Raw genomic sequence first — 72,089 nt, forward strand, 5'->3', positions numbered from 1 at the left:
AGTAATTTTTTAAAACTAAAAATGAAATACCATGCAAAAAAAATATATTTAACATGTTTAAAAAACTACTTTTATAAAAGTCTAATAGAAATATTTAGTTTAATGTCCAGCTAAGGTTTTAAACTGCAACACTTTTGAGGTTATCTATGAAAATTCCCATTAGAGTCAAAACAGAAGTAATGTTTCCTATACCACTCTTTCACAGGCCCCAGTAGATACTTTATATACTATTATTAAACTGCAGACAATTGTCTTCAAAAGGGTCAGTAAACACTAACCAATCGGGGCTTTAGTCTGCAAACAACAAAGCTAGCCATTGTCAAAATGTTAACATTGTTTTGCAGCTGAAATAATTTAAAGGGACAGTCTAGGCCAAAATAAACTTTCATGATTCAGATAGAGCATGTAATTTTAAACAATTTTCCAATTTACTTTTATCACCAATTTTGCTTTGTTCTCTTGGTATTCGTAGTTGAAAGCTTAACCTAGGAGGTTCATATGCTTATTTCTTAGACCTTGAAGCCCACCTCTTTCAGATTGCATTTTAACAGTTTTTCACCACTAGAGGGTGTCAACGTATTTCATATAGATAACACTGTGCTCGTGCACGAGAAGTTATCTGGGAGCAGGTACTGATTGGCTAGACTGCAAGTCTGTCGAAAGAACTGAAAAAAGGGGCAGTTTGCAGAGGCTTAGAGACAAGATAATCACAGAGGTTAAAAGTATATTATTATAACTGTGTTGGTTATGCAAAACTGGGAAATGGGTAATAAAGGGATTATCTATCTTTTAAAACAATAAACATTCTGGTGTAGACTGTCCCTTTAAAGCAAATCAGGGAGAGATGTGTTTCCAATGATAGTTATACCAGCTGCAGAGTATAAAATGTATGAGAAATTGCATTTTCAGGTTTGTGTATAGGAAGTAGCTGGTTTTGTGATTTTAAACCACAGCCTATTACAATGGGTTGAGCTTCAGGTAATATATCTCATTATGTTATCACTTTATGTACACACACTTGCTTATTTATCTTATATTTGTCTGGAAAACCAAAGTTCAATACTTAAAGTAATACAATTATAATTTTCCATTGTTCTCTCTATTATCATGCCCCCCCCCCCCGAGAGTGTAATCTCTTCTGCTGACTGTGTTTACTTAGGCTATTCAATAGCTGAGACTCCAGTATCAAAACTTTCAGTATAGCTTGGGAAACCACAAGCTGAATCAGCTATTTCAAAGACCAAAATAGGGGTAAAGGAGCTACTTGTAAACAATTTAATACACTCCATCAGGTAAAATGAATAATTGGGAACAATTTAAATGGGAGAACATTTTTGGGTAAACTGTCCCTTTAAATTATGAGAATAGGGGGGCGGAGCCTTGAGAGGCACAAGAATGGTCGCATAAGTGCCGAGCTCCGGGCAGACAATATGGATTAAAGGCGATTGTGGCTTAATAATAGCTGGTATTAAGGACCGAAAGTATTATGAGACTGACCGGACCATCAGTGAGCCTTTCGGAGTAACACAACTTGACAGCTCGGTCGACAAAGAGGTCAGACTTGCAGAACGCTACAGAACCGCAGGCCGGCGGCCATATTTCGAAAAAAATACCTCGTGGCAAGTCTGAAAGGTCTCCTCTCCTGGGAGATGGGCATCGGTACGGGTGTACACTTAATCAGCACCGCAGACGACACCGGAGTATACAAGTGAGGAATAAGTGACATCTCAAGGATGACTGCATAAGGCTAGAAGGAGACTGGCGGCGGAGCACGAGACACCCGGAGCCACTCACATAAAGACTGGGGAGAAAGAAGCAGGTATGCGGTGCGGCTAAAAGACAGATATGCAACATATTTAATACTCACAGATGTTCCCTAAACCTGCTTGAAAGGTGTGGATGTGCCATAATGGATAAGCGTAGAAACAGTGATTGTTAGCACTTACAGAGTTAAATATAAAGTCTGCAGAAGACATATTAATAATCGGAACTGGCAGTCACGCAAGTTGAGAAAAGTCAGACCACACAGCAGAACAGTTTATAATGATGGATACCCAGAATTTTGAGTAATCAGTGGGAGACAGATTGCAAGCAAGGCAGAAAACAATTAAGTGTCACCATATAGCAGTTATAACGGCTGAGACTGGGAAGAGGCCTAAACAAATAGATGAAAGATTACATCATGGCAGCCAGACGGAACATAAAGGCTACACCTGTGAGCAAACAAACATCAGCCTCAATGTTCTTTAAATCCTCAAGGGGTGAAAAATCCCCAGAACAGCAATCTCCACAGTCAGATGAGGAGAGAGACCCAGTTACCAGACAACAAACTGAGGCAGATAGTCAAGCACCAATAACAAGAGCTGATCTTGAACATTTAATGTCAAAGCAAGACATTTCCACTAATTTTGAGAAATTACTAGATAAAATGGAAACCCTGCAGAATACTGTAACTAGCAGCCTTACGGAGCTAAAGCAGGAAATAGGAGATTTAGGCTCCAGAGTAGATTCACTTGAAGAAAGTGGTGACGCATTGTCAGAGGGCCTGAATGATGTTACATCTCAAGTGTCTTTGCAGCAGCAGGAAATTGAAAGTATTCACGATAAGCTAGAAGACCTTGAGAACCGCAGTCGGCGTTGTAACATACGCCTGAAGGGCGTCCCTGAAACTGTGGGCCCTAAAGACCTCAACACATATCTAATCAACTTATTTCAGGGTATCACTGGTGCTGGAGGAGAGGAAAAATTTCAGATGGAGAGAGCTCATAGGGCTCTTAGGCCAAAGCCTAAAGGAGAAGAACCGCCAAGGGACATTATTGTTCGGATGCTCAGATATCAAGAGAAAGAAGAAATCTTGGCTGCAGCCCGCAGACACCCCACATATAAGCACCAGGGAAACATCATACAATTTTTTCAGGACTTATGTCTGAGGACACTACAGAGGAGGGGGGCCCTCAGGCCACTCACATCTATGTTGAGAAAGAACCAAATCCCGTACAGATGGGGTTTCCCATTTGCCCTCCATATCTCATGGGAAAATAAAATATTCTCCATCAAGGATCCGGAGGAGATATTGGAGACATGCCAAAGATTGAAGCTAGATCCCCCGACCCTTCAACCACAGAGGTCTGCTACAGGAAGCGATTTCCAGAATAAACAACCGTTTCAGAGGAAATGGACTAAAGTCCCGGAAAAGAAAAGAAAAACGTGAAGACATGAGAGCGACAGTACATTGGTAATGTTGTGGCGAGTTTTGAAGAGCTCGTAGTTAGGACTATGGATCAATGGTTTCTTTTTTCTGTGGACACTGACTATGCACAACCACTGATTCGACGGACAGATGAGTATAATATTTAGACATATGTATGTTTTTTTTCCCTTTTTTTTTATGTTGTTGCAAAATATGGCGTGATAAGGCCTTGGGACCTTCTATTACAGTAGGTGGCCAAAACAAGTGGCGAAAGACCTAATCCACCGAGAGACTTATCTATTTGTATACCAAAGTGGGTAATCACCCGGAACTATCTAACAAAACTTAGAAGAGCTTATCTCTTCCCCGGTTGTAGGGCCCGTTCCAGGACCAAAATCCAAGGACACTTTACAAGATCAGAAACAGCTATTAGATGTATAGTTTTAATGATTAAAAAGCCAATGTCATAGTTTAAGACAGAAGAGGAAGTTTTGTAACTGCCCTTTTAGTTAAGATGCTTAGTTGGTCAGTTAAGACTGAAAATGTTATTGTTCATATTCAAGGTTTATGTTTGTTATTGTTATTTTTATTCACTCATTTTTTTACTCAGGTGGTGCCGTTCAATGGTAAGGTCCGGGTTCATAAGACTCAGAAAAAGGTGTGGTGGCTAGAGGGGATATGGGGCTCCAAGTTAAAAAGGTACGCTCACATGACAGGCCGACTTTTCAGACATAGAGAGATTAGGGAACTGGAGGAAAGGAGGGGTAACGCGTTTAGATGACAAATAGCTTGACCTTAATTTCACACAATGCAAGGGGTCTTAATACAGATATAAAGCGTAGAACTGCTATGTCACAATATCTGAAACTGCAGGCTAAAATAATTTTCTTACAGGAGACACATTTCACAGAGTCGACAATCCCAAGATACTGGTCAAATCATTTTCCACACCACTTTCATTCCACAGCTGATTCTAAAAAAAGAGGGGTATCTATACTGATACATAGATCTTTAGACTTTATAGCGGATAAAGTACGCAAGGACAAGGAGGGTAGATATGTGATAGTTCAGGGTACGATGCAAAATACTAAAATAACGCTTTGTAATATATATGCTCCAAACGAAACTCAAAACGCTTTCTTTTCTCAACTATCACAAAGACTCACACAATGGTCACAAGATAGAATAATTCTGGCGGGCGACTTTAATATTAATATAGCTCCTTTAGGGAGATCAGACAGCGGGAAATTGACAAGCAAACAACACAGAACTAACAGCATAATAAAATCCATTAAAACCTCACTGTCAGAACATAATTTGGTGGATTCGTGGGAAGCAGTGGGCAACTCAGAACATGATTATACTTACTACTCTCCAGCGCATAAATCTTATACCACTCTAGACTATATTTACGTGAGTCAGATACTTACTCCTAACTTAGTTTACTCAGGAACCCAGACATGTGTCTGGTCAGACCACTCACTAGTCTACTTAGAACTCTCAGGGCTCTTAGACTTCACCAGACAAAGATCTTGGACATACAACCCAACATTATTAAGGGACCCCGGGGTTCACGGGAGAATACAAAAAGCACTGAGGGAGTACTGGGAAATAAATGAAAAATCAGTTAAAAACCCGTTAGTAAGCTGGGCTGCTCATAAACCTTACTTGAGAGGGCTTCTTATTAAGGAAAAGTCGATCAAAAACAAACAATCAGTTAAATTAATAAACACACTACAGGGGGAGGTGGAACAACTGGAAAAGGAACACCAACGAACTACATCTGACAGGACATATAGAACACTGACCGCTAAACGGAGGGAATTGGCCAAAATACAAAACGACACATCTATAAGAGCGGCCTTAAGGCTGAAAGCCCAGTACTTTGTGTTTGCCAACAAACCGGATAGATACCTGGCACATAAATTGAGAGAACGGAACAAATTCTTCTCTATACCTAAATTGTTCCGGGATACCGGGGAACTGACCTCGAATCCGCAGGAAATCACGGATAGCTTTGCACGGTATTACGAGAACCTCTATGACGGGAAGAAAGTGGCCCCAGGGAATATAACACAACAGACAACTAGATTCTTAGACAAGGCAGGACTGAAAGTGATAGAAGACAGTGACCTTAAGAGTCTCAATGCGAAAATCACGAATGCAGAAGTCTTAGGGGTGATTAGAGATCTAAAAGTGGGGAAGGCGGCAGGCCCAGACGGACTGACTGGAGAATACTATAAACTCTTTAAAAATGAACTACTACCCCATTTAGTCAGCTTTTGTAATGGGATTATGGAAGGGTGGATGTTGCCTCAAGAGTTACTGCAAGCAAAGATTATAGTGATACCAAAAAACGGGAAAAATGTAAAATACTGTCATAACTACAGACCGATATCATTGATAAATCATGATATCAAAATATTCGCAAAAATTATGGCAAATAGACTAAAGGTGATCTTACCCTCGCTGATCCATCAAGATCAGGTGGGGTTCATTATGGGGAGGGAGGCCCCGGATAATGTAAGGAGAGTGGTGACCCTAACAGACTATTTGATGGCATCTGAGAAACCAGCTCTACTACTGTCGCTAGACGCAGAAAAAGCGTTCGACAGGGTAGACTGGGATTATATGTTTCAAGTGTTGAATACCATGGGATTTAAAGGAGAGTTTATACAGGCACTTAGAGGCATTTACTCGAAACCGACGGCGTTGGTGGGGGCGGCGGGATACCTGTCGAGACCAATAGATATTTTGAATGGAACCCGTCAGGGGTGCCCATTGTCGCCATTATTGTTCGCAATATGTATAGAACCACTGGCGGCATACATTAGGAACGAGGAAAATATCTCAGGGGTGCATTTAGCCTCCTCTGAATATAAACTGATGTTGTTTGCGGACGACGTTCTGCTGACACTCACTAAGCCACTGCATTCCCTACCTTATCTGTACAAAGTATTGGAGGAGTTCTCAAATATTTCAGGGTATAAGATAAATCGAGACAAATGCGAAGCTTTGCCGATTTGTCTACCCCCCACACTAAGAAAGTTGTGGAACTGAACTTTGCTATTACCTGGGCAAAAACTAACATAACATACTTAGGGGTTAAGATGAACGGAAAGATTGAGGATTTATATAGGTTAAATTATATACCTACCTTTAAAGCTATTAAAAGAGACTTAGGAAGGTGGAAGAGAGGCTACTTTTCGTGGTACGGGAGGCTCATGTCCATCAAGATGAATGTCCTGCCCAGGCTAATGTACCTTTTTAGAGCCCTACCTATTAAAATCCCAATACCGGAACTAAGAGGCTTACAGGAAGAGTTGTTGAGATTTTTGAGAGGAGATGGGAAGGCAAGAATAGCCTCTCAATTGCTGAAACAACACAGACAGGTAGGGGGAGTAGGAGCTCCTAACTTAGTAGAATATTACCAGGCCTCCAGATTAGCACAGACGGTGGTAATGAGCCAAGCTAATAATGACTTAATTTGGCCAAAGATCGAGGCGGAACTGGTAGGGTGTAATAGTTCAGCAGATATATTGTGGGACCCGGAGCTACATAAAAGGTCGAGGGGGTACAAATCCTCAGTCACTTCGGACTCAGTCAAATTATGGAATAAGATTACGAAGGAATTAAAATTATGTAGGACAGAATCTCTGACTATGCCACTTAAATTCTTATTGCCCTCAGAATTGAGAAAAGTAGTAAACAAGTGGGAAAATAAGGGACTGTATAGGGTGGCAGACTTTCTAAATAGCTCAGGTAAACTCACGTTTGTCCAGGTCAGAGAGAAAATAGAACCAGAACAGTTAAAGTGGTACATGTACTTGCAGATTTCCTCTGCGATATCAAAATTCATGACACACAAACAGATACATCCGACAACGGGACTCGAGAGACTGATTAGAGCCCCTAACAGGGGTAAGCGACTGATATCCCAGATCTACCTGTTAATTCAGGAGGCCAAGTATAACACCAAATCACCCTTATTAGAGAGATGGGAAAGAGACACACTGGAAACTTGGGAAAAGAGCGAGTGGGACGAATTGATGCTAAATGCAAGCAAGGGACTGATAAGTGCGGACATGAGGGAAAACTGCATTAAGGTTTCTTTTAGATGGTACCTGACACCTGTAAGGACAGCACACTATACCTCATTACAACAAGGCAACTGCTACAGAGGATGCCAGGATAGGGGGACTTATAAACATATGTGGTGGGATTGCCCAGGGGTCCAATCACTGTGGAGGAGACTCTCAGACTTGATAGGGTCTATGTTAGACGAAAATATCAATTTGACGATGCCACAAGCACTTCTGCACGACAGGGTGAGACCATTCAATGCGTCTATTAATAAGTTTATTAAAATTCTTTGTACTTGCTTGAGAATATGTGTGGCTAGGCATTGGAAGGTGGGGACACCCTCATGGCAAGAGGTAGAGGATAAAATTTCGGACACATTTAATATGTCAGAATTAGCGGCCTGGACACAGGGCCATCCCGAACAGTTCCAGAAGATATGGTACTATTGGATATTGAGGAAGAGGTAGACGGAATAGGCAGTGGAAGCTAGAAATGAGGTAGCCACCCATTGGAACACGTGATAAAGGAACCTGATGTATTGACATTCAAATTTAGTGACTTTAATGAGTATTTTATATAACATGTACACGAAATGTCATTCACTTCAAACCTAGAAGAATTGGCACCACTTGAGGGGGAGGTTGGTAGGGAGGGGAGGAGGGGTTAAAGGTTGGGTTTAAGTAAGGTTTATGGTACAAGTATGGGGCTCATTCTACAAGACCGTTGATAATTAAAGTAAGATGTATTAAAGCAATAATGGTTTGACAAGGTCTGTAAGGTATTTTTGGCAGACTACCTCATGTGTACCAGGTATTGTATTGTTTGACTAAGTTCTATGTTTATAAATTGAAAACCAATAAAAACTATTTCAACTAAATTATGAGAATAGAAACGCACAAATTCCCAGAGCCAAATTACATGAAAAGGAGGCAAAATAAATAATGAAAGTATATTTCAAAGTTGTTTCATTACGCATAACAAGACATAAAAATCTCAAGGTGTTTAATGTCCCTTTGTTTTGTTTGCTACAAGCACACTAACTTTAATAAAACCTATGGTCTTATTTAGCCTTTCTATAAATGTAACCCTGATCTCTCCTACTTCGAAAATTCCAGCTGAAGAACTGAAGTGATGGTTAACTGTCAGCTGGCTTCCTGTGACCCTCAGAGGACATCCTTGTCGTTTCCTTTCTTTCTTTTGGAGCATCAAAAATGTCACAGCTTTAACCATCGAAAAAATATAACCTCACTTTTACCACACAAAATACCTGCACTTCTGATCCTTTTGTTCTCCCTTAAATAGTTTTTTCCTTAAAGAGACAGTCAAGTAAAAAAAAAAAAAAAAAACTTTCATGATTTAAATAGGACATGTAATTTCAAACAACTTTCCAATTTACTTTTATCACCAATTTTGCTTAGTTCTCTTGGTATTCTTAGTTGAAAGCTAAACCTAGGAGGTTCATATGCTAATTTCTTAGACCTTGAAGGCCACCTCTCATCCAGGGATAGGCAAGGTGTCCGTGACTGGCCCTTGCAGTGTCCGCCACCTGTTTTGCGGAAGGGAGGAGTAGGACAGATGAATGCTGGTCCTCACTCCTCCTTGACCCATGCGTTGCCACGCTTAGTAGCGGGAAAGTGAGGGAAGAAGCAAGCTGCCTGCAGTCAACTAACCGTGAGTCGTGACCCATCCCAATTCCTTGATCTGTGTGGCAGCGTGATGCTGGTGTCTGTGTGTAGAAGATCAATGCCTACTCTGACAAACCTTACGTAACCAAGTAAGTAATCAACCATTATGATCATGCAATTAACATCAAGGTGGGTGAGTTTGGTCAGGAGTTGCAGACTCTCAATATAACCAAAAAAAAAAAGTTAATTCCACAAGCAGTCTTTATATAAATGTTATTTTAAACTTCTTTGATTAGATGATTAATTTGTACTTATGGAACTAGACCAGGGACGTCCAAAGTGCAGCCCATTTGACAGCAAAGTGTCGCTCTCCTGACTTATAGAAACATAGAATATGTTGGCAGATAGGAACCATTCGTCCTATCTAGTAGTCTGCCCAATTTTCTGAATACTTTCATTAGTTCCTGGCCTTATCTTATATCTATAGAAGAAACAAGCAAACCCAGCACTCGTCAACCAGATCAAAGGTGCACGCTAGAGGGGTCCATGCACTCACCCCAAAAGGTATAGTGAAAAGATAGAAGCAGCACCGACTTGAAGTATTTCTTATATATTTATTGCATCAGAGACAAAAAAACAACAACGACGTTTCGGTCAGTACCTGACCTTAATCATGTTATACAAACAAATGACAAAACCACTCCTTATGTAGCCATAGTAGGCGGGGTTACTACCTGTACAGGTGTTAGACTAATAATTAACCCTCTGTGTCTATACATCAGGGAGACTTTCCTTCATGCTCCCTCTAGTGGTTTAGTCAATTTCCTCTTATCAACTTATAGTAATCTGGAAGATACAATGTAGCATACATATACATCAGTCTAGTATTCACCTTTAGTTAGTATATACATATAATTATATACAAAATTTACATAGTCTGTAAAAGACATACAATATGTAGTTCAGAAAAATTATACAAAAACATTCATAAAAGAAAATGAGAAACAAACAAAACTCTATACAGTTCCTCTCTAATCGATAGGGGCAATAACATTTATGGATGGTTCCGTATACAGATGGTCTGTGGATACCCCCCATGATGATAGAAGGAGACAGGGTTCTTCCAATTGGAGACGGCAACGTCGCACACGCGACACAGGCGTAAGCTCTACGTCAACGTCATCAGCACACGACTCGTCGTCGGGGGACTCCGAAGGTACCGCAGAGGTGGTAGGAAACACCACCGGAAAAACAAACGTAGGTGCAACGAATACGGGTCCCAAGGAGAAAAAAGCGCAGAGGAAGACACGTTTTCAAGGCAGGCGGAACTGACGGTAAACATCTCTAACTATTCCTTAACAGATATAGAGAAAAATGTGATTAACAAGGGACTGTCTTTTTGTCCGGTATCAAAGTGTGATTTCTTTACACTACAAAAGGATCTTCATTACTTTTTTCGTAACATTAAACTAAAGACTTTCTTTGGACAGACACAGCCATCCCTTGGTAATAATCAAAATGTAGATGTTGCAGCGTTACATGATGCTAATGTGTTATCACTTAAAAATCTAAATTTGAGAGTAAAAAGTAATTTTAATCCACCAGCATGTAACAATAGTGTTGAAACTTTTATGCAGCTTGTCCTGAGAGATATTGAGCAATTACAGAAAAAGAACAAAGCCCCAACTATGGGGAATAAATACTTACAAGGTAATTTTACAAAGGTAGAGAACAATGCTCTGACTAATCTTAAGAATAATGTCGATACAATTTGTAAGCCTGCGGATAAGGGCGGGGCCACCGTTATCTTAGACAGGGCATATTATATTCAGGAGATTGAGGGACAACTAGGTAATAAAGAAATTTACAAACCACTGAATAGAGACCCAAGTCTAGAGGTTAAACGTGAATTGATTAAATGTATCAACAAGGCAATGGTAAATGGTTTAATAACAGAAAAGGAACATAGATTTTTTGTACCAGAAAAATATGTAACACCTGTTTTCTATACGTTGCCTAAGATACACAAAAATAGGGAGACACCTCCAGGCCGCCCCATTGTGGCAAGTACAAACTCATTATTGACAAATGTTTCTATTTATTTAGATAAAGTCCTTAGACCACTGGCCATGCAGACAATGTCCTACCTTAAAGATACAGGAGACTTCCTTAATAAGCTCGGGGAATTGGGGATGGAGAGTGATAAATTTATCTTGTATACCCTTGATGTAAACAGCTTATATACGTCAATCACTCATGTGAGTGGCCTTGGAGCCATTAAACAGGCTGTTTGCACGAATGGTATACTATCTACTATTCAATGTGAATTTATATTAGAATGGCTCCAATTGGTACTGTATTGTAACTATTTTCTTTTCAAGGACCAATACTATTTACAGTGTCAGGGTACTGCTATGGGGTCGAATGTCGCCCCCACATATGCCAACATTTTCATGAGTATATATGAGGAGAAGTTCGTGTACAAGAATAAGCTGTTTTTACAGTATGGATTATGTTGGTTCCGGTACATAGATGATGTGTTTGGCATATGGGGGGGCGACATCGACTCCCTACAGGAATTTGTAGCAGAACTTAATGTATCCACTAGACACATTAAATTTAAACTCACATTTAGTGAAGAGTCAATAGCCTTTCTTGACACTACTGTAATAAAAAATGGGAGACTTCTTGAGGTGGATATTTATAGAAAAGAAAGTGATAGAAATAGCCTCTTAAGATTTGAGAGTGCTCATCCACCATCACTCATAAGAAGTCTACCTAAGAGTCAATTACTGAGAGTGAGGAAGATAGTTTCAAATGAGGATAAGGTACAGACCAGACTAATGGAAATGGGAAATATGTTTATTGAAAGGGGCTTCCCTAAATCCCTAATACAGGAACAGACTGAAGAGGTTAACAAGATTCCCAGACATTCTATCCTTAGGGGTATTAAGGTAAAAGACAAACAGGATGATAAACGTATGGTATTTGTTTCTCAATATAACACACTAAGTACAGAGATTAATAAAGTGATCAAAAGACATTGGCCTATTATTAAGAACCTCAATCCAAATATAAAGGAATTTGAGGTGCCCCCTATGCCTGCCTACAGGAGATGTAGGAACCTAAAGGATGCCCTAGTAAGAGCAGACTTGGGTACTGGCAAGAAACAAACACAGACGTATATCTCTACCCCCAAACTAGGTTGTTTTCCATGCCTGGGCTGCTGCAATTGTAGCAATATAATTAAAGGGGATTCCTTTTCACACCCACTGACTGGCAGAAAATTTAAAATTCCAGGTTTCTTTACATGTAATACGGACTATGTAATATATTTAATTAAATGTCCGTGTTCAAAGATTTATATAGGTGAATCCACCAGAAGGGTAAGGGACCGGATTGTAGAACATAAGTCCAATATACGTTGTAAAAATAGGGATGCTCCTGTGTCTAACCACTTTCTACAGGCTGGACATACTATTTCTCAATTGAGATATCAAATTATAGAACAGATAAGAACACCAAGGAGAGGGGGAGATAGCAGATTTTAAAATCTAGAGAAACTTACTGGATATACACCTTACAATCACTTATACCCCAGGGAATGAATAAGGAAATTGATTGGCAAATTACCTTAAAGTAATCATTAGAATAACTGTATTGATAATCCATAAATGTTATTGCCCCTATCGATTAGAGAGGAACTGTATAGAGTTTTGTTTAAGTTTCTTATTTTCTTTTATGAATGTTTTTGTATCATTTTTCTGAACTACATATTGTATGTCTTTTACAGACTATGTAAATTTTGTATATAATTATATGTATATACTAACTAAAGGTGAATACTAGACTGATGTATATGTATGCTACATTGTATCTTCCAGATTACTATAAGTTGATAAGAGGAAATTGACTAAACCACTAGAGGGAGCATGAAGGAACGTCTCCCTGATGTATAGACACAGAGGGTTAATTATTAGTCTAACACCTGTACAGGTAGTAACCCCGCCTACTATGGCTACATAAGGAGTGGTTTTGTCATTTGTTTGTATAACATGATTAAGGTCAGGTACTGACCGAAACGTCATTGTTGTTTTTTTGTCTCTGATGCAATAAATATATAAGAAATACTTCAAGTCGGTGCTGCTTCTATCTTTTCACTTATCTTATATCTAGCATAGCCTTATGCTTATCCCATGCATGTTTAAACTACTTCACTGTCTCTACCACTTCTGATGGATGGCTATTCCACCATGTATCCACTACCCTCTCTGTAAAGAGTGTTTGATGTTTTTAATTTGAAATGTACCTTGGTGTCCTTCACTAACATCTGTACTTTGGAAAATGTCCGCCACAGCCTTGGTCCATGCCTATCCCTGCTCTAATCTGAAAGCGTTTTGACAGTTTTTCACCACTAGAGGGCGTTAGTTCATGTGTTTCATATAGATAACATTGAGCTCACGCATGTGAAGCTCATAGGAGAAATTATTGGCTAAAATGCAAGTCTGTCAAAAGAACTGAAATAAGGGGGCAGTTTGCAGAGGCAGAGATACAATGTAATTACAGAGGTAAAATGTGTATTATTATAACTGTTGGTAACGCAAAACTATGGAATGAGTAATAAAAGAGATTATCTATCTTTTTAAACAACAAAAATTCTGGTGTGCATCCAATAACTTGTTATGCCAGTTGCAGAATTTAAAATAAATGAGAAATTGCTGATTTAGGTTTATTTTATGTATAGAAAATAGCTGTTTTTGCTAATTAAAACCAAAACCTGATCAAATGAGTTGAGCTTGCAGGGTTGAACAGACCTAATATATATAAGTCCCAAATATCTCTATCTATATACACAAAGATTGATACTTAGAGAGAACAACTGGAAATTAACATTTTTACTCTATTGAGTGTGATTTCTTCTTGTTTACATAGCTTTTATATAACCAATACTGCTGTACAGATATTTACAGTATAGGTGGTGGTTTCAAAAGCAGCTATTTCAAATGACAAAATAAAAAAGGTAAAGGAGGGGGCAGAATCTACTTCTGAAGTGGCAGGACGCATCTCTGTGAAACTTCAGATTTGTTTTTTTGGATAATCTATATAAATACCTATTGATAACTTCTTCAAACCTACTAGCTTGTAAATAGTCATAAGCTACATGCTAACAGTGGAGTTGCGGAGCTGATATTGGACTGCAAGCCTAGCGTAAGCTCTTCAGAAAAGCCACGTGGTTCTACACAATACAGTAGACTGTCAGCAAGAAGCTGACTTAACATTACAATCATACACTGGCTTTATACACCCAACCTACCATGAAGCGTCTTAATAAGAACAGAGATCTTGGTTAGATAAATAGAGTGCTAATCACTGTCTTTATATGACCTATGTATATGCACTTGTGCACCTCTCATCAGATATAAAATGGAGGATATATTCTATGGCCTCCCAGAGAGAAACCTCTTTCTTGCACTATATCTTGGTTCCAGGTTTTACAGTAGCTATCAAAATAAGATACTTGGTAGGGTCCAAGAGTGACCTTTTCTGTTCCTTCCCCAAAACCTCCCCACTATTGTTTTATATACCTAGTGGTCCAAGGGAGGCCAATGTTTATATTAAGGGGAGTTTATATTCTATACTATACTTCATTATTACCTATGAAGGGGGATACTTACTTTCACATATAAAGAAAAACTGAGGATTGTGTCCTATTTTGCCATATATATAACATCACAGTATGACAATATTATATCACTGATATATCTAAATGCCAATTTGTATTATAATATATTTATTTTAACCATGTATCTTACAACGTTGTGTATAATATAATATAAAGTTGTTTAACTTTGGCTTTAAATAAGGCAATCCTGTACTGTTTTTATTTTCAACCTCAATAAAAAAAAAATAATAAAAAAAAAGGTAAAGGAACTAATTGTAAACACTTTAATATACTCCAACAGGTGGAATGGATCATTAGAAACACATTAAAAAGGGGGTAAAAAAAAATCACAGTTCATATATAAAAGTAGTCTTGTGTGTTTATGTTGTGAACCCAAGGGTTAATTATATAGCCCTCTAAGAGATACTAGCTGTCCATCACTGGCTACAGTATTGATGATGTCATCACTGGAGGCCTAGACACACGAAAGTCTATAACAAAAAAAAATCTATGGTTTAAAAAGATAGATAATGCCTTTACTACCCATTCCCTAAAGTTGCATAACCAACATTGTTTTATTAGTATACTTTTATAACCTTTAAACCACTAAATATCTGCCTGTTTCTAAGCCTTATCGAAGGCATTTTTATAGCTTTTCACAGCCAGACAGGGCTAGTTCATGTGTGCCTTATAGATAACCTGCTCTCTCCAGTGGAGTTATTCCTGAGTCAGCATGGTCTAAAATACAAGTCTGTAAATAACCCTGAGATAAGGGGGGGGGGCAGTCTGCAAAGTCTTATATTAATATCCCTTTTTACCTCTGCGATTACCTTATATCTAACAGTCTTGGTTGTACAAAATCAAGGAATATAATAAAAAATTTGGATTAGACTATCCCTTTAATGTCTATGAAGATAATAAGGACTTAACATTTTTTAACTCTAACTAGTTTGCAGTGAAAAACACAACACAGAGATTATATAAAATTAAATATAATCTAACAAAAAAAATACACAATTTATACTTACCTATACATTTTGAGTCCATAATATGTGGGACATACTTCCCGCCACCAGGTGGAGGTTAAGAACCCTCATAAGAGTTTTTAATCCCTCCCACCTACACTCCCTCTCCAGTTAAAAGGGACAGTCTAGTCCAAAATAAACTTTCATGATTCAGATACTTTTATCACCAATTTTGCTTTGTTCTCTTGGTATTCTTAGTTTAAAGTTAAACCTAGGAGGTTCATATGCTAATTTCTAAGCCCTTAAAGGCCGCCTCTTCTCTCAGGGCATTTTGACAGTTTTTCACCACTAGAAGGTGTTAGTTCATGTGTGTCATATAGATAACACTGTGCTCACGCACATGGAGTTTAGGTGAGCAGACAGCTCTGATTGGCTAAAATGGATGTCTGTCAAAAGAAATGAAATAAGGGGGCAGTTTGCAAAGGGTTAGATACAAGATAATCACATAGGTAAAAAGTGTATTTATATAACTGTGTTGGTTGTGCAAAACTAGGGAATGGGTAATAAAAGGGATTATTTATTATTATCTGGTATTTGTAGAACGCCAACATATTCCGCAGCGCTATAAACATAGGCGGTATACAAGGTAACATTTATAGGGGGTCAAATGGGTAGAAGTCCCTGCCGAGAGTTGCACTGTTGTAATCTGCTCTTATGCGTGTGATCTACAAACAGCGGGGCTCATAGGCTTACATGCTAAGGGGTTCAAGGGGATAGCAGTGGAGTTAGGAAAGGTTAGTGTAGGTTGTATGCATCCCTGAATAGTACAGTCTTTAGGGAGCGCTTGATGCTTTCAAAACTAGGGGAGAGTCTTGTGGAGCGAGACAGAGAGTTCCACAAGATGGGAGCCAGTCTGGAGAAGTCTTGTAAATGGGAATGTGAGGAGGTAACAAGCGAGGAGGAGAATAGGAGATCGTGGGCAGAGTGAAGGGGTCAGGAGTATCTGGAGACAAGGTTTGAGATATAAGGGGGAGCAGTGCAGTTGAGGGCTTTGTATGTCAGAGTAAGAATTTTGTGTTAAAGCCTGGAGGCAAGAGGAAGCCAGTGAAGGGATTGGCAGAGAGGTGCAGCAGATTAAGAGCGACGTGTAAGGAAGATGAGCCTGGCAGAGGCATTCATTATGGATTGTAAAGGAGCTAGACGGCAGCTAGGGAGACCAGAGAGGCCGAAGTTGCAGTAATCAAGGCGGGAAAGGATTAGAGAGAGAGAGAGAGTGGATTAGAATCTTATTCGTGTCTTGTGAAAGGAAATGTCTAATTTTAGGGATGTTTTAAATGTGGAAGTGACAGGCTTTAGCCAAGGACAATGTGAGGAGTCAAGTGTGACCCCAAGACATCGACCATGTGGGGTAGGGGTAATGATGGAGTTATCGACAGTTATAGAGAAGTTGGAGGTGGAGATTTTTGAAGAAGGGGGGGAAATAAGGAGCTCAGTTTTGGAGAGATTTAGCTTAAGGTAGTGAGAGGACATCCAAGCTGAGATATGAGACACTTAGTGAAACGGGTTTGTAAGAAACAAGATAGGTCTGGTGCAGAGAGATTGATTTGGGTGTCATCAGCATACAAATGGTATTCAAACCCATGGGAATTTATTAAAGGGATAGGAAAGTCAAAATTAAACTAGCATCAAAATTAAACTAGCATGATTCAGATAGAGCATGTCATTTTAAGACACTTTTAAATTAACTTCTATTTTCAAATGTGCTTCGTTCTCTTAGTATTCCTTTGTTAAAAAAGGAATATGCACATATCATACACTAGTGGGAGCTGCTGCCAATTGGTGCCTGCACACATTTGTCTCTTGTGATTGGCTAAATAGATATTTTCAGCTTCCTGTCAGTAGTGCAATGCTGTCCCTTAAACAATGGATAACAAGAGAATGAAGAAAATTTGATAATAGAATTAAATTGGAAAGTAGTTTAAAATTGTATGTTTTGTCTGAATCATAAAAGAAACTGTTGGGGTTTACTATCCCTTTAAGGAACCTAAAGATTATGTGTAGATTGAGAAGAGAAGGGGACCAAGGACAGAGCCTTGCGGTATCCCAACAGACAGTGGTAATGGGGCAGAGGATGCCCCAGAGAAGGCTACACTAAAGGTACGGTTAGACAGATAGGAAGAGAACCACAAGAGAGCTGTGTCATAAATGACGAAGAATTGGAGGGTTTGGAGCAAAAGAGGGTGGTCGACAGTATCAAAGGCTGCAGACAGATCAAGGAGGATAAGCAGAAAGAAGTGGTGTTTGGATTTTGCTGTAAGTAGGTCGTTGGTAACCTTAACAATTGCTGGGGGACGTCCGGTGGGAGAGCGTTCATGGCGGCAGCATTGGAGAAGAGCTCCGTCTGAGGAAAACAATTAACAACTGCTTGAGTGCCCTAAAACTACGTGTCTTTTCAGCACTTGACAGTGAGCAGTATGGAGGAGGATACAGCTCCCTCACCGAGGTCCGCATTAAAGTTACAGGACAGATATAGGAGCGGCACAGGGAAGCATATGGCCACCATCTTTGAGGCCCGCTACATGAAACTATCTTTGGATCCTGCATACACCCATAAGCTGATACCACCAATAATTTCTGCTGGATCAGAAACCAACAGGTTAGAGGATCCGTGTGGTCGAAGTGGGTCACGGAATAACTGCCCGCGGGCTGACTATACAGCCAGGTCCGCATACCCACGGGGTAGGTGTGTCTGGGTAGACATCCGTGGTAGCAGGCTGCTCAGCTGCTCTTCAAAGACGCATCAGACTAGTTCAACTCTGCACATTAGGAGCGGACAAAGGGGTATGACTGGACTGACAGTAAAGGTATTGCAGGAGTAGTTATGTAGTGGGCCACTGCTAGCAAAGAAAAATTGTCTGAGACCGACTCTGTCTCCCCCCCTTCACACTCGTTATTAAAAGTTTTGCCCCAAGGTGCTACATCACGTAGAGAAGCCACAGGCTAATTGTTAGGAAGGAAGAGGGAGATGAAATTGGGTAGGGGGGCGTAGTTATCTCTGGAAGAATAGCTTTGGATGGTATAGCTGAACTGTATACAGCTAACATACTAAGAGCTGCAGTAAAACCAGGAGTATACTTTGTGACTTTATTTATATTGTTCCTGACTAGAGGAGGAATAACCTCAGGGTAGTCGGCCTCCCAGAATCTGTCTTAACTGATTGCTTTATTGCAGTTTACGGAGCATACACTACCAGAGCTCTTACAACTAAGCAGTATGGAGGTTCCATGTGTGGCAGAGAGAGCTCATCGTGTTGGCCAAGCAAGAACAAGACACAACAGCCAGACGTCACCTAGACATGTTCTTATTAAATACCTTAATTTAATTTAAAGGACAAAATCAAACTGCTGAGAGCTTACAGACAACAAGGTCCACCAGTAATTGATGGAAAGAAGATACACTTATTTCAGGACTATTCTTTTGAATTGTCTAGGAGATCCAAAGAATTCTCTCCCTATTGCCAACAATGAATGAAAAAAGATTGAAGCTGCAGACTGCTCGAGGACCTAGGTTCTTTGATAACCCAAATCTTCTACAAAAATATCTTGAGGATGAAGAAAAGGACAGTTTACAAGCACAAGAGAGCCATGATCCAGAGACCTGAGCCTAAAAATTAGTAGTCATAATTTTTGTAACCTGGCTCAAAGTATCCAGGTTGTTATAAGAGATAGCCTGATGGCAGGGATTTAGTAAGATTTCTGCCTTCCTTGCCTAATTGTTTCTTCTTTTTTTCCTTTTCTGATTTCCCTTTACCTTTTCTGTATTTTTAGTTTATACTCTCAGTTTAAGAGTTGCAAGAAAGGATATCTAAGTATTTTAAGAAAATGTACCTTTAAAAGGGACATGAAACCCACATTTTTTCGTTCATGCTTAGAAAGAGCATTCAATTTTAACCAACTTTCTACTTAACTTCTATTATCTAATTTGCTTAATTCTCTTGATATTATTTGCTGAAAAGCATATCCAGATAGGCTCAGTAGCTGATGATTGGTGGCTGCACATAGATGCCTTGTGTGATTGGCTCACCCATGTGCATTGCAATTTCATTTATAAAGGATATCTAAAGAATGAAGCAAATTAGATAATAGAAGTAAATTGGAATGTTGTTTAAAATTATATTCTCTATCTGAATCATGAAAGAAAACATTTGGGTTTAATGTTCCTTTAAGTTAATGTTGAAATGAAGGCATTAATTATGCAGTTTAGTAGTTACCAAGGTATATTCCTACCTATCAAGGGGGGGGGGCGTTCAGGTTTAGGACCACCAACTGTGCAGAGTACAGTCAAGAGTCTGTACTGAAAGATGGTAGAACTGAGAAAAGATATTGCTTATATAGATTGAGGGCAGAATAGTAAGAGTTCAAGATGAACTTGATCTATCTTTATAAAAACAATAAAAATGATGGTGTAGACTGTCCTTTTAACATATAGCCGAGCAGAGGAGAGAGGTTGGGGGGGGGGGGGGGAAGGTATGAAAGACAGAAAAGCATGGTTAAGAGGTGCAAATAAGTCCATTCGCCCAGATTCAATAAAAAAAACATAATTTATGTAAGAACTTACCTGATAAATTCATTTCTTTCATATTAGCAAGAGTCCATGAGCTAGTGACGTATGGGATATACATTCCTACCAGGAGGGGCAAAGTTTCCCAAACCTCAAAATGCCTATAAATACACCCCTCACCACACCCACAATTCAGTTTAACGAATAGCCAAGAAGTGGGGTGATAAGAAAAAAGTGCGAAAGCATATAAAATAAGGAATTGGAATAATTGTGCTTTATACAAAAAAATCATAACCACCACAAAAAAGGGCGGGCCTCATGGACTCTTGCTAATATGAAAGAAATGAATTTATCAGGTAAGTTCTTACATAAATTATGTTTTCTTTCATGTAATTAGCAAGAGTCCATGAGCTAGTGACGTATGGGATAATGATTACCCAAGATGTGGATCTTTCCACGCAAGAGTCACTAGAGAGGGAGGGATAAAATAAAGACAGCCAATTCCTGCTGAAAATAATCCACACCCAAAATAAAGTTTAATGAAAAACATAAGCAGAAGATTCAAACTGAAACCGCCGCCTGAAGTACTTTTCTACCAAAAACTGCTTCAGAAGAAGAAAATACATCAAAATGGTAGAATTTAGTAAAAGTATGCAAAGAGGACCAAGTTGCTGCTTTGCAAATCTGATCAACCGAAGCCTCATTCCTAAACGCCCAGGAAGTAGAAACTGACCTAGTAGAATGAGCTGTAATCCTTTGAGGCGGAGTTTTACCCGACTCAACATAGGCAAGATGAATTAAAGATTTCAACCAAGATGCCAAAGAAATAGCAGAAGCTTTCTGGCCTTTTCTAGAACCGGAAAATATAACAAATAAACTAGAAGTCTTTCGGAAAGACTTAGTAGCTTCAACATAATATTTTAAAGCTCTAACAACATCCAAAGAATGCAACGATTTCTCCTTAGAATTCTTAGGATTAGGACAAAATGAAGGAACCACAATTTCTCTACTAATGTTGTTGGAATTCACAACTTTAGGTAAAAATTCAAAAGAAGTTCGCAACAACGCCTTATCCTGATGAAAAATCAGAAAAGGAGACTCACAAGAAAGAGCAGATAGTTCAGAGACTCTTCTGGCAGAAGAGATCGCCAAAAGGAACAAAACTTTCCAAGAAAGTAATTTAATGTCCAAAGAATGCATAGGTTCAAACGGAGGAGCTTGAAGAGCCCCCAGAACCAAATTCAAACTCCAAGGAGGAGAAATTGACTTAATGACAGGTTTTATACGAACCAAAGCTTGTACAAAACAATGAATATCAGGAAGATTAGCAATCTTTCTGTGAAAAAGAACAGAAAGAGCAGAGATTTGTCCTTTCAAAGAACTTGCGGATAAACCTTTATCTAAACCATCCTGAAGAAACTGTAAAATTCTCGGAATTCTAAAAGAATGCCAAGAAAAATGATGAGAAAGACACCAAGAAATATAAGTCTTCCAGACTCTATAATATATCTCTCTGGATACAGATTTACGAGCCTGTAACATAGTATTAATCACAGAGTCAGAGAAACCTCTTTGACCAAGAATCAAGCGTTCAATCTCCATACTTTTAAATTTAAGGATTTGAGATCCTGATGGAAAAAAGGACCTTGCGACAGAAGGTCTGGTCGTAGCGGAAGAGTCCACGGATGGCAAGAGGCCATCCGGACAAGATCCGCATACCAAAACCTGTGAGGCCATGCCGGAGCTACCAGCAGAACAAATGAGCATTCCTTCAGAATCTTGGAGATTACTCTTGGAAGAAGAACTAGAGGCGGAAAGATATAGGCAGGATGATACTTCCAAGGAAGTGATAATGCATCCACTGCTTCCGCCTGAGGATCCCGGGATCTGGACAGATACCTGGGAAGTTTCTTGTTTAGATGAGACGCCATCAGATCTATCTCTGGAAGCTCCCACATTTGAACAATCTGAAGAAATACCTCTGGGTGAAGAGACCATTCGCCCGGATGCAACGTTTGGCGACTGAGATAATCCGCTTCCCAATTGTCTATAACTGGGATATGAACCGCAGAGATTAGACAGGAGCTGGATTCCGCCCAAACCAAGATTCGAGATACTTCTTTCATAGCCAGAGGACTGCGAGTCCCTCCTTGATGATTGATGTATGCCACAGTTGTGACATTGTCTGTCTGAAAACAAATGAACGATTCTCTCTTTAGAAGAGGCCAAGACTGAAGAGCTCTGAAAATTGCACGGAGTTCCAAAATATTGATCGGTAATCTCACCTCCTGAGATTCCCAAACTCCTTGTGCCGTCAGAGATCCCCACACAGCTCCCCAACCTGTGAGACTTGCATCTGTTGAAATTACAGTCCAGGTCGGAAGCACAAAAGAAGCCCCCTGAATTAAACGATGGTGATCTGTCCACCACGTTAGAGAGTGTCGTACAATCGGTTTTAAAGATATTAATTGAGATATCTTTGTGTAATCCTTGCACCATTGATTCAGCATACAGAGCTGAAGAGGTTGCATGTGAAAACGAGCAAAGGGGATCGCGTCCGATGCAGCAGTCATAAGACCTAGAATTTCCATGCATAAGGCTACCGAAGGGAATGATTGTGACTGAAGGTTTCGACAAGCTGAAATCAATTTTAGACGTCTCTTGTCTGTTAAAGACAGAGTCATGGACACTGAATCTATCTGGAAACCCAGAAAGGTTACCCTTGTCTGAGGAATTAATGAACTTTTTGGTGAATTGATCCTCCAACCATGATCTTGAAGAAACAACACAAGTCGATTCGTATGAGATTCTGCTAAATGTAAAGACTGAGCAAGTACCAAGATATCGTCCAAATAAGGAAATACCACAATACCCTGTTCTCTGATTACAGACAGAAGGGCACCGAGAACCTTTGTAAAAATTCTTGGAGCTGTAGCTAGGCCAAACGGCAGAGCCACAAACTGGTAATGCTTGTCCAGAAAAGAGAATCTCAGGAACTGATAATGATCTGGATGAATCGGAATATGCAGATATGCATCCTGTAAATCTATTGTGGACATATAATGCCCTTTGGTACAATGAAGAGATTTGAATAAAACCCCATCCCCTGTTCCAGAACTGGAACTGGCATAATTACTCCAGCCAACTCTAGATCTGAAACACAATTCAGAAATGCTTGAGCTTTCACTGGATTTACTGGGACACGGGAAAGAAAAAATCTCTTTGCAGGAGGTCTCATCTTGAAACCAATTCTGTACCCTTCTGAAACAATGTTCTGAATCCAAAGATTGTGAACAGAATTGATCCAAATTTCTTTGAAAAAAACGTAACCTGCCCCCTACCAGCTGAGCTGGATTGAGGGCCGCACCTTCATGTGGACTTAGAAGCTGGCTTTGCCTTTCTAGAAGGCTTGGATTTATTCCAGACTGGAGATGGTTTCCAAATTGAAACTGCTCCTGAGGATGAAGGATCAGGCTTTTGTTCTTTGTTGAAACGAAAGGAACGAAAACGATTATTAGCCCTGTTTTTACCCTTAGATTTTCTATCCTGTGGTAAAAAAGTTCCTTTCCCACCAGTAACAGTTGAGATAATAGAATCCAACTGAGAACCAAATAATTTGTTACCCTGGAAAGAAATGGAAAGTAGAGTTGATTTAGAAGCCATATCAGCATTCCAAGTTTTAAGCCATAAAGCTCTTCTAGCTAAAATAGCTAGAGACATAAACCTGACATCAACTCTGATAATATCAAAAAACATAATTTATGTAAGAACTTACCTGATAAATTCATTTCTTTCATATTAACAAGAGTCCATGAGCTAGTGACGTATGGGATATACATTCCTACCAGGAGGGGCAAAGTTTCCCAAACCTTAAAATGCCTATAAATACACCCCTCACCACACCCACAAATCAGTTTAACGAATAGCCAAGAAGTGGGGTGATAAGAAAAAGTGCGAAGCATATAAAATAAGGAATTGGAATAATTGTGCTTTATACAAAAAAATCATAACCACCACAAAAAAGGGTGGGCCTCATGGACTCTTGTTAATATGAAAGAAATGAATTTATCAGGTAAGTTCTTACATAAATTATGTTTTCTTTCATGTAATTAACAAGAGTCCATGAGCTAGTGACGTATGGGATAATGACTACCCAAGATGTGGATCTTTCCACACAAGAGTCACTAGAGAGGGAGGGATAAAATAAAGACAGCCAATTCCTGCTGAAAATAATCCACACCCAAAATAAAGTTTAACAAAAAACATAAGCAGAAGATTCAAACTGAAACCGCTGCCTGAAGAACTTTTCTACCAAAAACTGCTTCAGAAGAAGAAAATACATCAAAATGGTAGAATTTAGTAAAAGTATGCAAAGAAGACCAAGTTGCTGCTTTGCAGATCTGGTCAACCGAAGCTTCATTCCTAAACGCCCAGGAAGTAGATACTGACCTAGTAGAATGAGCTGTAATTCTTTGAGGCGGAGTTTTACCCGACTCAACATAGGCAAGATGAATTAAAGATTTCAACCAAGATGCCAAAGAAATGGCAGAAGCTTTCTGGCCTTTCCTAGAACCGGAAAAGATAACAAATAGACTAGAAGTCTTACGGAAAGATTTCGTAGCTTCAACATAATATTCCAAAGCTCTAACAACATCCAAAGAATGCAATGATTTCTCCTTAGAATTCTTAGGATTAGGACATAATGAAGGAACCACAATTTCTCTACTAATGTTGTTGGAGTTCACAACTTTAGGTAAAAATTCAAAAGAAGTTCGCAACACCGCCTTATCCTGATGAAAAATCAGAAAAGGAGACTCACACGAAAGAGCAGATAATTCAGAAACTCTTCTAGCAGAAGAGATGGCCAAAAGGAACAAAACTTTCCAAGAAAGTAATTTAATGTCCAATGAATGCATAGGTTCAAACGGAGGAGCTTGAAGAGCTCCCAGAACCAAATTCAAACTCCAAGGAGGAGAAATTGACTTAATGACAGGTTTTATACGAACCAAAGCTTGTACAAAACAATGAATATCAGGAAGAATAGCAATCTTTCTGTGAAAAAGAACAGAAAGAGCAGAGATTTGTCCTTTCAAAGAACTTGCGGACAAACCCTTATCCAAACCATCCTGAAGAAATTGTAAAATTCTCGGTATTCTAAAAGAATGCCAAGAAAAATGATGAGAAAGACACCATGAAATATAAGTCTTCCAGACTCTATAATATATCTCTCGAGATACAGATTTACGAGCCTGTAACATAGTATTAATCACGGAGTCAGAGAAACCTCTATGACCAAGAATCAAGCGTTCAATCTCCATACCTTTAAATTTAAGGATTTCAGATCCGGATGGAAAAAAGGACCTTGTGACAGAAGGTCTGGTCTTAACGGAAGAGTCCATGGCTGGCAAGATGCCATCCGGACAAGATCCGCATACCAAAACCTGTGAGGCCATGCCGGAGCTATTAGCAGAACAAACGAGCATTCCCTCAGAATCTTGGAGATTACTCTTGGAAGAAGAACTAGAGGCGGAAAGATATAGGCAGGATGATACTTCCAAGGAAGTGATAATGCATCCACTGCCTCCGCCTGAGGATCCCGGGATCTGGACAGATACCTGGGAAGTTTCTTGTTTAGATGAGAGGCCATCAGATCTATCTCTGGGAGCCCCCACAATTGAACAATCTGAAGAAATACCTCTGGGTGAAGAGACCATTCGCCCGGATGCAACGTTTGGCGACTGAGATAATCCGCTTCCCAATTGTCTACACCTGGGATATGAACCGCAGAGATTAGACAGGAGCTGGATTCCGCCCAAACCAAAATTCGAGATACTTCTTTCATAGCCAGAGGACTGTGAGTCCCTCCTTGATGATTGATGTATGCCACAGTTGTGACATTGTCTGTCTGAAAACAAATGAACGATTCTCTCTTCAGAAGAGGCCAAAACTGAAGAGCTCTGAAAATTGCACGGAGTTCCAAAATATTGATCGGTAATCTCACCTCCTGAGATTCCCAAACTCCTTGTGCCGTCAGAGATCCCCACACAGCTCCCCAACCTGTGAGACTTGCATCTGTTGAAATTACAGTCCAGGTCGGAAGAACAAAAGAAGCCCCCTGAATTAAACGATGGTGATTTGTCCACCACGTTAGAGAGTGTCGAACAATCGGTTTTAAAGATATTAATTGAGATATCTTCGTGTAATCCCTGCACCATTGGTTCAGCATACAGAGCTGAAGAGGTCGCATGTGAAAACGAGCAAAGGGGATCGCGTCCGATGCAGCAGTCATAAGACCTAGAATTTCCATGCATAAGGCTACCGAAGGGAATGATTGTGACTGAAGGTTTCGACAAGCTGTAATCAATTTTAGACGTCTCTTGTCTGTTAAAGACAGAGTCATGGACACTGAATCTATCTGGAAACCCAGAAAGGTTACCCTTGTTTGAGGAATCAAAGAACTTTTTGGTAAATTGATCCTCCAACCATGATCTTGAAGAAACAACACAAGTCGATTCGTATGAGACTCTGCTAAATGTAAAGACGGAGCAAGTACCAAGATATCGTCCAAATAAGGAAATACCACAATACCCTGTTCTCTGATTACAGACAGAAGGGCACCGAGAATCTTTGTGAAAATTCTTGGAGCTGTAGCAAGGCCAAACGGTAGAGCCACAAATTGGTAATGCTTGTCTAGAAAAGAGAATCTCAGGAACTGATAATGATCTGGATGAATCGGAATATGCAGATATGCATCCTGTAAATCTATTGTGGACATATAATTCCCTTGCTGAACAAAAGGCAATATAGTCCTTACAGTTACCATCTTGAACGTTGGTATCCTTACATAACGATTCAATAATTTTAGATCCAGAACTGGTCTGAAGGAATTCTCCTTCTTTGGTACAATGAAGAGATTTGAATAAAACCCCATCCCCTGTTCCGGAACTGGAACTGGCATAATTACTCCAGCCAACTCTAGATCTGAAACACAATTCAGAAATGCTTGAGCTTTCACTGGATTTACTGGGACATGGGAAAGAAAAAATCTCTTTGCAGGAGGTCTCATCTTGAAACCAATTCTGTACCCTTCTGAAACAATGTTCTGAATCCAAAGATTGTGAACAGATTTGATCCAAATTTCTTTGAAAAAACGTAACCTGCCCCCTACCAGCTGAACTGGAATGAGGGCCGTACCTTCATGTGAACTTAGAAGCAGGCTTTGCCTTTCTAGCAGGCTTGGATTTATTCCAGACTGGAGATGGTTTCCAAACTGAAACTGCTCCTGAGGACGAAGGATCAGGCTTTTGTTCTTTGTTGAAACGAAAGGAACGAAAACGATTGTTAGCCCTGTTTTTACCTTTAGATTTTTTATCCTGTGGTAAAAAAGTTCCTTTCCCACCAGTAACAGTTGAAATAATAGAATCCAACTGAGAACCAAATAATTTGTTTCCCTGGAAAGAAATGGAAAGTAGAGTTGATTTAGAAGCCATATCAGCATTCCAAGTCTTAAGCCATAAAGCTCTTCTGGCTAAGATAGCCAGAGACATAAATCTAACATCAACTCTAATAATATCAAAAATGGCATCACAGATGAAATTATTAGCATGCTGGAGAAGAATAATAATATCATGAGAATCACGATTTGTTACTTGTTGCGCTAGAGTTTCTAACCAAAAAGTTGAAGCTGCAGCAACATCAGCCAATGATATAGCAGGTCTAAGAAGATTACCTGAACATAGATAAGCTTTTCTTAGAAAAGATTCAATTTTTCTATCTAAAGGATCCTTAAACGAGGTACCATCTGACGTAGGAATGGTAGTACGTTTAGCAAGGGTAGAAATAGCCCCATCAACTTTAGGGATTTTGTCCCAAAATTCTAACCTGTCAGGCGGAACAGGATATAATTGCTTAAAACGTTCAGAAGGAGTAAATGAATTACCCAATTTATCCCATTCCTTAGCAATTACTGCAGAAATAGCATTAGGAACAGGAAAGACTTCTGGAATAACCGCAGGAGCTTTAAAAACCTTATCCAAACGTATAGAATTAGTATCAAGAGGACTAGAATCCTCTATTTCTAAAGCAATTAGTACTTCTTTAAGTAAAGAGCGAATAAATTCCATCTTAAATAAATATGAAGATTTATCAGCATCAATCTCTGAGACAGAATCCTCTGAACTAGAAGAGTCCAAAGAATCAGAATGATGGTGTTCATTTAAAAATTCATCTGTAGAGAGAGAAGATTTAAAAGACTTTTTACGTTTACTAGAAGGAGAAATAACAGACAAAGCCTTCTTTATGGATTCAGAAACAAAATCTCTTATGTTATCAGGAACATTCTGCACCTTAGATGTTGAGGGAACTGCAACAGGCAATGGTACATCACTAAAGGAAATATTATCTGCTTTAACAAGTTTGTCATGACAATTAATACAAACAACAGCTGGAGAAATAGCTACCAAAAGTTTACAGCAGATACACTTAGCTTTGGTAGATCCAGCAGGCAGTGGTTTTCCTGTAGTATCTTCTGGCTCAGATGCAACGTGAGACATCTTGCAATATGTAAGAGAAAAAACAACATATAAAGCAAAATAAATCAAATTCCTTATAAGACAGTTTCAGGAATGGGAAAAAAATGCCAAACATCAAGCTTCTAGCAACCAGAAGCAAATGAAAATGAGACTGAAATAATGTGGAGACAAAAGCGACGCCCATATTTTTTGGCGCCAAATAAGACGCCCACATTATTTGGCGCCTAAATGCTTTTGGCGCCAAAAATGACGCCACATCCGGAACGCCGACATTTTTGGCGCAAAATAACGTCAAAAAATGACGCAACTTCCGGCGACACGTATGACGCCGGAAACGGAAATGAATTTTTGCGCCAAAAAAATCCGCGCCAAAAATGACGCAATAAAATGAAGCATTTTCAGCCCCCGCGAGCCTAACAGCCCACAGGGAAAAAAGTCAAATTTTTGAGGTAAGACAAAATATGATAATTTAAAGCATAATCCCAAATATGAAACTGACTGTCTGGAAATAAGGAAAGTTGAACATTCTGAGTCAAGGCAAATAAATGTTTGAATACATATATTTAGAACTTTATAAATAAAGTGCCCAACCATAGCTTAGAGTGTCACAGAAAATAAGACTTACTTACCCCAGGACACTCATCTACATGTTTGTAGAAAGCCAAACCAGTACTGAAACGAGAATCAGTAGAGGAAATGGTAAATATAAGAGTATATCGTCGATCTGAAAAGGGAGGTAAGAGATGAATCTCTACGACCGATAACAGAGAACCTTATGAAATAGACCCCGTAGAAGGAGATCACTGCATTCAATAGGCAATACTCTCCTCACATCCCTCTGACATTCACTGCACGCTGAGAGGAAAACCGGGCTCCAACTTGCTGCGGAGCGCATATCAACGTAGAATCTAGCACAAACTTACTTCACCACCTCCCTTGGAGGCAAAGTTTGTAAAAACTGATTTGTGGGTGTGGTGAGGGGTGTATTTATAGGCATTTTAAGGTTTGGGAAACTTTGCCCCTCCTGGTAGGAATGTATATCCCATACGTCACTAGCTCATGGACTCTTGTTAATTACATGAAAGAAATGGCATCACAGATAAAATTATTAGCATGTTGAAGAAGAATAATAATATTATGAGAATCATGATCTGTTACTTGTTGCGCTAAAGTTTCCAACCAAAAAGTTGAAGCTGCAGCAACATCAGCCAATGATATAGCAGGTCTAAGAAGATTACCTGAACACAGATAAGCTTTTCTTAGAAAGGATTCAATTTTCCTATCTAAAGGATCCTTAAACGAAGTACCATCTGACGTAGGAATAGTAGTACGTTTAGCAAGGGTAGAAATAGCCCCATCAACCTTAGGGATTTTGTCCCAAAATTCTAATCTGTCAGACGGCACAGGATATAATTGCTTAAAACGTTTAGAAGGAGTAAATGAATTACCCAATTTATCCCATTCTCTGAAAATTACTTCAGAAATAGCATTAGGAACAGGAAAAACTTCTGGAATAACCACAGGAGATTTAAAGACCTTATCTAAACGTTTAGAATTAGTATCAAGAGGACCAGAATCCTCTATTTCTAAAGCAATTAGTACTTCTTTAAGTAAAGAACGAATAAATTCCATTTTAAATAAATATGAAGATTTATCAGCATCAATCTCTGAGACAGAATCCTCTGAACCAGAAGAGTCATCAGAATCAGAATGATGATGTCCATTTAAAAATTCATCTGTAGAGAGAGAAGTTTTAAAAGATTTTTTATGTTTACTAGAAGGAGAAATAACAGACGTAGCCTTCTTGATGTATTCAGAAACAAAATCTCTTATGTTATCAGGAACATTCTGCACCTTAGATGTTGAAGGAACTGCAACAGGCAATGGTACATTACTAAAGGAAATATTATCTGCATTAACAAGTTTGTCATGACAATTAATACAAACAACAGCCGGAGGAATAGCTACCAAAAGTTTACAGCAGATACACTTAGCTTTGGTAGTTCCAGCACTAGACAGCGATTTTCCTGAAGTATCTTCTGACTCGGATGCAACGTGAGACATCTTGCAATATGTAAGAGAAAAAACAACATATAAAGCAAAATTGATCAAATTCCTTAAATGACAGTTTCAGGAATGGGAAAAAATGCCAATAAACAAGCTTCTAGCAACCAGAAGCAAAGAAAAAATGAGACTGAAATAATGTGGAGACAAAAGCGACGCCCATATTTTTTAGCGCCAAATAAGACGCCCACATTATTTGGCACCTAAATGCTTTTTGGCGCCAAAAATGACGCCACATCCGGAACGCCGACATTTTTGGCGCAAAAAGACGTAAAAAAATGACGCAACTTCCGGCGACACGTATGACGCCGGAAACAGAAAAGATTTTTTGCGCCAAAAAAGTCCGCGCCAAGAATGACGCAATAAAATGAAGCATTTTCAGCCCCCGCGAGCCTAACAGCCCACAGGGAAAAAAAGAGTCAAATTTTTTAAGGTAAGAAAAAATGATTGATTCAAATGCATTATCCCAAATATGAAACTGACTGTCTGAAAATAAGGAATGTTGAACATCCTGAGTCAAGGCAAATAAATGTTTGAATACATATATTTAGAACTTTATAAACAAAGTGCCCAACCATAGTGTCACAGAAAATAAGATTTACTTACCCCAGGACACTCATCTACATGTTTGTAGAAAGCCAAACCAGTACTGAAACAAAAATCAGCAGAGGTAATGGTATATATAAGAGTATATCGTCGATCTGAAAAGGGAGGTAAGAGATGAATCTCTACGACCGATAACAGAGAACCTATGAAATAGACCCCGTAGAAGGAGATCACTGTATTCAAAATAGGCAATACTCTCCTCACATCCCTCTGACATTCACTGCACGCTGAGAGGAAAACCGGGCTCCAACTTGCTGCGGAGCGCATATCAACGTAGAATCTAGCACAAACTTACTTCACCACCTCCATAGGAGGCAAAGTTTGTAAAACTGAATTGTGGGTGTGGTGAGGGGTGTATTTATAGGCATTTTGAGGTTTGGGAAACTTTGCCCCTCCTGGTAGGAATGTATATCCCATACGTCACTAGCTCATGGACTCTTGCTAATTACATGAAAGAAATAGGGCGAGTCCTATGGACTCTACTTATCCCGAAAGAGAGAAATGTATCAGTAAGTATAAATTCTGTTTTGTTTTGTAAGATGAGGAGAGTCCATATGTGTCCATAACATGTGGGATACAATACCCAAGCTGAGAGTCCATGTTTAGGATGGGTGGGACAAAGAAAGGACAGTTCCTATATGCTGGACACTGCGGCCTGAAGGAATTTCCATCCAAAAGCAGTGTCTGAAGAAGATTAAAACATCAAAACATTAACGTTTAGAAAACGTATGAAGAAAAGACCAAGTTGTTATCTTGGAAATCTGTTCCAAGAAGGTCACATTCTTGAAGGCCCAAGAGGTAGATACAGATCTAGTAGAATGTGCAGTAACTCTTTTTAGAGGTGTTTTTCCCACAACCAAGTAAGCTTTACGTATTGTCTGCTTCAGCCATGATGATAAAGTCACCGCCGTAGCCTTTTGAACCTTCCTGTTACCTGAAAAGTGGACAAACAAGCTAGAGGTCTGTTTAACATCTTTAATAGCCTGAAGATACAATTTTAAGGCTCTAACATAAATTGTGTAGTAGACGTTACATACAATTAGAAGGATTTGGGCACAAAGAAGGAACAACAATTTCCTGGTTAATGTTCTCAGAAGATACAACCTTCGGAAGAAAAGGAAAAGAAAAAACACTTTATCTGGATGAAAAACAAAAAAAAAGGGGGGGGGAGAAATCAGAAGAAAATTATGCATAGGTTCAAAGGGAGGACCTTGCAAAATGGATGGAACCAGATTCAGATTCCAAGGTGGAGAAAAAGACCTAATAACAGGGCAAATTCTCACCAAGGCTTGGACAAAAGTTTGAACATCAGGCAACTTAGCCAACTTTTTCTGAAACAAAACAGACAAAAAGAACTAGCCGATAAAATGTTCTCCAGACCAGACCTTTAGAAGAACACCAAAGAAAATAAGATTTCCAAACTTTATGTCAAATCTTCTGTGTGACTGTTTTCCTGGCTTCCAGAAGTGTGGAGATCACAGAATCTGAGGAACCTCTACTCTTGAGGACTAGGCGTTCAACCCCCACGCCATCAAATTCAGAGATCTGAGATCCTAATGATACAATGGACCTTGAGACCAGGTCTTTCCTGAGAGGAAAAGTCCAAGGAGGGGAGGATAACATCTGATTGAGATCCGTATACCAAGTTCTGCAGGGCCATGCCGGATCTATGAGAATTACTGAAGCCAATTCCTGTTTGATTCTTGCAACTACTTTTGGAAGAAGAACAAAAATGGGTGAAATAGATAGTCAGTTGAAATTTACAACGACAGACTAAAACATCAATCATTTGAACTCTTGGATCTCTTGACCTTGCAAAATAAAGCAGAAGTTTGTGGTTCAGTTTGGATGCCATAAGGTCTATTTCTGGAAGACCCCATCTAAAAGCTAATTGATTGAACATGTCCTGATGAAGGGACAATTCCCCTGGATGTACTGACTGACGACTTAAGTAATCTGCTTCCTAGTTGTTCACACTGGGAATGTGAATAGCAGATAAAGTTCAGTGGTTTTCCTCTGCAGAAGACAAAATGTGAGAAACTTCTTGCATGGCTAGGGGACTCAGAGTCCCTTCCTGATGATTGATGTATGCTGGAACCGTTGACATTGTCTGACTGAAAAATTAATGAAATTTTCCTGTCCGAGAAGGAGCCAGGAATGTATACCCCGAAGGATCACACAAAGTTCTAAACTTCTGTTAAGTATCCTAAACTCCTGAGGAGACCACACTCCCTGTGCCCTCCGGAACTACCAAAAACAGTGCCCCAACCTATCAGGCTTGCATCTGTAGTGACAATGATCCAGGCAGGTGAAAGAAATGGGATTCTAAGAGACAAAAAAGGCTGTCCCTCTACCATGAGAGAGACCATTTGATTAATTAACTAAGCTCTATTTGCTGCTCTAAATGAAAGCAATCCTTTGACCACTGTCAAAGCATAGATAACTAAAGGAGACAAAAAGGTGAAAACTATCAAAAGATACTGTGTCTGATGCCGCTACCATAAGACCTACTACTTCCATGCACTGTGCTGCAGATGGGGAATGAGCCATCTGTAGAGAATGACAGCCCTTCTGTAGTTTGTCTTTGCAAGTCTTTATGAGAAACAAGTGCATTTGAACAGAGTCTATGATCATACCCAGAAAGACTACCCTTGTAGCTGGGGATAAAAAAAAAACTCTTGGAAACATTGATGTTCCAACCATGATCCTGAAGGAAGTAAATAACCTTCTGGGTATGAGAATATGCTAGATAAAAGGATGGGGCTTGGATCAAGATGTCATCCAAAAAGGGAGCAATGAAGATTCCCAGTGTTCTGATCACTGCCAAAAGAGCCCCTTTAACCTTCGTCAAGATGTTAGGGGCAGTGGATAAACCAAAAAGGTAGAACCACAAACTGGTAATGCTTGTTGAGAAATGCAAATCTTAGATACTGGAAATGGTCATTGTAAATTTGGGATGTGTAGATAAGCATCCTTCAAATCTATTGTTGTCATAAATTGACCTTATTGAACCAGGGGCAAAATGGTGTGGATTGTCTCCATCTTGAAAAAAGGAATTCTGACAAATTTGTTCAGGGTCTTTAAGTATAGAATGGGACGGTAGGTGTCCTCCTTCTTTGGGACAATAAAGAGGTTGAAATAGAACCCTTTTCCATGTTGAGAGGCTGGGACAGATTGTATTACTCCCAAATTATCTAAATACCGAACACATTGAATAAAGGCAGCAGCTTTTAGAGGATCCTTTGGAATATGAGACAGATGAAACCGTTCCCAGGGAGGCCTGGTACGAAACCCTATGCGGGAACCCTGGGAAATAATGTTGAGGACCCAGGGATCATAAAAGCCTTCTGAAATTGAATCAATTTGCCCCCTACCAGAGAATCCTGTGGACAGGGATCTGTCCTTTCATGCAGATTTCTGACTGGAGTTGGGCTTTTTGGTCTGATTATTCTTAGACCAGGAGGATCCTGGCTTCTAGGAAGATTTGAAGGAGTCAGAGATCCTCTTCCAATTAGAAATCTGACAGAGCAAAAAGGGAATGGATACAATTAGTTTGCTTATATTTTCCCTTAGATTTCTTGTCCTAAGAAATAAATGCTCCTTTACCTCCTATCCAGAGGAAGAAATGCTCCTTTACCTCCAGTAACAGTTTTAATGATAGAGTCTGATCCAAAAACAATTTACCCTCAAAGGGAATTGACAAAAGTCTATTGTTAGAGAGACCATAACAGCTGACCAGGATTTAAGCCATACAGCTCTCGTTAGCAGAACTGCAATGCACATGAAATCATTAGATATCTTAAGGACCTTAATGCAGTTATGAATTTCCTCAGATGACTGTTCTGGAAGCATCTGAGAAAGAGAATTGCACTAAATGGATGCTGCAACAGACACACAGAAGATTGCAACTACTGGTCTAAGCTGAAGAGCTGATTGAGAAAATAACTTTCTTAGCAAAGCCTCTGATTTGCGGTTCACTGGGTCCTTAAACGAAGAACTATCCTCCAAGAGGATAGTCATGCATTTTGCTAAAGTGGAAATAGCTCCATCCACCATAGGAACAGCCTCCAAGGCTGTCAGATTATTTTATGAAAGAGGATACATCTTCTTGAACCCGTAAGAAGAAGTATAAGGAATGCCTGGTTTCTTCAATTCTTTAGCAATATAGTTTATAACAAAGTCTGGAGCTTCAAACACCGTAGGAACTTCTGGCGAAGCTTTGAAAACCTGATTCAACTTATTTAAAGGTTTTGGAATGTCTGCATTCTGTTCTGGCATTTCTAAAGTGTTTAGAACTTCCTGTAGAAGGTAATTGATATGAGACCCTCTAAATCTGAATTTGGAATCAGGCTATGTTTCAGTTACCGGTTCTGGATCATCTGAGGAAATTTCACCCTCAAAAGACTCAGAAAGAGACTCATCAGAGTCAGAGGTTTGTAAACTAGGTGGCAACAGAGATAGATGCTCAGTCCCCTGTGAGTGACAGGAAGGATGTGGTAAATTTATGCTTCCTTGGTCTGTGAATTGCCGCTAACAGCTGTCATAGTTTTTGTCAGGTATTTTTAAACTCAGGTGAAAAATCAGTGTTATCCCCTTGAGTCATATAGACAGGCATGGGCATTAAATTACCACAGTATTATACTAGGAGGCGCCCTCTGTTGTGTGGTCTTTTTTCATGGACCAGTTTTGCAAAGTGAACAGGGAAAATGAACAACATTTGTTTCCTGAGCTGTATTATAACCCCTGAAGGTTCCCTCTAATGGATCAGACATATTAATTGGGGGATATAGAAATGACTGACAAAAATTAAGCGAAAAACTGAGTGTATATTAAAGTACAGTATTAATGCACAATGTAGAGAACAATTCTATTAATTAAAATAATTCAAGGAACAACCCTTAAAAGGGACAGTCTAGTATAAATTAAACTTTCATTATTCAGATAGGACTTTTAATTTTAATCAACTTTCTAATTTACTTTTATCATCAAATTTGCTTTTTTTCTCTTGGTATTCTAAGTTTAAACTAAACATAGGTAGGCTCATATGCTAATTTCTAAGCCTTTGAGGGCTGCCTCTTATCACATGCTTTTTCAACACAAAGAGACAGAAAGTACATGTGGGCCATATAGATAACACTGTGTTCAGACACAGGGGGTTATTTAAGATCTAGCACAAAACAATGCTACATTTAAGACAATAGATAATAAACAGTCACAATCATGGGATCAGGGGGCTGGAAGAGGGTTCCTAGATACAAGGTAATCACAGAGGTTAAAAGTATATTAATATATCTGTGTTGGTTATGCAAAACTGGGGAATGGGTAATAAAAGGGATTATCTATCTTTTAAAACAATAACAATTCTATGGTAGACTGTCCCTTTAAATACACATAGAAACCCATATAAGGTAGAAATGAAGGCACCAAAAATGATTCACATTTAACCTTTCACACCCGTTTAGCAGCTCTTATGAGGGTTCTCAAAAACCTCCTGGCAATGAAGGGTTACATTCCAGACTAGCAGTGGAGAAAAAGTCTGCACGATACCTCAGAAAATGAATCAGTAGTCTCCATAGGGGTGGAGAAGATGAGAAAGGGCACCAAGGGGTGACAGCCTGAAATAAAAAATAAAACTGCCCAGAGGGTCCCTGACTGTCTACCATCTTAACCACTATCAAAAGGAAGAGAACCGTTCACTGCATAGTGCAGCTACCGGTTTACTTAAAGAGACAGTAATTAATTTTGAAAAAAACAAATTGTTAAAAAAAAAATTGAGGAACAAAACATAAGAAAGCTGTTAAGGGGAACCTAGAGCAGTGTTTTTCAACCAGTGTGCCGTGGTACACTAGTGTGCCGTGAGAGATCCTCAGGTGTGCCACGGCAGACTGACAACAGTGTGACATATTTTTTAAACTTTGCTTGTTTTTTAATCCCAGTGCAGGGGTAGTTTGTAGGAGGCATGGCATAACAGCACAATACATACAGTATGTGTGTGTGTTTGTGTGTATGTGTATATATATATGCTGTATTAGGCTACAATGTGTGATTTTTTTTAAATTTTGGGATGGTGGTGTGCCACAGGATTTTTTAATGTAAAAAAGTGTGCCATGGCAAAAAAAAAATTAAAAATCACTGATCTAGAGAATAATGTGGGCAAATTTGGAATCCCCAAACTACGTAGTACCTATAGAATAGAGTACCAGTGATAGTTCTTGGGCTATGTGTGGTGTCTGAGTCACTTAACATGACTGCAGAGCTCCTCCACTGATCTTACCAGCTTGCTGAGTTCTTTCTCCCTCACAGAATGCTGATGCTGTAGAGAGCACCTCCAGTGCAAGTAAAGATACTGAAGAAGATTGTTGTGTATATATCTGTAAACCTTTTGGAGGAGGCTAAGGTATGGGGTCCAAGCGACGCCAAAGGGCTGCTATGACCTAGAGATTTACCCGTGAGGGTACTGACAGGCCATAAGAGCGGTATTCCTTTTCCCCTATTACACTTGTGCCTTGTGAATCTTCTTTGACAAACTGGAAGAGGGTTACAGGGTCTCAAGTCGGGTCTGAGCTCCCAATAATAAAATCTTGAATTTCAAAGCACCTCGCTCAACCTTTCACCTCGGAGGCCAAGAACTAACTGGAGAGGGAGTGGAGGTGAGAGGGATTAAAAACTCTTGTGATGGTTCTTGACCTTCACCTGGGTTGCATGCTATGGACTTACCTCATTTTACAAAAGAAAAAAAGTATACAAGGGTGATACCTACCAGGACTGTGCAAAGCATATCTTAAATAATCTTTTTGAAAGGCACGATTATAACTATACTGTTTAAGTATATGTATTGGATATACCATTTATAAGAAAACCATGCTTATTCTACTGTAAAATTGTAACATCTGTGTTAGATATAATGAAATGTGATCTATTTTCTTAAATCACATTTTCCTGGCTATGCAACACAACAAAGGTATGTCAGTGACTTTGTGTTTGAGTTACAGACTGAAATCAAAGAAATAAGATACAAAACAAACCAATGCATTTATTATTGTATTATAGCCAGATTAAGCCCAACTTTTTTTTACTTCAAAAATTGAAATATGAAGCTTTATATACTGAAAATGTAAATAATGAGAAAACACACACACATTTACAAGAATCTATCAACTTGGCTAAGTGTAAGAAAAACACTTTCGAAATCTCAATGGTGTTCCAACATAAACATTTTATCCAAACACTGGCAGGAAAATACTTTCAGAACTGTAAAAATGCTAATGCGTCTTTTGGGACACTTGAGATTTTGCAGATGCCCTTTCCAATGGTTTCCAGCACAATGGGCCACTTCCTTACATTTTATTTCAGTTTTAAATTTAAATGCTGCATCTTATTTACAAAACCAATGGTCTGCTTGGTGCAGACCTAAAAAGAAAAAAGTAGCATAAAAGTAAAATTTTAAATAAAAATGCAAATTTGAAAAAAAATGTATTCAAAATATGTTTCTATTAAAAGGTACAAGGAAGTCAAAATTAAAATAGCTTGATCTCAATCATAAACTTACTCATTTACCTACATTATCAAATTTACTTGTATAACAGTTTCATTTTTTACAATGTGTTTTTGTTGCAACAATAAAAAGTAACAATTTTGACTTTCATGTGACTTTCTTACAGGTTTTGTCACAGATTTTACAATGTGCATAACCCTATGGGCATACTGCAGTAGGTAACGTGCACTCTTGTTTTGCACATGCTCTGAATGCTGGTGATGAAATGAAGTGTACTCAGAGAATGAGCAAGACTAGAGAAAAGATGTATAACCCCCTCCACTGGATGCGCAAAGCCTGTAATAAATCTTGTACATGCATTGCTACTAACTATATATATATATATATATATATATATATATATATATATATACATACATATACATACACACACATATACATACACACATATATATACATGCACACACACACATTTATATTAAAATATATATATATATACACACATATATACACACATATATACACACATATATACACACATATATACACACATACACACACACACTGTAAAAATGCTTCTATGGATATTTGGTATGAACTACTGGACATTTTACATATACTTACTATTTCTCATTTAAAGGAACATTGTTCTCCTCCCCTTTAATATGTTGCTAATGATCCATTTTATCTGCTGGAGTGTATTAAATTGTTTACACATAGCTCCTTTACCTCCATTTTGTCATTTGAAATAAATGATTTTGTCTGCCGAAATTGCCTCTTATACTGATAATATGAATACTGCAGTATTATCCATAGAAAAACTATATAAACAAGAGACAGCAGCAGAAATCCTCATTTCAGTGGGAGGTTGTTTGGAGTGCTTGTAAAGCAATGAACTCTTATCAGCTACTTGCCTAAGGACATTGCCCCCCTAGTTTTCCCAATGATTTGTTTTGCCAACCTTGGAAATTGCACTTTTAGGTTTATTTTAGAAATGGCAATGGTAATAGTTACCAGACTCCCTCGCTTTTGCCTGGTTCACCCATTTTGGCTGGACCTCACTAGGAGGAGGAAGGGGTGGCGTTCCATAGCTACCTTTTATAGGTAACTAGGAGAGTCGATTGTTCTATCCATGCCCCCCTGGAGCGGGGTCACACTGGTAAGTATTACCCAGGCTATGGACCAAGATATAGAAATTGCCTATATTTTGGCAATATTTTCTAGATTTCCTTTTGTTTACATGTATAAACTGTATTATGACAAGTAAATATTGTCTATATCAAGGGTCGCCAACCTTTCGGACCTCAGGGACCACTAAACTCACAATTTTGAATCCCGTGGACCACCAACATGATTTTTTTTTTTTTTATACACATACACACACACACACACACACACACACACACACACACAAACTGTACATAACTAGTATAACCATAGCTAAATTTACACTATGGGGCCTATCTATCAAGCTCTGAATGGAGCTTGAGGGCCCGTGTTTTCTGGCGAGCCTCACAAGAGCTGCTGGTAAAATGCTGAATACGCAGAGCGTATTGCTCTCCGCATTCAGTGAGGTCTGGCGGATCTGATTCGCACCTTTGATAAATAGGCCTCTATGTATATACTTACACATTTTTAAGAATTATTTTTTATAATTAACTAACTGAATGACAGAACTGAGAGAATACTTCCAAATGACAGATGAAGGGTGAGTGCCAACTTTTGAGCTTGGCAGAAAGTGAAAAAAAAGAATTGATTGTGTTTAAAAGGACCACAAGACTTCCAAGTTACCTCCCCAGTTAAGAATTATTCATAACTACTTATGATCATGGACAGACATTGGAGTCATAATTTAAGTTTATATCAGAAAGCTCTCAATAAGGGTTTGAGCTAACCATGACTGATGTTACTGGCAATTACTATAATACTGGTGGGATATGGCTGATCTGTTGGATGGCAATTACTGGAATTCAGGTGGAATAGCTGATCTGTTGGATGGCAATTACTGGAATTCAGGTGGAATGGCCGATCTGCTGGATGGCAATTACTAGAATTCAGGTAGAATGGCTTTGTGCGCAGGAAAATTATTAGAATGAAAAATAATTAATATTTCATAAAAATTAAAAAGAAGATGGAGGGGAGGAAGACAAAAAGTGATGTAGGTCCATCTGAAGCAATTAGGAAAACTACTACAAAGAGACAGGTAAAGGGAAAAAAATAAATGAAATAAGAGAATTTTTTTTATATATATTTTAATTCCACTATTTCAAGCCAAGACTATACCAACCCCTGCTGGCTTTAGAATGGAAGCATCTTCCTCTAAGCAGCGCGCTGGGCGGGAGGAGTTAAAAATACAATCTAGCTACGCAAGTTGTGCAGTACTACGCAACGTGCATAGGGAGATTGTAATTTAATTTCTCCTCAGTCGTTTTTCACTGATGTCCAGCCAGGCACTGTAGGGAGTTGGGGCGTGACAGGGGTGACACCATCAGAGGAGATTAATGGCGACCACTGGTCTATATGACAGGGGTTGACAAACCTGTTTAAAATGTAGGAGCCAGTAAGAATATTTAGAAGCCAGACAGTGGTATTTGTATATATACAGTATATGTATGGAGAATAACTCAAAAAGTTAGGAGCCAGGGGTAAAATTCTAGGAGCCAGAGGCTCCCTGGCTCCTGGTTTGTCGAGCCCTGCTATATGACATATTGTTAACATTTAAATTCCATCCCCTGTCCAAACTGTTGCTTTTTAAAGTTATAAATATTCCAAAATTCAAACTATTACCAAAATCCAAACCTTTTCCGGTCCTGAGCAGTTTGGGTAAAGGGTTTTCTACCTGTGTTACCTTTCTGATTACAGTACTGTACTATCTTTCTAAAGGTACTATGTATACAAAAGTATTTAAAATGCTATAAATCTACGTTAAAGGGATATGAAACTATCGGAAATGCTACCCAGGTGCTGGACCAAAAATGGTCCGTCTTATAAGCTTACATTCCTGCATGTTCAAATAAAGATAGCAAGCGAGAGAACGAAGAAAAATTAATAATAGGAGTAAATTATAAATTTGCTTAAAATTCCATGCTCTATTGGAATCATGAAAGAAAAATATTTGGGTTTTATATCCCTACAGGGTACGTCGCACACAACCTGGTCTTAAAAGACCAGCGATGTACCCTGTACGACATTAGGGGTTTAAAGTGGCTGGAAGCGATCCTGCTCGCTTCCAGACGCTTTCAGGTTATTGCAGGATGCCTCGATATCGAGGCATCCTGCAATAACACCCCTTGGCCATCCGATGTAGAGAGAGCCACTCTGTGGCCCTCTCTGCACCGGACATCGATGGCCGGTATCGTTGGTGGGTGGGAGCCGACTTGGGAGGCGGGTGGGCGGCCATCGATGGGCCGGGTAATGTAGAGGGGGGTGGGGCCGATGGGGGTGGGTGGTTTTATAAGTGGGAGAAAGGGGTATTTTAATGTTTATAAAAAAAACAATCGAAGGTATCTAGGAGGGGATGGGAGGTTGGTCTTTGGTGGGGGGGGAGCTACACCACAGAAAATGGGAAAATTTAAAAAAAAAAATTTATTCTAAACTGGGTACTGGCAGACTAAAAAAAAAATATACATGTCAATGGATATTCAGGGATTCCTGAAAGATATTAGCAGGGGCGTATTAAGGCATAGGCCAACAAGGCCGGTGCCTAGGGAAGCAGATTTTTAAGGGGCAGCAGAATTTTGAGTCCCTAGGGCCACTCTACTGAACTCAGGGCCGGGTGGCTAAATCAACCAATTACTAATGACTTAAATTGCTGGCCCGGCTATTGCTATCCTTTGGGATTGTATGTGGGTGCGCATGACGTGGTGACAGTGGAGGCGGAGCTCACTTGCGCAGCCTGGCCTGGACGGAGAGGGAATGCGGTATTCTTCCTGGCTCCACAGCGTGATTGAGACTCACACAGACTACACAATGCAGTGTGCACAACAACGTGACCACTGTGAAACAGCATATGCCTTTCTCCCTTCAATACATCTTCATTAGGCATTAAAATACTTAAACGGATTAGTCACTAAATACTTGTACATTTACTGTTTGTCTATCTGTAATACATGCCAAGAATAAGTATTTATTGCTGAATCTATACAACTATGTGACTTAAAACACAACTGAAAATATGTTGTATGCATTTAATACATTCAGAAACAATACAAGTATATACTTTATTATGATCGTATCATGTGACTTTATCCCCTAGGACAGTGTTTTTCAACCAGTGTGCCGTGGCACACTAGTGTGCTGTGAGAGATCCTCAGGTGTGCCACGGCAGACTGACAACAGTGTGACATATTTTTTAAACTTTGCTTGTTTTTTACTCCCAGTGCAGGGGTAGTTTGTAGGAGGCATGGCACAACAGCACAATACATACAGTATGTGTGTGTTTGTGTGTATGTGTATATATATATATATATATATGCTGTATTAGGCTACAATGTGTGATTTTTTTAATATTTTGGGATGGTGGTGTGCCACAGGATTTTTTCAAATGTAAAAAAGTGTGCCACGGCAAAAAAAGGTTAAAAATCACTGCCCTAGGATACAATTCCTAAACCTATCATAACTACTGTTGTATTTTTTAAGTACTTTTAAAGGCCAGTTTGTATATTCATTACATATTTATCCAAGCAGATATTTTGCTTAAATAACTGTCAATCACCAAAGAAGACTTTTAAGGTTAAACAACTACCTACTGACAAACTATCATACAGTGAAGGGTATTTTTTTCTGATATAAACACTTTAATCATCTAACTTGCAAAATAATGTCTATATATATATATATATATATATATATATATATATATATATATATATATAAATAAATAATATATATATATATATATATATATATATATATATATATATATATATATATATATATATATAAATAATACATATGTGTGTGTGTGTGTGTGTGTGTGACCAGAGTGAATGCAAGCCCTGGTGAACATCTACTTAAAAATACATTATTTTTTTAATTTTTTACACCCTGCCCCAAAAATATTATGTCTAAATAAAGACCTTAAACCTGGGGTCGGGTGGGCAGCAGAATTTTGAGTGCCTAGGGCAGCACAAAACCTAAATATGCCCCTGGATATTAGTGTTCTAATGCAACTAGCGCTAATTTTGAAAAAAAAAAAATGGTTTGGAAATAGCAAAGTGCTACTTGTATTTATGGCCCTATAACTTGCAAAAAAAGCAAAGAACATGTAAACATTGGGTATTTCTAAACTCAGGACAAAATTTAGAAACTATTTAGCATGGGTGTCTTTTGGTGGTTGTAGATATGTAACAGATTTTGGGGGTCAAAGTTAGAAAAAGTGTGTTTTTTTCCATGTTTTTCTCATACTTTATAATTTTTGTATAGTAAATTATAAGATATGATGAAAATAATGGTATCTTTAGAAAGTCCATTTAATGGCGAGAAAAACAGTATATAATATGTGTGGGTACAGTAAATGAGTAAGAGGAAAATTACAGCTAAACACAAACACCGCAAAAATGTAAAAATACCCTTGGGTCCCAAACGGACAGAAAATGGAAAAGTGCTGTGGTCATTAAGGGGTTAAAGTTGCATGTATAAAAACTGTATTTTGATTTGTAAATATTGCTTAAATGCCATAAGATATTGTTGTTTACACTTGGTCCCCTCTCCAAGCGGCCCCATTTTAAAAATGCTATATACAAATATTGTGAAATTCAAATTTTCAAAAGCTTAGAACTCTTACATAGCTGATATATTTTAGCTGAATTTTATCTCCTATTTCTATTTAAAGGGTCATGAAACCCACATTTTTTCTTTCATGATTTCGAAGGAGTATACAATTTTAAACAACTTTTTAATTTACTTCTATTTTATAATTTGCTTCATTATATTGATATTTTTTGCTGAAAAGCATATTGAGATAGGCTCAGTAGCTAGTGATTGGTGGCTGCACATAGATGCCTCATGTGATTGGCTCACCCATGTGCATTGCTATTTCTTTAACAAAGGATATCTGAAAAATGAAGCAAATTATTTAATATAAGTAAATTGCAATTTTGTTTAAAATTGTATAATCTTTTTGAATCATGAAAGAAAAAAATTGGGTTTAGTGTCCCTTTAAACATCAGAAGTACATATGTATAGTACTTTGTGCGTCATGATCGTTTTCTGCAACATTTATTATATTTCACTGATCTACACCAAACGGTTATGCTTTTTTTAACTCTTTAAAGTCATGCATATTCATATAGGTGAAACCTCCCACACAAATCAAGAAATATTTCAACCCTTACATTCATGGATTAAATGATTTACAGGAGAGTACATTTTCAGATGTCACCAGATTATCAATATAAATTACAGTTAAATGTTATTAAAGAATGTGTGTTGCCCTCATATATATATAGTATCATGGTGCTCTGTTCTTGTTGACTTTAATGGGACCGTCTACACCAGAATTTTTATTGTATAAAAAGTTTTTGCATAACCAACAAAGTTATATTAATATATGTTTTACCTCTGTGGTTACCTTGTTTCTAAGCCTCTGCAGACTGCCCCCTTATTTCAGTTCTTTTGACAGACTTGCATTTTAGCCAATCAGTACTGACTCCCAGGTAACTCCCCGGGCGTGAGCACAATACTATCTATATGGCACACATGAACTAACGCCCTCTAGTTGTGAAAAACTGTAAAAATGCATTTAGATAAGAGGCGGCCTTCAAGGGCTAAGAAATTAGCATATGAGCCTACCTAGGTTTAGCTTTTAACTAAGAATACCAAGAGAACAAAGAGAAATTGATGATAAAAGTAGATGGGACTTTGACTAAAGGGAGGTGGGAAATAACCTCAATAATATGCTTATAAAATGTATTTAGTGGTTAATGTTCCTTTAAAGGGACAGTAAAGTCAAAATGAACTTTCATGATTCAGATAGAGCATTACATTTTAAACAGCTTTCCAAAGTACTTCTGTTATCAAATTTGATTTGTTCTCTTGGTATCTTTTATTGAAGAGTAAAACTAGCTAGGCTCATAAGAGCTCAGCAGTGTGCACGTGTCTTTAGTACTCTGGCAGCAGTGTTTTGCAACATTATTTGTAGTTTTGTTAAACAATGTAGCAAAACACTGCTGCCATAGAGTACTAGACTCCTGAGCTATTATGAGCCTACCTAGTTTTACTCTTCAATAAAAAATACCAAGAGAAAAAAAGCTAGTTTGATAACAGAAGTAAATTGGAAAGTTCTTTAAGATCACATGCTCTGATTCATGAAAGTTTAAGTTTGACTTTTCTGTGTCTTTAAGGCTCAGGTAAATGTAGATTATAAAGAATACAAATATAAAAAGACCCTATGATGATAAAACTTTTAATTGTGTCGGTATCTAGTTTAAAACAAATGATCCTTTGAGCTTTAGTTTCTGTGTTATGCTGCATCATTCTAAAAGGGACAGTCTACTCCAGAATTGTTATTGTTTAAAAAGATAGATAATCCCTTTATTAACCATTCCTCTGTTTTGCATAACCAACACGGTTATATTAATATACATTTTACCTCTGTGATTACCTTGTATCTAAGCCTTTGCAGACTGCCCCCTTATTTCAGTTCTTTTGACAGACTTACATTTAGCCAATCAGTGCCCTCTCACTTGTAAACTCACGGGCGTGGTCACAATGTTATCTGTATGGCTTACATTAACTTATGCCCTCTAGCTGTGAAAAACTGCCAAATGCATTGAAATAAGGGGCGGCCTTCAAGGTTTTAGAAATTAGCATATGAGTCCGTCTAGTTTTAGCTTTCAACAAAGAATACCAAGAGAACAAAGCAAATTTGATGATAAAAGTGAATTGGAAAGTTGTTTAAAATTGAATGTCCTATCTGAATCATCTGCAATTTTATGCTAATTAGCATGAATGGAAATTTTTCCAAAAAAGGTGACTAAACATATACACTTAAAAGTAATAAAAATAGTTCTGCCCCATGTGAAAAACAAAACAAAAAAACGATATGAAAGTCAAAATGAAACTTTCATGATTCTGATTGAGCATGTAATTTTAAGACACTTTTAAATTCCCCTTCTGATATCAAATTTACTTTGTTCAATTTGCATCCTTTTGTTGAAAATAATATGTAAATATCACCACCAGCAGCAAGCAATAGGGAGCTAGCTGGTGATTGATGACTTTTGTCATTGGCTCACCAGATGTGGTCAGCTAACTATGTACGTAATCCATTTACGTGGATTTACACAGTTATATAAAATAATGTATTATATAGAAAAGATACACCATAAAGAGCACTCACTTACCATAGATATATTAAAAAGGTACCAACGACACTAAAAAAATTATGAGAATGAATAAATTAAAAAATAACTTTTAATGTCTTATTAATTAATATATATGAGGTAGAACCCCAAAATCCAGACAAAATCAAATGAAAATGGTTTAAAAATGATATACAAAGTAACAACTTGACGTACAATATACATTGGTGTTACTATGTATATCATTTTTTAAACCATTTCATTTGATTTTGTCTGAATTTTGGGGTTCTACCTCATTTTAATTAGTAAGTAATTAATTAATTTATTCATTCTCATCATTTTTTGGTGTCATTGCTACCTTTTTAATATATCTATGGTAAGCGAGTGCTCTTTATGGTGTATCTTTTCTATATAATATATTAGTTATTAACTTATTTACTACCGAGCACCTGCCTTACTTTCTCTGTTGAAGATATATATTGGTAAACTTTGTCTCACATCACTTTACTATACATACAGTTATATAGAAGCAACAGGGCAATACTAAAATGCCCTGTTGCTCTTGTATAACTGTATTGTGTATGCTCTCTCTCTCCCTCCCCCTCTCTCGCTCTCTCTCTCTCTCCCTCCCCCCTCTCTCGCTCTCTCTCTCCCCCTCTCTTGCTCTCTCTCTCCCCCCTCTCTCGCTCTCTCTCTCCCTCCCCCTCTCTCGCTCTCTCCCTCCCTCCCCCTCTCTCGCTCTCTCCCTCCCCCCTCTGTCGCTCTCTCTCTCCCCCCTCTCTCTCCCCCCTCTCTCGCTCTCTCTCCCCCTTCTCTCGCTCTCTCTCCCCCCCTCTCTCGCTCTCTCTCCCCCCCCTCTCTTTTGCTGTCTCTCTCCCCCCTCTCTTTTGCTGTCTCTCTCCCCCCTCTCGTTTGCTCTCTCTCCTCTTGTTTGCTCTCTCTCCTCTTGTTTGCTCTCTGCCCCTCTTTTGCGCTCTCTCTCCCCTCTCTTTTGCTGTCTCTCTCCCCCCTCTCTTTTGCTGTCTCTCTCCCCCCTCTCTTTTGCTGTCTCTCTCCCCCCTCTCTTTTGCTGTCTCTCTCCCCCCTCTTTTGCTGTCCCTCTCCCCCCTCTCTTTTGCTGTCCCTCTCCCCCCTCTCTTTTGCTGTCCCTCTCCCCCCTCTCTTTTGCTGTCCCTCTCCCCCCTCTCTTTTGCTGTCCCTCTCCCCCCTCTCTTTTGCTGTCCCTCTCCCCCTCTCTCTTTTGCTGTCCCTCTCCCCCTCTCTCTTTTGCTGTCCCTCTCCCCCTCTCTCTTTTGTCTCTCTCCCCCCCCCTCTTTTGCTCTCTCTCTCCCCCCTCTCTTTTGATGTCTCTCTCCCCCCTCTCTTTTGCTGTCCCTCTCCACCTCTCTCTTTTGTCTCTCTCCCCCCTCTCTTTTGCGCACTCTCTCCCTCCTCTCTTTTGCTGTCTCTCTCCCCCCTCTCTTTTGCTGTCCCTCTCCCCCCTCTCTTTTGCTGTCCCTCTCCCCCCTCTCTTTTGCTGTCCCTCTCCCCCCTCTCTTTTGCTGTCCCTCTCCCCCTCTCTCTTTTGCTCTCTCTCTCCCCTCTCTCTTTTGCTCTCTCTCTCTCCCCCTCTCTTTTGCTCTCTCCCCCCTCTCTTTTGCTCTCTCCCCCCTCTCTTTTGCTGTCCCTCTCCCCCTCTCTTTTGCTGTCCCTCTCCCCCTCTCTTTTGCTGTCCCTCTCCCCCTCTCTTTTGCTGTCCCTCTCCCCCTCTCTTTTGCTGTCCCTCTCCCCCTCTTTCTTTTGCCGTCTCTCTCCCCCTCTTTCTTTTGCCGTCTCTCTCCCCCTCTCTCTTTTGCCGTCTCTCTCGCCCTCTCTCTTTTGCCGTCTCTCTCGCCCTCTCTCTTTTGCCGTCTCTCTCGCCCTCTCTCTTTTGCCGTCTCTCTCGCCCTCTCTCTTTTGCCGTCTCTCTCGCCCTCTCTCTTTTGCCGTCTCTCTCGCCCTCTCTCTTTTGCCGTCTCTCTCGCCCTCTCTCTTTTGCCGTCTCTCTCGCCCTCTCTCTTTTGCCGTCTCTCTCCCCCTCTCTCTTTTGCCGTCTCTCTCCCCCTCTCTCTTTTGCCGTCTCTCTCCCCCTCTCTCTTTTGCCGTCTCTCTCCCCCTCTCTCTTTTGCCGTCTCTCTCCCCCTCTCTCTTTTGCCGTCTCTCTCCCCCTCTCTCTTTTGCCGTCTCTCTCCCCCTCTCTCTTTTGCCGTCTCTCTCCCCCTCTCTCTTTTGCCGTCTCTCTCCCCCTCTCTCTTTTGCCGTCTCTCTCCCCCTCTCTCTTTTGCCGTCTCTCTCCCCCTCTCTCTTTTGCCGTCTCTCTCCCCCTCTCTCTTTTGCCGTCTCTCTCCCCCTCTCTCTTTTGCCGTCTCTCTCCCCCTCTCTCTTTTGCCGTCTCTCTCCCCCTCTCTCTTTTGCCGTCTCTCTCCCCCTCTCTCTTTTGCCGTCTCTCTCCCCCTCTCTCTTTTGCCGTCTCTCTCCCCCTCTCTCTTTTGCCGTCTCTCTCCCCCTCTCTCTTTTGCCGTCTCTCTCCCCCTCTCTCTTTTGCCGTCTCTCTCCCCCTCTCTCTTTTGCCGTCTCTCTCCCCCTCTCTCTTTTGCCGTCTCTCTCCCCCTCTCTCTTTTGCCGTCTCTCTCCCCCTCTCTCTTTTGCCGTCTCTCTCCCCCTCTCTCTTTTGCCGTCTCTCTCCCCCTCTCTCTTTTGCCGTCTCTCTCGCCCTCTCTCTTTTGCCGTCTCTCTCCCCCTCTCTCTTTTGCCGTCTCTCTCCCCCTCTCTCTTTTGCCGTCTCTCTCCCCCTCTCTCTTTTGCCGTCTCTCTCCCCCTCTCTCTTTTGCCGTCTCTCTCCCCCTCTCTCTTTTGCCGTCTCTCTCCCCCTCTCTCTTTTGCCGTCTCTCTCCCCCTCTCTCTTTTGCCGTCTCTCTCCCCCTCTCTCTTTTGCCGTCTCTCTCCCCCTCTCTTTTGCCGTCTCTCTCCCCCTCTCTCTTTTGCCGTCTCTCTCCCCCTCTCTCTTTTGCCGTCTCTCTCCCCCTCTCTCTTTTGCCGTCTCTCTCCCCCTCTCTCTTTTGCCGTCTCTCTCCCCCTCTCTCTTTTGCCGTCTCTCTCCCCCTCTCTCTTTTGCCGTCTCTCTCCCCCTCTTTCTTTTGCCGTCTCTCTCCCCCTCTCTCTTTTGCCGTCTCTCTCCCCCTCTTTCTTTTGCCGTCTCTCTCCCCCTCTCTCTTTTGCTGTCTCTCCCCCACCCTCTCTTTATCCCCCTCTTCTGCTCTCTCTATACCCCCTCTTTAGAGCTCTCGGTCTCTCTGCATCTGGCCCCGCCCGGCCCAGCAGACGCCATACCCGGCCCCGCCCACGTCACACCCTACCCATGTCGCACCCGCCCGGCCATGCCCACACCGTACCCGCCCGGCCACGCCCACTCCACCAGGTCAGTTGGAAGGCCAGGTGTGTTTGTCCTCGTGCGCAGTCTCTACTGCACATGACAGCTTCGGACAAACACACTTGGCCTTTTATTATATAGGATATACACACACACACACAGTATATATATATATATATATATATATATATACACACATATATACACACACACACACACACACAGTGTAGATATATATATATATATATAAAACATGACTATATGAGTAGGTACACAAAAGTGTTCCCACTGATATAGAAAAAACTGTGCACACTCCCAATATCTCTAAATGTTTTCTAATAATGTTTTAAGTGATTCAGTATGAACCCGAAAACAAATAAATTATAAATCAATCCTAAACAATGTCAAACAATGTAATGCTATTAAATATTGACTCAAAGAATATAAATTCAATAAAAATGTGATAATTTATATATATGCACACACAAAACAGTACACTACACACCAAAAAATCTTCTTTCAAATCAATTGATTGCAACAGTTAGATAATAACTAATGAATAATAGTATAAAAAAAGAAATATTTTAGTATGAGTACTGTACAGATCAAAGTTGAATAAAATATCAAATACATTAAATACAATGCAAAGATAAAATAAATGAAAATGAGGATGAATGAATAATAAAGTAAAATAAGATCGAATAAATGAATTAAAAAAGTCTTATCCTTTTGTAGAAATAACATTCCAGATATATTTTTGGTAGAAGTGTTTAGTGCTGCTCATCAAGGTAAACCCAAGGTTTAAGTTGAGTATGAAGGTACAGCTGCAGGAATCTAAAAAGAAAAGTGCACAGAAACACTTCTCATAGTGCAGATCAATTTTAATAAAACACAATACAAATACATAAAATACACCTTCCCCTAGGGTAATCCCTACTCACAAAATTAGACCTTAATCGTATGAGGTAAGGAAGGGCAATCAGATATGTAAGTGTCCCCATTATGTCCACAGCAGGATGTCAAACAGTTCTTTTTAGTGGAAGGATTCCGTCTTATCAAAAACGTCTTCCGTGAACATAGATGGTCAAATTCTGATCCTTGGACTGGGGGCGATAGCTTTTAGCTGAATTCGAACACTCCAAACAAGAGCTAATAGAGGTATCCGAAAAAAACGCTGTCAGCAACCGCAAGTAATGCGGAACACTGGAACAGATAGATATATATATATTATACTGTTGAAAAGGTTTTCACATTCTATATAACTATGAACAATTTATTTTTGCACTTGTATATCCTGCTACGTATATCATTTTTTTTATACAAAATAAATATTCTTACATGAAAAGATGCTAAAAACAAGAAAGTCACAAAAGCTTGTAGGTTTGAAATCCGTAACAAATCTAAAACAAAATGGGTCATCTAATTCTTAACAAAAAGGATCCGTCAACTATCTTCTAGTTGGGTAAATTTGAAAATGTGTTTACTTAATTCACTGCACGGCTCACTTCACTAATGTTTCCGGTTTCCTGCATGAATCTATGGCTTTTTTTTCTACAGAGCTGTATTTGGCGCACACCCAAATGTGAGTAACTTGTTCTAACTTTAAAGCCAGAAATGAATACGGCATACAGATCAGACTGGTATATTTGTTTACTAAATTGTGCACAATTAATGAGAAACTACATATAAATGCTCATAATATTCTTTATTAGAACTGAACAAAAAACCATGATGCAAGCTCAGTATTAAATATCATTATTTGTATTATTATTAATATTGCGTAAAGCAAACAATATTTTCTGTGTACATAATAGTTGCAAAGAACACAATAGATATTAATGCAAAATACAGATGAAGGACCCAGGAAGCAAATCTGTTATGTATTTGTTTATAATAGATATATCTATGCCCAGTATTTTTAAAGGGACAGTATACACCAATTTTCATATAACTGAATGCAATAGACACTACTATAAAGAATAATATGCACAGATACTGATCTAAAAATCCACTATAAAACCTTTTTTTTTTTTTTTTTAACTTTCTTAAAAGCTCCCAGTTTAGCGCGGTTGATAAGGTTGTGCTCGGACACCCAGTGAAAGGGACTGGGGAAAGCAGAAAGAGCAGACCCACCTCTGCATATGAAAAGACAGATTATACAAACAGGAAAAATCTTAAGTCTGTAGACTTGGGTCTGCATCTAAAACTTCGGGGCTTGGTTAGGAGACTGAAAATCAGCACAATGTTATTAAAAAAATAAGCAAAGCTATACATTGTTCTAAAAACACTCCCAGACGGGCTATATTAAAGGATCATCTAAAAAAACATCTATGCAAATAAAAATCAATGTCCCTTTAACTGCTGCACACAGTCTAGTCCCACACTGGTAGTAATATGAAAGCAGATCTTTTTGTTTGTTAATAAAACAGTCTTGTTTCATTATTAAACAGTAAAAAAAAAACAAAGTGGAATAAGCCTTTATCTTTATAACAGGTTAAACCGATATAAAAGTCACATATGAAATGTATATTAAGGTATTTCACCTTTGACTAGAAGTATTTTGTAAAACTCTTTAATATAACGGTACACAGAAAAGTTCACACATTCCCTAATGAGTTTTCTTTACCTTTAACGAGCACACATGGTTCAGGTTCCAACAGTAGTGTCACGTGTCACACACATAATATTTGGATTCCAAGCAAGCACGAGTATTGGACACAAATGCAACTGGCTTATCTACATATGCTAGAAGAGTTCCATACACAAGAAAGAGTATCACACAACATAAATTCTCAGACATTTGTTTTTTAATAAAAATATATTGCAAAGCGCTTCTAGTCCATTCTAACTTGAAAATGGAAGTTAAAAGGTATTGCCAACATCATCAATGTTTACCATTAACATAATTTCCTTACAAATCTACCAGCTTTGGCTCTACAAAAGTCTAGTGTTATAAAACCTTTACAAATAAATCTCTACATTTCCCATATACATGTCATTTATATTTAAACAACTTCAAGGAAATGTAAAAAGCATGCTCTGTGAGATAATTGCTAAAAGATAGTCAATAATGATTCCACATATATTCAGTGTTTAACACTTAGCAACTGCACTAAAGCTGCCTTTTGTATCCGCTATATATTTACATATTTAATTTGCACATAGTCTGCAATAAATTTTATCAATAATGAAAGCCTAAACATCTTAGTCCACTAGAGGGCGCAAGAGAGACAGTAAAGTACGCACTTTTGACATTTACGACCTAGATAATCTTAATTGCTAATGTAATGCCTTAAAATTAAGCATTTTGCCATGATATAGAGGACTATGCATTTCAACAGTAAATTACAATAATATTGCTTTTAATGAACATAGCAGGGAAGAAACTTGAACAAAAAACAAAAACAAAAAATACTTTGATTTGATTGGTTTACCTAAGTAATGGCAGCACTGTCATACAAAGTCAAATTTGTGAATACATTTGTAGTTGGAACAAACTGCAGATTAACCCCTTCATTATCTGGAATTTCATAGAAACACTTATGTTAAATCCAATGGCACCACACTAATCTTATAAGGGAGTGCCCTATTTTAAAATGATTGTGTACTTCTGAATTTAATTATAATAGTGCAACAATACAATTTTTTTTTAAATAAAGACATATTATAAAGTACTGACTTTTTTTTTTATAATATTTTTATTCATATACAGACAGGCCTTTGACTATAAACAGAAAAATAACAAACAGCACAAAAAAGCACAAATAGCTTATTTCAACGTCACGCAGGACGCAATCCATCAGAACAAACATCATACTTCATTATATAGTCATTACTCAGAAAATTGTGTTTACATATAGTTGGCCCTTGTCTAGAAAAGATACAGTTAACAAAATTGTTATCTCATCTACTACCGCTAAATGCCACTGTGCACCATACGTGTATTATGCCCAGCAGTGAAGGGGTTAATTAGGGAGCTTGTAGGGAGCTTTTTGGGGTAATTTTAGCTTTAGTGTAGGGTAGTAGACAACCCCAAGTATTGATCTAGGCCCATTTTGGTATATTTCATGCCACCATTTCACCGCCAAATGCGATCAAATTAAAAAAAAAAAACATTAAATTTTTCACAATTTTAGGTTTCTCACTGAAATTATTTACAAACAGCTTGTGCAATTATGGCACAAATGGTTGTAAATGCTTCTCTGGGATCCCCTTTGTTCAGAAATAGCAGACATATATGACTTTGGCGTTGCTTTCTGGTAATTAGAAGGCCGCTAAATGCTGCTGCGCATCACACGTGTATTATGGCTAGCAGTGAAGGGGTTAATTAGGTAGTTTGTAGGGAGCTTCTATGGTTAATTTTAGCTTTAGTGTAGAGATCATCTTCCCACCTGACACATCAGACCCCCTGATCCCTCCCAAACAGCTCCCTTCCCTCCCCCACCCCACAATTGTCCCCGGCATCTTAAGTACTGGCAGAAAGTCTGCCAGTACTAAAATAAAAACGTTTTTTTATTTTTTTTTTTATTTTTTTTTAGCATATTTACATATGCTGCAGTGTAGCATCCCCCCTTAGCCCCCAACCTCCCTGATCCCCCCCAAAACAGCTCTCTAACCCTCCCCATCTGCCTTATTGGGGGCCATCTTGGGTACTGGCAGCTGTCTGCCAGTACCCAGTTTGCAAAAAAAAGGGCTTTTTTTTTTTTTTTTTTTTTTTCTGTAGTGTAGCTTCCCCCCCCCCCCCCACAGACAAACCCCCACCACCTCACTGATCGTTTTTTTTTTACTTATATTCCCTTTTTTAAACATTTTTTATTACAGCTTTTTCTGTAGTGTTGTGGTTCCCACCCGCTCCCTCCCCGTGCACGCGTCCGTGTGCGCCCCATGGCCATCCCGCCTACGATCCCGCCCCCTCCACATGACCAGGGCCATCGATGGCCGCCACCCGCCCCCCAAGTCTGCTCCCACCCACCAACGAGGAAAGCCACCGATCTCCGGTGCAGAGAGGGCCCTCCTGCCCAATCGTGCCAATACCTGTAATCAGTTTTGACCACTAGCTTAGCTTCTCGAGTTCACCATCATTCCAAGATGCTGGTATCTATTTGTCAATATTAATTGTTGGAATAGAGGGGCATCCTGTAATGGAGATAGCATTTGTCTTTGTATATTTTCTGGAAGTGACAAAATATACTTTTCCCATTTTATCAAAAATAGTCTTATTTTATTATCTAAAAAAAAAAATCAGAGGATCTTTTAGATCTATAGCTACTTGAAGTGACATATTGTTTGTAAAGGTTGCTATATTGGGAGCTTTCTTATCTTTCCAGCTTCTTAAAATCATCTGTCTAGCCACTAGAATAGCTGTATTGACTAAGTATTTATTATGTATATCTTTTTCCTCTACCAAAAATATGATCTGTTCTGATTTAAGTTTAATTTTACATGGTAGAAATTTATGAAGCCAATAGTCTACTTTACACCAAAATTGTTGTATTTTAGGACAGATATGAAACATATGGACCAAGTCGGCATTAGATGAGCTACATCTCAAACATCTAATAATTTCTTGACTTTTCCATTTAGCCTTTGAAAGAGGGGTTAAATAGGCTCTATTCAATAATTTAATATGTGCTTCTCTAAATGATATGGCCTCTGTAAACTCTAAGATTCATATGAAGCTCTTTTTAAATCTCTCCTCCTCTAAGTTCCTGAAGTCTCTGTTCCATTTAACGTACAGGTTATGAACTTTATCTTTAGTGTCTAGAGATATTATACTTTTGTATAGGTAAGAAATTGAATGCTTCCCAGACGGATAAAGATTTATAATAGGATCTATACTTCTCCAGTTATTTAAACCGATTTCTATCAGTTTATTGGTGTTAATAAAATGCCGTACTTGTAGTTATGCAAAAAACTGTGATGTTTTTAAATTGTATTCTTTAGCTAATATATCAAAAGATTTAATGGAATAAGATTGCGTCTCGATTAGTTGACAAATTTGAGTTAGCCCTTTTTTCGCCCAGTCAGTGAAAGCAAAAGTTTCAGTGCCACTTATAAATTGGGGATTCCCCCTTATAGGTAAATATTGTGATATTCTATAGTTTATCTTCAGATTATAAGATCATTTTCTCCAAGCAAGTGTGATATTATGAATTGTATAATGGAGATTTCTTCTATCTGTTGCTTTTGTCAAAGGCAAATATAGCATGGCCCTAAGAGATAATGGATACATTGCTGCCTCTTCACTTTGGTAATTCGTAATATACTCTGCCCCTGTTAACCAATCTAGCGCATTTTTAGCTAGACACACATAATTATATCATTTTAAATTGGGTAGGACCAATCCCCCATCCGTTCTCAGATGAGCTACATTTTTCAATGCTATACGAGGTTTCCCTTTTCCCCAAAGGAATTGTATACATTGGGAATTAAATTTACGCAGATCTTTAGTCATAATGAGAACAGGAATATTTTGCATCAGAAAGAGTATTCTTGGGAAGATCATCATCTTAATCAGAAACACTTTAGCAGATAAAGATAGTGGTAGCTTAGCCCACCTTTTTAGCGAGTCTATGCATTTCTGCCAGATAGGTTCATAGTTTATAGTGTACCAATCATCAGGGTTTTTAGATAACATTATCCCAAGATATCTAATTTTCCCGGCTACCTGTTTAAAGGGATTTAAGGTCAGACTGTTTTTTTTTTTTTGTTGATAATCCATAGAATTTCTGATTTATTTAAGTTTATTCTATAGCCTGAAAATTTACTGAATTCACTAATTAGTTCAAGAATAACCTGTATATTTTTTCTAGAATTACTGATATAAAACAATATATCATCCGCATAAAAATGAATTTCTTATCTCCCAGCGATATCCCCTCTAGTCTGTCCCTGCAGAATATTGCCAGGGGTTCAAGCGAGATGTTAAAGAGCAGTGGTGGCAACGGGCACCCCTGCCTGGTACCTTTCTGCAGTGTCAGACCATCAGAGATTAGGCCGTTCATCTTTATATACGAAGTTGGATTTTGATATATTAATTTAATATAATTTGTAAAATTGCCTGTTATTCCAAAACTGCTCAAAGCTGTAAAGAGATGATCCCAATCTATGCTATCAAATGCCTTTTCGGCATCGACCGGTAACAGGGCAAAAACAGCATATTTATACCTCTTATCTTTCTTATCTGATAGAATCTGTTCAATTAAGAACATGGCTGTTCTAATATTTTTCTGTGAGGTTCTACCAGGCATAAATCCAGTCTGATCTGTGTGAATTATTCCCCCCCAAAAATGTTTAAGCCTATTTGCCATAATACTGGCAATTATTTTATAGTCAACATTTAGCAAGGAGATCGGCCGATATGCGTCAAGCGATTCTGGATCCTTATCTTTCTTATAGATTAGAGTCATGTTAGCCTCTGTAAAATATCTTGATGGTTTAATGTTGTTAATAAAATAACTATTATAAAGACTTGCAAGTGTCTGACTTCTACCTCCCAATGATAATCACCTTTAGAGCAAAAAGGTAGAGCTTACTATAAATTAAAACATAATTTATTAAAACATCTTAATTGAAATAGAAAAAAAAAAGTAAAAACTCAAAACAAACACAAAAAGCTGTGCTATGCCTGTATAACACTTATCTATATTAAATGGTGCATATTGAGTTGTAGGCAGTACTCCCTAATGTGAGTGTACAAAAGGTGCTGCACTACCTGAATAATCTGACAAGGCAATTTGGCTGGAATGTATCACTTTGTCACTCTACAGTAAAGTTGTAAAAAATTGTCCTCATCAGCCAATAAGATACTATCACACAGACTGTGCACACTTTCAGTTGCTTTCAAAATAAACAGCCTTAACTTGATTTTTCCCATGACCCGCTCCCCATACAATGGTAGATCAAGTATGTATCTTGTCATATTAAGATAACACTTAGATCCATGAATATTTTTTATTTTGTGCTGCTTATGAATAGCCTCGCCATCATTAGTAAAACAAAATTTATGCTTACCTGATAAATTTCTTTCTTTCCGGACATGGAGAGTCCACGTCATTCCAATTACTAGTGGGATGTTCACTCCTGGCCAGCAGGAGGCGGCAAAGAGCACCCCTGCAGAGCTGTTAAAGGGACATGAAACCTAAACATTTTCTTTCATGATTCAAATAGAGAATACAATTTTAAACAACTTTCCAGTAGAGCTGCAACAACTAATCGTCATAATCGATTATGAAAATAGTTGTCAACGATTAGTTGGTTTGCAATTAGTTGGTCTGTGCACAACACCAGCTGCTTCACTCAACTGAGCTCCTGCACATGGTATTGTGTTTTATGGTTATGTCCGTAGCCTAAAGGACGTTTACAGACGTATACTTTTCACTTTTTCAAGACAGTATAAGTTTACAACTACCCCTGGCTTATGTGCAACCCAGATATAATAAGAGTCATTATTTGGATTGTTTATATTAAATCAGGTGATTTGAAACTATGCTTTGCATGATATAGTGCCAAGCTTGTTATTTACACCTAGCCCCTAGATTGATGGGAGTTGTTTGAATTGATGTGCACTATTATCCGTTTGCACAATTATTAGGGGATTGCTTGCTATTGCTGATTATATGTACTCTATAAATAAATGTGTTAGGCTTTGTCCTGTTATTTATATACAGTCCTTACTGCTTTTGATTTGTTTTTATATTTTTACTCAATTGAGATATGTACCAGATTCTTCCTTTATAAGTATACTAGTACTAAAGCCCGTGTACACGGGCCATTTTTTGCAGTACAGCGGTCCCACCCCTTGCTCTCTCCCCCCTCTCTTTTGCTCTCTCTTCCCCCCTTTCTTTTGCTTTCTCTCCCCCCCTCTCTTTTGCTTTCTCTCCCCCCCTCTCTTTTGCTGTCTCTCTCTCCCCCCTCTTTTGTTCTCTCCCCCCTCTTTGGCTCTCCTCCCCACTCTTTGGCTCTCTCCCCCCCTCTTTGGCTCTCTCCCCCCCTCTTTGGCCCCCCCCCCCCCCTTTGGCTCTCTCCCCCCCCCTTTGGCTCTCTCCCCCCCCCTCTTTGGCTCTCTCTCCCCCCTCTTTGGCTCTCTCTCCCCCCCTCTTTGGCTCTCTCTCTCCCCCTTTTTGGCTCTCCCCTCCCCTTTGCCCCCCCTCTTTTGCTCTCTCTCTCCCCTCTTTGGCTCTCTCCCCCCTCTTTTGTTCTCTCCCCCCTCTTTGGCTCTCCTCCCCACTCTTTGGCTCTCTCCCCCCCCTCTTTGGCTCTCTCCCCCCCTCTTTGGCTCTCTCCCCCCCCTCTTTGGCTCTCTCCCCCCCTCTTTGGCTCTCTCTCCTCTTTGGCTCTCCCCCCCTTTGGCTCTCTCTCCTCTTTGGCTCTCCCCCCCTTTGGCTCTCTCCCCCCCTCTTTGGCTCTCTCCCCCCCTCTTTGGCTCTCTCTCCCCCCTCTTTGGCTCTCTCTCTCCCCCCTCTTTGGCTCTCTCTCTCCCCCCTCTTTGGCTCTCTCTCTCCCCCCTCTTTGGCTCTCTCTCTCCCCCCTCTTTGGCTCTCTCTCTCCCCCCTCTTTGGCTCTCTCTCTCCCCCCTCTTTGGCTCTCTCTCTCCCCCCTCTTTGGCTCTCCCCTCCCTTTTGCCCCCCCTCTTTTGCTCTCTCTCTCCCCTCTTTGGCTCTCTCCCCCCTCTTTTGTTCTCTCCCCCCTCTTTTGTTCTCTCCCCCCTCTTTGGCTCTCCCTCCCCCTCTTTGGCTCTCTCTCCCCCCTCTTTGGCTCTCTCTCCCCCCTCTTTGGCTCTCTCTCCCCCCTCTTTGGCTCTCTCTCCCCCCTCTTTGGCTCTCTCTCCCCCCCTCTTTGGCTCCCTCTCCTTTTTGGCTCTTTTTCCTCTTTGGCTCTCCCCCCCCCTTCTCTTTGGCGCTCTCTCCCCCCCCTTCTCTTTGGCTCTCCCCCCCCTTCTCTTTGGCTCTCTCTCCCCCCCTTCTCTTTGGCTCTCTCTCCCCTCTTTGTCCCTTCTCCCCCCACTCTCCTGCTCCTTCTCCCCCCTCTCCTGCTCCCTCTCTGGCTCTGTCTTGAAGTCTTCACATCGCGGGACCCCGCCCGGCCACGCCCATCGTGACGCCCGGCCACGCCCCATCACGGCGGCACCCGCCCGACCACGGCCCATCGCGACACCCGGCCACGCCCCCATCGCAACGCTCCCGTCGGTCACAAACAGCTGTGAGGTCTGGGGAGCGTGTGGCCGCTTCTCACGCAGCACACCTCACAGCTGTTGAGTAGCTCGCGCTCCATATCTCTTGCCACAGGCTGTTTCAATCAGCTTACCTTGCGCTCCCCAGACCTCACAGCTGTTTGTGTACCTCGCGCTCCCTATCTCAAGGCCAAGTGTTTGTCTCTACTGCGCATGACGGCTTCAGACAAACACTTGGCCTTTTATAATATAGGATAGCTGTTATTTTTTTTAGAGAGGACTAGATATTTTCGCTAAACCTTATAGCTGGTTATTTACCATTGCGTAAAGATATTCAAGATATGTTTTATGTTAGAATGAAGTCAAGGGTTACTTTATTGAGAGGCCCCTTGCCAAGGTGGAAGTTCTACCTCTTTTAAAACAGTTTTTGTTTTGCTTAATTATAAAACTGTGTTCTGCTGCTTAAAAATTTGATAAACAGTTGTGTTAATGTAAAGTTTTAGTCTGAAGTTAATATTTTTAACACTCCATATGTAGATTCTATTTAAAATATAGGAAACAATTATTGATTCTTTTTTTATCCGATTAGTCGATTAATCAAAAAATAAAATCGGCCAATTAATCGATTATGAAAATAATCGTTAGTTGCAGCCCTACTTTCCAGTTTATTTCCATTATTTAATTTGCTTTCTTCTCTTGTTATCCTTTGCTGAAAGGTTTATCTAAGCAAGCTCAGGAGCAGCAGAGAATTTGATGGCCGCATATATTTATCGATTGTGATTGGCTCACCCATGTGCTCAGTTAGAAACCATTAGTGTGATGCTGCTCCTTCAACAAATGATACCAAGAGAATGAAACAGATTAGATAATAGTAGTAAATTAGAAAGTTGTTTAAAAATGTATTCTCTATCTGAATCATGAAAGAAAAATTTGGGTTTTTATGTACCTTTAAGTGTCACTTCCCTTACCCATAACCCCCAGTCATTCGGCCAAAGGGAAATGGTTAAAGAAGATAACACAAAGGTGTAGAGGTACTGGAGGTTTAACAATAATACTGTCTTAATTAAGGGTGGGGTCGTGGACTCTCTATGTCCAGAAATAAATAAATTCATAAGGTATGCATAAATTGTGTTTTCTTTCCTAAGACATGGAGAGTCCACAACATCATTCCAATTACTAGTGGGAACCAATACCCAAGCTAGAGGACACTGAATGAACAGGGAGGGAGAGCAAGACAGGCAGACCTAAACAGAAGGCACCACTGCTTGAAGAACATTTCTCCCAAAAGAGGCCTCAGCCGAGGCAAAAGTATCAAATTTGGAAAAAGTATGCAGAGAGGACCATGTTGCTGCCTTGCAAATCTGTTCCACAGAAGCATAATTTTTGAAAGCCCAAGAAGAGGAGACAGCCCTAGTGGAATGAGCCGTAATTCTCTCAGGAGACTGCTGTCCAGCAGTCTCATAAGCAAAATGAATCATACTTCTCAACCAGAGGGAAAGAAGTAGAAGTGGCCTTCTGACCCTTACGCTTCCCTGAGAAACAAACAAACAGGGCAGAAGACTGACGAAAATCTTTAGTAACCTGTAGGTAAAATTTTAGAGCACGCACAACATCCAAGTTATGCAAAAGACGTTCATTATGAGGAGGAGGAGGAGGATTAGGACAAAAGGAAGGAACAACAATTTCCTGATTAATGTTTCAATCTGAAACCACCTTAGGGAGAAACCCCAATTTAGTAAAAAGGACTGCTTTATCTGCATGAAAAATAAGGTAAGGCGATTCACACTGCAGAGCCTAGAGTTCAGAAACTCTGCGAGCAGAGGAAATAGCAATAAGAAACAAAACTTTCCAAGATAACTTAATATCTACAGAATGCATTGTCTCAAACGGAGCCTGCTGCAAAACTCTAACTAGGTTAAGGCTCCAAGGAGGAGCAACAGGTTTAAACACAGGCCTGATTCTGACCATGGCCTGACAAAAAGATTGAATATCTGGCACATCCGCCAGATGTTTGTGTAAAAGAATAGACAATGCAGGAATCTGACCCTTCAGAAAACTGACTGACAAACCCTTCTCCAGACCTTCCTGGAGAAAAGACAAAATTCTAGGAATCCTGATCCTGCTCCAAGAGAAGCCCTTCGATTCACACCAATATATGTATCCACGCCATACCTTATGGTAAATTTTACGAGTAATTGGTTTGCGAGCTTGAAGCATGGTATCAATGACCGACTCAGAAAATCCACGCTTAGCCAAAACTAAGCGTTCAAGCTCCAAGCCATCAGCTTAAGAGAAACTAGATTTGGATGGAGGAAAGAACCCTGAGTTAGAAGGTCCTTCCTCAAAGGCAACCTTCAAGGAGGAAGAGGTGACATCTTTTTTTTTTTTTTTTAAATCTTTATTTAAGCATTGCCATTCAGAACATAAAGAAAATTACCAAATTCACAACATGGTCATTGTCACAAAAGGTAAACAAGATAACAACACAAAAAACTGTCTCCAATGACATGAAAATAATATAATCAAAACACTGAATGAAACTAGGTTTTCAGACTGTAATTTGTCCGTGTCGACTGATCCACATCAGCTAACATTATAATGCCAAAGATTTTATAAGAATATAAACAATACATAAAACACCATACAACCAAAATAACCATCTAACAACACAAACATGACGAAACATAACAAAAAACAACACTAAAGAAAAAGAAGGGGAAGAAAAAAAAAAAAAAAAAAAGAAGAAAGAAAAAGGGGGGAGCGAAGCCACCCCCACTGGGCCAAATATACTAGGATATGATGGTTACCTTATGAAATTACTATTATCCCCTCTTAATCTATATCACGTGCATTCCTAAGCCAAGTCTCGGGAAATACCTGCAGTATGACCAGCTCAGCAAAACTCACCGAGGTTAGAAAAGGCAATAGGATCTGCTTCTGCAGGCTAGAGATATAGGATTTAATCACCGGAGCCCAGCCTATCAAAAATTCTTTAATTCTTTTTTCAGATACCTGTTGCATATGAAAGGATTCGAAGATGATATGAGCTTGAATATCCCTTAACACTGAGGAGAGAGAGGGAGGAGTCTTTGATACCCATTTTTTTAAAGATATTGTATCTCACCGTCAATAAATAGTATTTAAGACCCGCCTAGTAGCGCTGGTTCCCTCATCAACAACAAGTAACACTACATCTTTTAAAAGAAAGGGGAAATAGTACTTTCAAAACTACTCTGTTATACCAATATTGGACCTTCTGCCATAGTTGAAGAATTTTAGGACAGGTCCATAACATATGGTAGATATCCGCCCGGACACATGAACAGTGTTCACATATAAATAGTTTACCAGGGTAAAATTTAGCTAATATAGCCGGAGCATAATAAAAATTGTTTAATAATTTTAAATGAGATTCTTTCCAACTCTCTGCAACAGGGTACCTAGCCACTGCCGCCAGACTTTTAGATATTAACTCAAAATCTAAAGCTGGGATATAGCAAGACCAGGGTTGAATCAATTTATCCTTCTCCCCTATGCCTTGTTTGGAAAGCATAATATCATATAATAGAGAGATTGATGCGTCACCTCCAATAAATTTTCTAATACAGATCTTAATCTCGGGCCACTCCCATCTTCTAGTCGCATACCAATTTTGAGCACTGAGAAAGTGGCGGATTTGAAAATAAGCAAATCGGTTTGAACTGGGTAAAGAGAACTTCTCCCTAATGGTTTCCCACGGGAGTATCTGTAGCTCATTATCAAGTAATTGATACAGATGTTCGAGCCCTCCAGCCTGCCAAACCTGGAAGCATTTTTGATCTATTCCCGGTCGAAAAAGAGGGTTCCCTCTAATAGGTAGATAGTCGGAAAAAGAAGGATCTATTTTAGCCATTTTACAAAACTTATGCCATATTACCACTATATTCCTAACTGAGCTAAGGGAGGATACCCTCGTCGGTAAAAGGTTTGGCGGGCAATGTAAAAGCGCAATTAGGGACCAAGGTTTAATCATGTACGATTCCAACTCATATGAGGACACCAGGTTAGACTGTGCACCAATCCAACGCTATTTTAATCAAAGCTGCCCAATTGTATAATTTAATACTGGGCAGAGCTAGGCCTGCTTCCGTGTATTTCTGAGATAGCCTATTAATCGATATTCTGGGTTTCTTAGATTTCCACAAGAACTTCGAAAACCAAGAGGATAATTTCTTCAAGTCCCTATTAAGTATCATAAGCGGTAGATTCTGAAGATAATAAAGAATTTTAGGAAAAATTATAGTTTTAATTAAATTAACCGAAGCTGTGAGTGATAAAGGAAAAGCCTCCCAAGCTTAAGATCCTCCTGGATTTTCTTAAAAAGTGTTAAAATTGGCCTGATACCACTGTTTCGGATTTCTGTTAATTTCTAGCCCTAGATATTTAATTGCATCGACATTGCGAATAAAGTAATGGGGCGATCTCTATGCTGACGCCCGAGCCACATCAATCACTTTTTCCCATATTGATCTTATAGCCCGCAAATGTACTAAATAGCTTTATCGTCAACAACTCTCGGAATGCTAACTGATGTTTCAGAAATAATAAAACATCATCAGCATAGAGGAGAATTTTCAAGTTCTGCCCACCCAGCGGGATCCCTGGCAAGACCTCACGCAATCTAATCGCCAGTGGTTCTAAGACAATATTAAACAAGAGAGGCGAGAGAGGACATCCATGCCTTGTACCTCTTTGCAAAGAGATACCGGGAGAAGTCCTACCATTCACTAGTAAGTAAGACACCGGATTCTGATATATTTTGGAAACAAAATTAAAAAAATTACCCCCAAAACCAAATTTAGTTAAAGTTGAAAAAAGGTGCCTCCATGAGATGCAGTCAAACGCTTTGACCGCATCTAATGTAAGGACCGCTGTGTCCTTAAAATTTGACTTCTCTTCCAGTTGCTCTATATTCCAGATATAATCCACTAAAGTTGTTAATTTTCTTATGTTTTTAGAAGAACTACGGGCTGCCATAAAACCTACCTGATCCATATGGATCAGCCTATCCAGACATAACACTAGTCTCTGGGCTATAATGGAGACCAAGATTTTATAGTCTGCATTGAGGACTGAAATAGGCCTATAAGAGGACGGATCCTCCGGATTTTTCCCTTTTTTTAGAATCAGGGAGATATTGGCTGCGGCGAATAGAGGGGAAATTGTGTTATCTGACATATAATAATTATTAAACAGTCTCTCCAAGATGGGTATAACCTGATCAGATAAACTTTTGTAAAATTCAGAAGGAAATCCATCTGGGCCTGCCGCTTTGTTGAGTTTAGCGCATGAAATAGCTTTACTTATTTCTTCTACTGTGACCGGCGCATTTAGCATATCTAATTCTTCTATTTGAATTTTGGGAACTGAAATAGAAGACCAAAATTCCACCTGATTATCTTGATTGAATTCCCCTTCCGAATATAAATGCTGATAAAATCAGAAAAAGGTTCCAGAGATTTCATCAACATCTGAGGTACGCCCATCTTCTGCCTGTATTACTGATATAAAATTCTTCTTGTTCCTAACTTTAACCAATCTAGCCAGGTGTTTAGCAGAACTACCATGGATACCCCTAAACCGCAAATTAATTTTTATCTCCTCTCGCTGCTGTTTTTGAAGCAGAAAGGCATCTCTTTCCCTTCTGCTATCTATATATGCGTTCCAATTATCCTTAGAACGGTCCCTGCAATATTTCTTAAAGCCATTTCTAACTTGATTGGACAGTTGAGTATCCCTACACCGAGATTTCCTATTCCTTGCGACCATGTACCCCTTAATATCTCCCCTTAAAACTGCCTTGGCCGTCTCCCAGAATACCTCGATTTTGTGCAGGTGCTCAGAATTGAACCCACAGTATTCCTTCCACTTAACTAACAACCAGGACAGAAATCTTGGATCATTATAAAGATACCTCGGGAAGACAAATCTAGGAGATAAAATATCCCTCCTATCCTGGAAGAAAATATCTAATGAAATGATCGCGTGGTCCGAGACCAAGATCTCACCAATCTTTGCTTCCATTTTAACCACTGGTAAAGATTCTGCAACCAAAAATAGATCTATACGTGAAAACGTTCTATGGGCTTTGGATTCGCATGTAAAGTTCTGGGTGTCCGGATTCAACCTGCGCCATACATCATGAACCTGTAACTTCTGGCAGAAACGCAAAAATTTTTTTGCGATTCTCCTATTCTCCGAAAGATTTCTACCTGTAAGCCGATCCAATTCCGGATGTAAGGTCATATTAAAATCACCTCCAATAACCAAATTTTCTTTCACCAATGGAAATAATTTACACTTCATCTTCTCCCAGAACTTCCTATCAAATTTATTAGGGCCATAAATATTACAGAGAACACATTTTGTGTTATTTATAGAAATGTGTAAAATAATAAATCTGGCTTCTGGGTCCACTTCTGTGTGAATAATCCTATAGTCTAAATTCTTATTTATGAGAATCGCTACCCCACATTTCCTACCTCCAGTATTAGAAGTAACCACCTCACCAACCCATTTAAGCTTAAGTTTTTTAGCCTCCCGTTCATCTAGGTGGGTTTCCTGCAGGAAAGAAATATCGGGTTTATGCCTAGCTAAGAGTTTAATAATTAACTTGCGTTTAGGGGGGGGAAGAAATCCCGCCCACATTCCAAGAAGTTAACTTAAATTCCATATACTACCATATAATAAAAACACTAGAGGACCCGTGGGGGGATGAAAGGAGAAAAAAGAAAATAAAAAAAAAAAAAAAAAGGAAAAAAAAGAAAAAAAGAAAAGGAGGGGAGAGGAGGAATGCATATATAATAAAACCTAAAACGAAAGAAATACCTATTTTAGAATACCGATCCTGGCTTATATAGCCCGGGGTGAGGGAGAATGAACCAAGTCTCATTTATCTTTGAGAAAATCTTTCACCTCCCCCGCCTCTGTAAGGACCAGGCGAGCACCTTTGTACTCAACTATTATTTTGGCGGATAAAACCATCCGGGCGTAAATTCCTTTATCAATAATTTGGGTACAAAGGGGAGGCCATTATCCTTACTCTTTGTCGAAGTTTCAACAGAAAATCTTGAAACACTAAGACTTCACTGTGCCCAAACATTAAAGGTCATGCAGTTTCTTAAACAGTTTCATGATTTCAATTTTGTCCTGAAATTCAGCACCTTACATATGCACATCCTATTTCTACTATGTCCTGTACCTGTATTTTTTTTAGCTCCAATTCTATGGGCTCTCTCAATTACGATCGGTAACATTGATTGTGGGACACCCAGTTTCAACGGAAGCGTAACCGAGGTAAACTTCAGCAGATCTTCAAATTCTGCTTCTTCCGGGAGACCCACAATTCGAATGTTATTCCGTCTCGCCCTATCCTCAAGGTCGTCGAGGCGGCCCTGAAGATTGGTAATTTTGATATCCTGTTGGGATATTATATTTCCCTGAGTGCTGACCTGATCTTCCAGGTCAGAGATCCTATTTTCAGCCTCTTGCATTCTATGTGCAAACTGTCGTACCTCAGCTGATAGAGTAGTAATCTCAGTTGAAATAGATCCTAACTCCTTTCTAACTAGATCACTTACAATGAAATTAACCAACAGAAATTATTTGGTGGAGGAACAAGGACTAAACACAACTACTGATAGAAGCAAAATTGACAGTAATGTTATAAGTCCACATATAGCCAGATCAGCTTTTCTCAGGTTATCCGGGCAATAGAGATTAAGTGAGGCAGTGTCCCACACCGAAAGTTATAGCTTTTTTGCCAAAATGCTTCCTTCCAGAGCTTCCTGCAATTAGGCAGCGGGCTAAGTATATTCAAATATTACCCAAGCACACTAGTCCAGTAACATATATCCGAAAAAAATGCAACTTATTTTTGCACTGTACTGGAACCCTGGCTAGGATAGAATGCCAATGTTGCCGGCCAAGCTCACAGACTGATACTAATCTTCAGAGCTAGGTAGGATGCATAAGTACAAAGGGACTTTTAAAGAGAGTCAAATACCTGGGCAAAACCAACCAGGGCAGAAAGGTACAAGAAAAAGAAAAATAACCTGTTTTCCAGCGGTAACTTTCTTGACAGTCTGAGATCCAGTCGACCCAACTTCTTGGAGGGACCCGTCCGCTGCAGATCTCTGTGTTACGGCCGCGGCAATATCGTAGATACAGCAGGCACGCCGGGGATTGAACGCACCTGCACGGAGCCTGTACTGCTCCACTGCTCCTTCCCACGATGTTATGCTCCCCACCAGGGGGGTGTCTGGTACACCGGAACCAAGTCGGACAGTGGAGCAGCTCACCGTGTAGTCAGCCGCTTAAGCCGCGCCTGTATGTACTTCCACTCTCCTTCCCACGATGTTTATGCTCCCCACCAGGGGGGGTGTCAGGCACACCGGAACCAGGCCGGACAGTAGAGCCACTCACCGTGCAGTCAGCCACTTAAGCTGCGCTTGTATGCACTTCCACACACGGCTCTTTTAAAGGACATAGAACTCCCAGCTTAGATCTTTTTAAAGGACCAGGCACGGACTTGTCCAACTTTCAGCAAGATGCTAACCCCGGGGTCTCCTTCTGGGCACCCCAGCCCAGTGTACAGTTGCACAGCGGATTTTACTTTGGGCCCCTATGAGGGCGGATTGCCTGGCTGCCGGACCCACTTGATCACCATCATAATCCTCCTACACCCCTTTCCAGGTGCAGCTTGCAAAGAAAAACAGAGAAAAAAGTAACCAACTGGAGTACAGTTGGAGCCGAAACCGGCTGCTGTAGACTTCCCTCTCTCGCGCAGGTCAGGCTCCTGCCGAGCGCCACACTCCAAACCTGGGCAACCTTTCAGGTAAGTGGCGGAGAGCTGGGAGCTGATGGAAGCGGCGTCCTCTCACCACACCTGCATGCAGGTAAACTGCACAACTCCTCCCACCGGAAGTCCCCCGACTCGTTACTTTTCTAAGCATTTAGCATTTGGCTTCTACAGATCCTATATTTCTTGTTGGTGACATCTTTACCAGGTCCGCAAATCAGATCCTGCAAGGCCATGCAGGAGCTATTAGAATCACAGACGCTCTCTCCTGCTTGATACGAGCAATGACTCATGGAAGGAGAGCAAAAGGAGGAAACGGGTATGCTAGACCGAAAACCAAAGGAACCGCCAGAGCATCTATCAAGGCGGCCTGAGGATCTCTTGACCTTTAACTGTACCTTGGAAGCTTGGCGTTCCGACAAGATGCCATTAGATCCAACTCCGCTTCCCCCCACTTGAGGGTTAACCTGGAGAACACCTTTGAATGGAGAGCCGACTCCCGTGGATGAAAGGTCTGCTCAGAAAATCTGCCTCCCAGTTGTCTACTCCTGGAATGTTGATGGCAGATAGACAATTGTGAGCTTCCACCCACTGAATAATGCAAGTCACCTCCTTCATAGCGAGGAAACTCTGAGTTTCTCCCTGGTGGTTCATGTAAGCCAATGAGGTGATGTTGTCCGACTGGAATGTGATAAACTGGGCTATAGATAACTGAGGCAAAGCCATCAGGGCATTGAAGATCGCTCTCAACTCCAAGATGTTTATGGGGAGAGAAGACTCTTCCCAAGTCCACAGGCCCTGAGCCTTTAACGAGCCCCTGACTGCTCCCCAACCTAGTAAGCTGGCGTCAGTGTTCACAATCACCTAGGAGGGTCCCCGGAAGCATGTGCCCTGAGATAGATGATCCTGAGAAATCCACCTTGAGAGAGAGAGTCTCTTGTTAACGGATCCAAATATATCCACTGATATAGATCTGAATGGTCTCTGTTCCATTGCCTGAGCATGCATAATTGAAGAGCTCTCAGATGGAATCGAGCAAAAGGAATGATGTTTATGGAAGCGACCATCAGACCATTACCTCCATGCAATGATCCACTGATGGATGAATATTAGACTGGATAGAGAGGCAGGAAGTGATAAGTTTGAATTTTCTGACCTCCGTCGTAAAAATCTTCATAGATAGGGAATCTATGATGGTTCCTAAGAAACACACCCTTGTAGTTGGAACAAGGGAACTCTTTTCCAGATTCAGTTTACATCTGTGGGAACGAAGAAAAGACAACAAGATCTCTGTATGAGAGTTTGCTAGTTGAAAAGATGATGCCTGAACCAATATGTTCTCCAGGTAAGGGGCCACCGCAATTTCCTGAGACCTGACAACTGCCAAGAGAGCCCCCAGAACCATTGTGAAAATTCTGGGAGCTGTGGCAAGGCCAAACGGAAGAGCAACAAATTGAAAGTGCTTGTCTAGAAAAGCGAATCTCAGGAACTGGTGATGATCCTTGTGGATGGGAACATGAAGATACGTTTCCTTCAGGTCTATGGTCGTCATGAACTGACCCTTTTGGACCAAAGGAAGAATGGAACGAATGGTTTCCATTTTGAAGGATGGTACCCTGAGAAATTTGTTGAGACATTTTAGGTCTAAAATGGGTCGAAACGTTTCCTCTTTTTGTGAACCACAAACAGATTTGAATAGAATCCTAGAATCCCAGGGAGAAAAGGTCCTGAACGCTGCTTAAGAATGGCTCTCTTAACCTGATCCGCAGATAATCTTGAGAGGAGCAATCTGCCCCTGGGAGGACAAGTCTTGAACTCTATTTTGTAACCCTGAGATACTATGTCCACAGAAAGTCCAAAGTACTCCAGCACCAGAGTGAGGTAAATTTACCTCTGTATTTATATCATGTTCTGTTGCTTTAAAATAAAATATATGATGTATTGTTTATCACTAATTTATACGATCCAGATTTTGGAATTTAGAATGTGAAATGGACTCAATTGATATTACTTTGCCTATGTATTTATATCATGTCCTGTTGCTTTAAATTTAAATGTATACTTTTTCTGTCACATTTTTCTGTTATATGGTGATTTACTCTGTGATGTCACAGAGGAGTTTAGAGTGCTATTTAAGTCAACCACATATGTTACAATTTATGCATGATTAAGGACTTGTGAGTCCGAAACATTGCTGATTTTTATCTTGTTGCACTTCCAATAAATTGGAAATTATTTCAAGTGGTGCTGCTGCCTTTGTTTTTCATACTATGTCCACAGCCCAAGGGCTCCTCACATACAAACAGGGCCTGCATACTGCCCCAAATCAATGCTCAAAAAAGGATTATAATGTCCCATGAAAATTAATGCAGAATTAAAGTAGATAGTGCAAGTCTCCAGTACCTAGAAGACAAGTGGCACTTACCTGCATTTCCAGCTGTTGGGCAGATAGACAGCTCACAAGGTGGGAAAGGACACATACTCCTATCAGAGACCTGTAGAAAAAGAAAGAACAGAGTAACCAACTTTGGCTTTCTATAACTAGGATAGCAATTGTGTTAGAAAACAAAGCAAGGACCACCTCACCACTTTCTAAATGCTTAAAAG

Source organism: Bombina bombina, chromosome 5 (assembly GCF_027579735.1).
Source record: "Bombina bombina isolate aBomBom1 chromosome 5, aBomBom1.pri, whole genome shotgun sequence".
In the NCBI taxonomy this organism is placed as follows: Eukaryota; Metazoa; Chordata; class Amphibia; order Anura; family Bombinatoridae; genus Bombina; species Bombina bombina.